Below are 72089 nucleotides of genomic sequence, written 5' to 3'. Positions count from 1 at the left end.
GCAACAACATAAGAACTATCACAATTCCTATTAATACAAAGTTGTAACACCCCGTCCCCAAGTACACCGGAAATTTCTCAAATTTGATTGAGATTGACAAGGTTTGACCATCGTTGACCGAGATGGGGTCAAATGTTGACTTTTTGTTCCTGATGGAATTTCATATTGACCGAGGTATTGTTAAAAAGTATATGTTGTCACGAGTTCATAGACTAGTAGCATGTTGAAAAGGGAGCTACAGATTGAAAGTTATGAGCAAAACAAGTTGAGGTCCAAACTGTCCAAGGTGCCCGAGTTGACTTTTTGATCATGCAAAGTTGAGCTTTGACTCATGCATGGTTGTGAAGTACTCATCGATACGAGTTTATAGACTAGCGGCACGTCTGATTTGGACATGTGGTTTGAAAGTTGCAGACCTGTGAAGTTTTTTTGAGACAACATTTACTATTCATGGATCTGTATGGGTGTGAATAGCGGTGCCACGTGTAAAAAAAATGGACCCACCCGTGAGTCCATAGTGGCACCCATGGGCGTTTTGACTAGCTGAGAAGGGGAGGGAGGAGAGAGAAGGAGAAGGAGGAGAGAGAGAGAGAGAGAGAGCTAGAGAGAGAAACCCAACCGGCCAACTGCTGTTCACCCATTTCTGGCCGCTAGAACAGTACATGCTCCACTCTAGCTTGAAGCCCACCTGAAAATCGGCTGGCCAGACAAAAATGACGGCCAACCAACCGCCAACGCGCCCGATCGAAACTTTTTCGGGCGGTGGCGCCGATTACTTCAAACCCAGATTTCTCTCTATTCTGACCTTCGTTTGCCTCACCGACGATCTCGTTGAGTCACCCATTCCCCGATCTACCTTTCCACCAAAAATCACGGCCAATGGCCACCGGACGGGCCGCTGGCAGTGGCGAATTCCGGTGAGGCAACAAGTCAGAATCATCATCTACATGATTAGCTAGCTTTTATAGTTCCCCCAACCACTGAATCAAAACTTTTTTAAAAAAAAGTCAGAATCATCATCTACATGATTGGCATTTGCCTTAAACTCCGTCAACACGAAACCCCCTGTCCCAATATTGCATTTCAAACCTAGAATATACCTTATGGGTATCACATCGGTAAAACCTCCTTCCAGGGTTGGTATTGGTCATTGACGTTCTCACCACAATAGGTCGTGGCCTTTCACAGTTGCATAACAACTCTGTTGAATAAATCGAGCTACTTGAAGGCATCTCACTTCTCTTCTTCTTACTTCCTTCTTCCTCACCTCACTTTGAAAACATCTCAAAAGGCCTGTCTTCTTCTTCTTCCCTTCTTTGTTTTGTCGGTTTGAAGAAAATCCAAAAATCCCTAAATCCCTAAATTCCTAAATCTGCCGAAATGGTGAGTTTTAGATTTTTCATTTTAAAACCATTTTTCCATTTTCACTTTTTCAGAAAAAAGAAAAGAAAAAGAAAGTATTAAAAAATTGAACTTAGTTGTCACGTGCAACTCACATGATTGGTTTTTAACAGAATCTGTTTTTAGAGGGTATTATATGTAAAAAAAATTTTTATGGACCCCTAACTAAAAAAGGCTATAAAACTAAAGGGTACTAAAATACATTTTGCCCTTTATTTTATATATAAATTGCGGAAATAAGTTAATGAATTAGCATACGATACATGCAATATTGACATGAGGCTAGGATTTGAGGCATTTAGTGTATTTGCTTCGTGAAAATCTAAGAAAGTAAGATTTGAGAAGAGTATATCCATTGAGCACCGCTCTAGTGTTTTTTGATTTTCTATTTTGCAAATAATTTCAAAGAATATGATGAATTAATGACAGTCTCTAAAGGTTAGTAATCTAATCTAATACAATATTATGACCGTGAGTAGCATATGGGTTTAATAATGCTACTATATTGTTGTTTACTAACCTGTATGATTAAATGTTTTGATTTATATTAGCACTAACAATACATACATAGTTAAACTATTTATATTAGCACTAAATACATACATAGTTAAACTCACTTCCTTCCAGCTTAGATTTTTAGGAACTACTTCAAATCTTATTAGTCAATTTTTTTACTAAGTAATTGTTGTGGATGCATGTGTAAGATCCAATTTTATTCTTTATGTACATAAATAGGGAGATCTTGCCATTTCAGGAGAATTTAGCCATTTCGTCAACGAATTATAGTTACTTGCCATATGGAACAGGAAAAGGAAAATTAGATGCTTAATTAACGGATAAAAGAATAACTTAAAAAGTGCAAAAAGTGCAATGTTTTCATAACTCACATCACTAATATACAGAATAGAAAGTAGAACCGACCCTTTAAGAAACTGACAAAAGAAACCTCTTCCGCTTGCGTGTATTATCTGTTGATAATAAAGCCATAAACACTTCAATACATACGTACATAATACCTCATTGCTTAAGTAGATTATTAATTCTTACGACTTGAGCTCGATATGATTGAGATAGGACTTAATACGGGTAGATTTGGCAATGGGTCGTCCCAAAATATGTTTTTGTCATGGCAATGGATCAAGTTCAGTTTAAGCTCAACAAATTTTGAAATTAGTTGGTCAAAATTGACACGGCTTATTTATAAAAAAGTTGAACTTAGCTTGGTATAGTTCATTTAGAAATACAAATAAATAAATTGAATATTTAAGTTAATAATTTTTTCATTAGTAAATTAATATTAATACATTCCATTGGTTTTCATTGAATTTATTTTATAAAATTAAATATTTATCATATTGTTTATATACCATAAGCATTTTACATTTTTTAAATTAATATTGTAAGTATATTCTACATGATTAAATTAATAATATAATAAATCAAATGAAGTTGATTAAGTTGGTATGTCACTCATATATATACCTTATCTTTGTGGGTTCGAAAAATAAAATATAAGAAAATTATTGTAAATGATGAAAAAATAAAAATAAAAATATAATATATAAATATGTAAATAAATATAAATTTCCATAACTCCGTAATACTCTTATCTTGTCATGTAAGCATTTTTTACTTGAATTAGAGATTCCCTATAAAAGACCTACTCAAGCAACGCATATCCCCATATAAATATAGAGCTGTCCAAAAAGGTGGCAAATTACGAAAGTGCCTTATCCTATATGTGTATAAAATGGGTCAGGGCTAAGAGGAACACATATCATTTCCAAAATCAGCCACTATCTCTACAATTCCCCAAATTAATAAACCCAATATCATTCTTTTCTAACGTTAGAAAATGACTGGTGAGTTGGTACCATATATACATACATATATATATATATATATATATATATGCATTTTAATATTATTATTTTCTTTTTAATTAGATTCTAATTCTACAATAGCACATTAAAGTAATTATATATATAAATATATATATATATATATATATATATATTTATATTTTGGTTTTTGACTTTCCAGATGAGAAAGTTATCACTATTCTGAGCATCGACGGTGGGGGAGTAAGAGGCATTATCCCCTCAGTAATTCTCGAATTTCTCGAAAAGGAGCTGCAGGTATATATCTGTTTATGATCATCCAGAGGATTGAGTTGTTTAATTTGTTCATTTATATATATATATATGAGTCTATTTATAGACACGTTTTTATTATGTAGATGCCCACGAAAACGATGATTTATTTAAAAACCATTGTTATTAGCACCATAGAATTTATATATATATATATATATATATATTATAAACAAATATTTGACAAAAATTCTCATGTAAAAAAAAAAAAAAGAGTTTGGATGAGGATCCAAATGCTAGGATTAAAGATTACTTCGACTACATTGCTGGGACAAGCACTGGAGGCCTAATAACAGCCATGCTTACAGCACCAAAGAGTCCTACTCGTGACAAAGAAAATCTGCCTTTGTGTGCTGCAAAAGAGATTACTGACTTCTATCTACAGGAGTCTAAAACTATCTTTCCAGCAAAAACAGTGCCTCAGACGGTTGACAGATTAAGGTACGTACCGTATACATATATATATATATATATATATATATATATGTTATCAATATTAAACAAATTACAACTAAGAAAGGGAGATTGTACTCAGGCTGGATTTTGATGTGTATAAATAATAAATAATACCAAAAAATTTTATTTACATTAGACTTCATGTTTTTGAAAAAATATCATTAATCTAAAATTTTTTTATAATTATCAAAAGAGACTAATTTGTCATTTTATCTGTCTTTATCAATTAATTTTAATAGTTTAAAATTATATTTTTACAATATTATTCTATTATAAAATATATATTTTTAATTTCATTATTGTCTTTAACTGTTAAAATTAACTAATAAAAATGATAAATGGATCTGTTTTGATATATATAGAAACTAAAATGAGGTTAATGATGAAGAGGTATAAATGAAATTTGCCTTCAATAATACATATACATGAATGCAGCTTATATATTTATATATATATATATATATATATATAGTCTGTTTATGGTACGTACATAAGTACATTTTTATTATGCGAATGTCTACAAAGACAACGATTTCTTCTAAAACCATCATCTATGTAAATATCCATACGATAAAAAAATGAAGACGTCCACACAATAAAAACATGTGAATGTCCATACAATACAATATATATATATATATAACATGATAGAGATTGTAGAAGAGAACTGTATATATCATATGCATGCATATTATTTTGATCTATAGTTATTAGTAGTATGTGTGAGAAATATTAATTGGGAAAAAAAATAAAAATAAAATAGGAACAAACAAGAATTGACTGTAGTGTATGAACCTTTGGACGTAGGAACATGGTTGGTCAAAGGAACAATGAAAATCGGTTAACGAAAGCATGGATTGCTGTCAAGTCGGTGTGCTCTTCTTTTTTTTATCCGGTCCACGATGGTGTCGGACTTCGTAATGTAATCCAAGCAAAGTTGGGAGGAAGAAAACTTAAAGACTCTCTCACCAATGTGTTTATTACATCCTTCGATATCATGGGTTTCCAACCAGTCAATTTCTCCTCCCAAAAGGTACAATATATTACATACTCATCGTCACCGTCATTATAATCTATTGAAACTTAATTCAACACTAATCTAACTCACAGCAGAAAAGAAAGAAAGAACACACAAATTTTACGAGGGTCAGTCTAAAAAGGACCTACATCCTCCGCGAACTCCATCCAAGAAGTTCTTGCGCTATGAACAAAAATCAATACACCATTGTAGCAATTTCTTTTGGTTTATACAGATTCTCTACACCCAGAAACCAAGCCAGAAACCCTTTTTACAACCTCTCTGTTTCTCACAAACCACTCACCTAGAATTATCCTAATCAATACCATGAGAAAGAAAAAAACAATAAGCAAGAGGTTTCAAGAAGAAAGAGAAGAACAAGAAGAACAATGGCCTTTGATCGAAAGCTGATAGCTTAATTTTCAGCACCTCTGTTTCTGCAGTCATGTCTCTTTTATAAGCTTCCAAAAACAAGACTAATTCTTGCTACGTCATCCATCCAAACCTTTAAGTATAACGGCATCGTTTAATGGCTGAAGCTTATATATAACAGCTGTTGACTTTGACCTTAGCCTCTTAATTGAATCACAACCGTAGCATCATCAATCCATCCTTTTCATTCTAATTATCTTTTTTTTTCTTAATTAATTTTGTTAATAAGATAATATATATTAATCTGTTCTTTCTGATCTTTAATTGCAATGAGAAATTATTTTAGGCAAAATGTAATCCACGAGATGATCCGTTGCTCTCAGACGTGTGCATTAGCACAACAGCAGCTCCTTATTTCTTACCTCCACATGATTTTACGAACGAGAGGATTTTTAACCTCGTTGATGGTGGTGTTGCAGCCAATAATCCTGTATGTAAACCCTTTAATTTTGTACACTTATTAGAAAAAATATATATGTATATGGTTTTTCTACGATAAGAGGAATTCTGACAAATTTTCGTCTAGGATAATGCGTATCCTTAAAAGGAAGGATACATGTTGTTTCAACTGAAATTTGTCCAGGATTACTGGATGAGAAAATTACTGTTTATGTACAACACACACACACACACACACACACACATATATATATATATATATATACAAATATACATATAGCTAATACTCATGATGCTGGTGCAAAAATGTCAGACTTTGTTTGCAATTTATGAGGTTATGAAGGAGGTTTCCAAAGATAGGAACATGAATTTCAGGGATCTTAGTAATACAAGATTTCTAATCCTTTCCCTCGGAACCGGATCGTTCAAGAAGAAGCATGGATTAAAGATGGGAGACTTTCATTGGGGACTTATTACTTTGATCTTTGGGCCTCCGGGTACTTACCAAAGCACCCCTTTAATCGACATTTTCTCAAGTGCATCGGATAGTATGGTTGATATCTACATGGATTTTTTCTGCCAACTCCTCGGCATCAAGCGGGGTGACTACCTTCGGATTCAGGTTATAGTTAATTATATAAATTCGTTTTATAATTAATTTAATGTTCTTGTACCATAATTCTGCGGGGGATCAACCACCCTTATAAATTAAAAGTGAAGCTGCATTTAATTTGTATTACAATTATTTAAATATTGAAAGATATATGTTTGCCGACTAGCTAAAAGCGACATTAATAAGCAGGATGATGAGCTGGAATATAAAATGGCGAACGCAACATGCAAATCAAGTGAAGAACATCTTAAGAAGCTTAAGAAAATTGGTGAAGAACTCCTGGACAAAGACGCTACAACATTAAACATTGAAACTGGTTTATATGAACCAGTCGTTGACAAGACCAAAAATAAGGAAGAACTTCTCGCGTAAGTAGTACTGCAACATATTTTCAGTTTTCTCCATCTTACTTACATATCTAATAAATAATAATAAGCTTTTTTTTTTCTTTTTTTTTTTTTTTTCATTTTTTGGTTTTTTCCTTCTCCTCTGGCAGGTTTGCTAAAAAACTGTCTGATGAAAAGAAGAAGAGGAAGGAGATCAAGTAGACCTTTAGCTAGCTTATCTACCACGTTCGTTGTATATGATCCTGTGCTTTCAAATAAAGCTATTCTAGCTACTACCCAGTGATTTTAAATATAAATAAGCGCTGGTTATATATGCCATGCATGTGGTCAATGTCTGTGAGCCAAGTTATTGGAAGTCCAAGTCAGTTGTGTGGAAGCTGTTCAATGTAAAATCTTGCTTCATGTGAAACTATATATTGAAATAAAATATGGTATTTGATAACTAAATATGACAACTTTTTGGAGCTATCTCCAAATTAATTATGATGCGAAAGATGTAAAAATGAAAAAAAAAATGAAAAAAAAAAGGAAAGACAAAACTTTAAGTGTTTTTATTTTAGAATTTTTGGTTTTAGTTATTTGATCATTTAATTAAAATTCTAAGCATCTATAATAGACATTAGTTGCTTGCATTACAAGTAAAATATGACTTGCTCTGTTTTCTTGCACCAGAATAGATAGCCATCTTGACTTGCAGGGATGCAATGTTCAAGGGATTTTTTTTTTTCTTAGGAAAAAAAAAAAAAAAAGGATGGGGGATTTGAACTCAAATCATATATTCAAGAAAATAGTAGTCTCATTTTTATTTTTTTTATTTTTATTTTTATTTTTTGATAATGAGATGCCAAAAGTTACTACTTGCACGACTATGTTTCAGCTCTCCCGTTTCATTTATTTATTTATAGTAGAATTTTAATTTATAAGTAATGGAATGTTGAGTACTTTCTACATGACAGAAGTTGGGAGTCCAAGTTGTTGTAGAATCAAGATCATCGTTTTAACACATGAACTATAATCATGCAGGTGCTTTATAATTAAAGAAATTTATTTTGTATCGAATATTTCAAACATGTGACATTCTTCCTTACTATTGTCAAATAAAAAACATTACAAATCAAAATTACAAATTGATTAAAATTTCGTCAAAAAATTAACAGAACAAAATCATTTTAGGTAGAAGAAATTAAGTAACACCAATAGCATTATTAAAGAATACTCAAGTGAAAATCACTTAAACTATTGTTAATATTTATGTTTCATTTTAAGAAGTTATAAAATCTAAAAGCTTATTTTAAACCCAGAGGTTTCTACTATTTTAAGCCCACCTCATCAAACCAACATAGTAATGTAATGGCTGAAATTAGAATCCTTAAGTTATATAAAGAACCTTTCTTGGTGAATTCCTCATATACATAAAATGTTATACATATAGTTTAAACTTTTTGAGAATATCACAGCACTTTGTCAAATCCTAGGTGTTAATATGTTTGTTTTTTATTTTTTTATTTAATTATGTGTAGTTTGCTTCTTTTAAATATATTAATTAATGTTAGAGTTTATTAGACAACACAAATAACTACAAACACAAGGAGGGAAAATAAACAAAAACATTATTATTGTTGTTATTATTAATATTAATATTATTATTATTATTATTATTGAAACAACAAAACATAAAATTGCACATAATTTAAAATTGTATTAATTCTTTATTTTTATTTTTCTGAATTTATAGTTATTTAAGATGTCTAATAAACTTTAACTAACATTAACTACAATATTTGAAGTAAGCTAACCGCATACAATTTTGAGAATATCTACAATTTTACAAATCTTCATATAATGTTGTTTTGTATACCCAAACTACTTTGGTCCTTTGAAGGTTTGAAAACGTATAATTTCAAGATTTAAAAATTGTCTTATACACGTCTGATAAATCTTGAACCAAAACTAATACATTATGGGAACAAGTTTTCACCTAAATAATGCATAGGAGATTTGATATAGTAAGGATTTTGTTAGGGACTTATGGAGATCAGCTCTCCTATGTGTCAAGCTGTCAGGACCTGTCCAAAATTCTTCATCGGAACCCTAGACAAGCCCTGATCCCAGGGAAACCCTACCGGACCCTCCGATGGAAAATTCGGCAGAACCTCCCCTAAGAGTTGGACTTACCACAAATTTTCTGCACTGAAAACACACTTCTATACTCATCCCCTTATTCCTCCCACAATACTACAATTTGATTTTACAAATTTACAGCACTCCAATGAATAACAGCAATCTGGTGCATAATTAATACATAAATGTCCAAAATAGTATACAGAGCATTATACAAATAAATGTGGAATTAATACGATGATAGATAAAGAAGTAATACAAGATGGAGAGGAAAAAGGGAAGAAATGCTTCTTGTACTTTCGGCAATGAACTGAGACGTCGGGCTTGTCCCGGACAATCAACATCTCCCAACCTGGACCTAGGGGAACGGAATTTAAAAACGTGAGATGCTAATCATCTTAGTGAGTGACCCTATTTACTGTACACTTTTAATATCAATAATATAACAAATGAAGGAAATTAATTAATACCAACAATTAAATAGATAAATAAATAATACACAATTGAAAGTAATAATTTCTCTCAAAACCCTCACTATTCACTCCGTTGGAAATGTTCCCTTTTTAAAACATTTTCACAAAACCCGATATTCGTATTTCCCAAAAACCAAGGGATCAATCAATTTAATAAACAATAGATAAATACCCCAAATATAAATAAAATGTAATAAAATATAATAAATAATTTTTTGAACACTTTAGGGTTTGAAATTCCTATCCGAAAATTTATACTTGACGCACCACACCATATGCCAGTGATGCCCTCCGATACCCAGCGTCCCAAGCACCGACTGGTGGGGAGGTTAAAGAGAGAAACTTGCATACGGTACTTCGGCGTCCCGACAGTACCGCTGCTGAAACCGTCATCCTGGCCACGGAGGGGGGCGGCTGATGCGCAATATATAAGACTTGCCTGCCCTCGGTCCAATGGCAACTCACGGGAGACATAATAACTTGCGCGCTAACCACATATACAACCAGAATACCAATACTGTATGAGTGCGTCTAAAATAATTATTAAATTAATTATTACCATACCGATTTTCCAAAAATCACCGTGGAAAATATACCAGTTTTCAAATTCACCATCCCACATTTTCTTTTAACATTTCCGGTACGAAACCATCGATAACGATATACAAATAATTTTTCTCGTAACGCGAGGTTCAACAAATAATATTCCACGGGCATAATTATCAAATTTGAAACCACCAATTTAAACAAATAATTTTCTTAAAATATTTAAATCAATTATGCCCAAAAAAAATAATATAAAAATCCAGACACAATTAGTTTATGAAAATACCTTACTCATGCAGAATAAATATAATTAAATCACGATATAATAATAATCGGGAATTTCTTAACAACCCAAAATTTCATTTAGCATCAATAGGTATATATATATAAAATAATACATTTTTCCCAATTATATTAAATTCCACCACATAAGCAAATTCTAGATATCAAATTAACACAACATAAATATAATTAATTGCCCAAAATAGTTTTCAAGGTGGGTCACTCACCTGGAACACGCAATTAACCTAAGATCCTCCATGGGATCAATCCCACGATGCACATGTGCTCCTAGAACAACGATTTACATATAGTCAAATAAACTAATATTTTATTCGGGTAAATAATACCCGGTACCTGGGGGGTCTACAACAAACGTTAACCAAAATTGACAAATTATATGTCTATGGAAAGTTTGTGAGATGAGGATCATATTACCGACCTCCATTGAGCTCAATTCAACCGGCGGTGGCCGGAATTTGGCCGGAAAGCTTTGGCCGAGTTTAAACTTGAGGGATCTCTCAAACGGTAGAGATTTTGGGCAATCTAACCTCGGAAATGGACTCAGAGGGGTCGAAAATGATGGAATAGAGGTATGGATCGAGCTGCGTTGGCCGAAAAACACAAGAAAAGAGGAGAGAGAAAATTTTCGACCGGCGGCTTCTCCGGCCCGATCTAGGCACGTCCGGCAACTGGTGGCCGTGAAATTTTGAAGCCGATCTTGCCTCCATCCCCCGCTCCTCTTTGGCCGACGCGTGCGGCTGTCCGATGGCCGGAAACGAAGAAACGGCGAGGGCCTGAGAGGAAGAAGGAAAGGAAAGGAAGAAGAAGGAGGAAGAAGAAGAAGAAGAAGAAGAAGGCTCGGGGGGGGGGGGGGGGGTGGTGTTTTCCCACATGGGGGAAAAGAAAAAAAACAAAAAAGAAAAGAAAAAGAAAGAAAAAGAAATAAAAAGAAAATAAAATAAAATAATTAAATAATATTATTATATAAAATAACAATAATAAAATAATATGGTATTAAGCATGGTTGACATGTGCCATCTCAACATGGTGACACATGGTCACATTTATTAAGTCACACGTGGCACATCGTTACACGTTTAAAAATAATATTAAAATAATACAGTATTTGAAAAACTCTACAGGTCTATAACTTTCAAACCATATGTTCAAATCAGACGTACCGCTAGTCTATGAACTCGTATCGATGAGTACTTTACAACCATGCATGAGTCAAAGCTCAACTTTGTATGAATAAAAAATCAACTCCGGCACCCCTTGGACAGTTTGGACCTCAACTTGTTTTGCTCATAACTTTTAAACCGTAGCTTCGTTTTCAACGTGCTACTAGTCTACGAACTCATACCAACGTGTACTTCGTAATGGTACCTCAGTCAACCTAGAATTCCATCCAAATCAAAAAGTCAATTTTTGACCCCTTCGGTCAACGGTCAAAGTTAGAAATTTTCCGTTGTACTTTGGGACGGGGTGTTACACAGGCCACATCACCCAACCAATGACACATCATTTAAATATTTTGTGATTTTTTTAGAATAAAATCTTAATGGCAACGAGCAGTCTATAAAATATATATGGGATTCAATATTACTTATTATTTGTAGTTGATTTAACTTCTTAAATGTTATTAAAAAACTTTTCCTATGTGGCAGCTGATGTAGCAATTTCTCTCTTCAAAAATGCCTCACAAGTTTCTTACTTCTTTTTTTTTTTTTTTTTGGGGTAAATCTCAAGGTCCCTACTATATCAAACCTATAAAGAATATATATAATATAAATTGTATTTTTTTCAGTTTCAAAAAAAATTCCCTACCTATACTATCAGTTTTCTAATGGGCAAGATCCTCTCCTCATCTACATTTGCTAACCTTTTAAATATCTTTTCAAATGTGGCATTGCTAAATTGTATGGATAAGATCTATTCATTCAATCTAATATAGTTATTTCCTATTGAGTCACTATCAATTATTTATCGTTAGTGTGATAATCAACTATTATTAACATGACAATTGTTAATTGATTGTATTTAATTATATATTAAATTTTTATAATAAAAAAACAACATAGAAAAATGAATCTTTTAGACAGCCACTTAAATTGTAAAATGATATATGAGTCCCATTAATAATAGTCACAAATATTAATGACAAATAAAATTTAATGTTATTTTTTTCCTAAAATAAAGATTAATATTTGTTCTAACATAATGAATAAAAGATTTAAATATTGTGAAATTTCTAAGAAGTATGAGAAATTATTTTTATAAATAATAAAAAATTAAAAATTTATTTGCAAATCGATTAGAAAAACACCAAAAAAAAAAAATTTCTGGAGAAGAACATCAATTTGGTGTAGAATAAAAAAAAAAAAAAAACAAAGACATTACAAAGTACAGAGGAAAGTATTGCAACAAGTTTTCTGAAGTTTTGACCATTACATGATTTATAAGTTTTTTTGTCTTTAATAAAAAAATAAAAAAATAAAAAACTCTATAAATGGGTGAAAGGACATTTCAAAAGTTAAAAAAAGACAAAAAGTATGTACCGAAGAAGCTGGAGAAACCGTGCACTTTTTTTTTAACATTTATCTTTACAAGCTTTTCCACATTTATAGAAATGTTATTTTCTCCAATTTAGGATGGTCAAGAACTTCGTAAAAGAATCCAAGAAACTCTGGGTGAAAAAAGAGCCAAAAGACACCGTCACCAATGTGTTAATTCCATCTTCCGATATCGATCATTTCTAACCCCTCAATTTCTTTCTCCATAAAGGTACTTTAATTAATTGCATTGTCATCATCATCCATCGTCTTTTCGTTTTAATTATCTTTTTCTTAATTTAATTATTGTTTAGTAAGCTAATTAATCTTTTTTTTTTGGCCCTTTGCAATGAGAATTATTTAGGCAAAACTAGATGAGTCAGATAATCATTTTCTGTCGTACGTATGCATTGCCACTACAGCAGCTCCTTACTATTACTTACCCTCATATTGTTTTCAGCACAAGTCAAACAAGTAGAGGAATTTCAACCTTGTTGATGGTGGTGTTGCAGCCAATAATCCTGTTTGTAAACACTTCCAAACTCTCTGTTTTGCTGCTTCTTAACCTTATTTTATATATATATACATATATATATACACACACACACACACACATATATATATATATATATAATAATTTCTTAATACTTTCCCTTGGAACTGGATCATGCAAGAGACATCAAAAACTTAAAATTATAGATCTTTGCATCTTGGTTCTTCGGACCAAGTGGTACCACTTCCTTCCTGGACATTTTCGTTACGGCAATGGATGATATGGTTGACATCTACATGTATACTTTCCGTGAAATCCTTGGCATCTACAAGGATAACTACTTATGGACCCAGGTATACCTACCTGCCTACCTACATTATTAAGAATCCGTTTTAATTCGTATGTAATATTTAAATGGGACTTACAGAACTAATATATTTTAAATTTTGTAAATTTTATATAAATTAATTAATTGCATCAAATGCATCCTATATATATATACATAGAAATTAAATATGGTAATGTTAATTGTGTTTAACAATAGAAAAATGAAAAAAAATAATAATAATTAATGTTGCTGAGTACCTAAAACTAAGCAAAATTGCAGGACGGTAGCCTGCCTTATGAAAGGTCGACCTCCACATGCAACTCAGATGAAGAGAACCTTAAACGCCTTCGTGAGATTGGTGAAAATCTCTGGACGAAATGTGCCTATAGTAGACTTTGAAATTGGCAGTTTACATAGACTAGTTAGAGGCAAGGGCACAAATGAACAAGTGTCAGGACCCATCAAAGATCCCTCACCGAAATCCTAGATAAGCCTACCGGACACTTCAATGGAAAATCCTATAGAACCTCCCATAAGGGTTGGACTTACCACAATTACTTGCACTGAAAACATATTTCTATATATACCGTCTTATTCCTCCACCTTATTACAATTTAATTCCACAATAATCAGCACTTCTATAAATTAAACATGAAACTAATGCAGTATTTAATAACATTTATCTAATACAGTATACAGAGCATCATAATGTACAATTAAGTATGAAAGTTATACAACAAAGGATGGAAAGAAATATTATAATAGAAATAAATGAAAAGAAAGAGAACTCCACGAAATACGACAGCAACAAAAGTCAAGCTCGCTCCGGACGAACTTCTACCAATCCTTGTACCTAGGGGAACAGATTTAAAAATATGAGATACTAATCATCTCAGTGAGTGACCCTATCTACTATGCAATTATAATAGCAACGATAGTCATAGTACACTTGAATAATTATAAATAAGTAAATAAATAATAATTAATTGAAAATAATATTTTATCTCAAAACCTTTACCATTCACTCCATTGGAAAAGTTTCACTTTTAAAACATTTTCGCAAAACCCAATATTTTATACCCAAAAAATCAAGAGATAATTAATTTAATAAAAGTTTAAATAATCCAAATACGAATAAAATACAATAAAATGTAATAAAATAAATTTACAATACTTGCATTAAAGAAATATAACATAAAAATGAAATTCATTATATAATTCGAAAATTTTAATTTAATAAACTAAAATAAACATTGTCAAAAATATAATTTAAATAATTATAAACGATCATGTAAAATAAGTGGTAAAAATATATTATAAAATTCATTTTGAAATATTCAATCAATCTATATAATAAAAATATGGCAAGATACATTTTAAAAATGTTAATTTAAAATCAGTGACATAAAATATGAATAAATACATTTTAGAAAATACAAATTGAAAATAGATAAATAAACAAATTAAATACATTTAATTTAAATACGGCTTTAAAACTTTAGGATTTGAAATTTATATCAAAAAAATAATACTTGACGCACCATACTATATACCAGTGATGCCCTACGATACCCAGCATCCGAGCACCTTCCGACAGGAGGTTAAAGAGAGAAACTTGCATATGATCACTTTGGCATCCCGACAACGCTGCTGTTTAAACCGTCAACCCGGCCATGGAGGGGGGCGGCTTCTGGCCAATATCAAACTTACCAGCTCTCGGTCCAATGGCAACTCAAGGGAGACATTATAATTTGCGCGCTCATCCACATACACAGTACAGAACACCAGTACTGTATGAGTGCATCTAAAACAAATAACCATATTATTTTAAAAATAACAATTTTTCCAAAACTCACCGTGGGAATTATATCGCTTTTCAAATTCACATTCCCATATTTTTCTTTAATAATACCAGCATAAATCCATCGATAATATATAATTCTTCCCATATCATAAAATCAACTAGATAATATTTCAAGTGCATAAATATATATTTTGAGAGCACCATAACTTAAACCAATATTTTTCTTGAAATCTTTAAAATCAAATCATGCCAAAAATATTATTAAAACCACATGAATTCATATATTCTTAAAATAATGTAAACGCATTTGTTATGCATTATAAAATCAACATCAAACTCAACAATAATTAATTAAAAACCTTAAATCATAATTCCTTTAAAATCCCAAATACATTTTTCGCAACAACACATATATTAAAACCATTATAAATCGGCATTGTAAAATTAAATGAAAATTCCTTCAAATATTAAACATATATTAAAACCATTACACAATATTTTAACAATAAAATTTAACAATTATTAATAAAATCCCATATCCATAAAATTTTTGAATCAAAATATTTTTTGATGCACAAATAATTATAATTCATTAAATTTTGGCATCAAAATTCTAAATATAAATTTACTAAATATTCAACACATAAAACATATTCTTCAAATAACCAATTAACACAAAATACATATAATTTAACATCCTAAAATAATTTTGAAGTTGGGTTACTCACCTTAAGCACGTGCATCAATCGAGATCCTCTGCAAGATCAACTCCATTACCCACACATGCACCTAAAATATTCACAATACACAATACTAATTATTTTAATATTTTAATCGGGTAACTCCCAAATGGGTACCTGGGGAGCGAACACAAACGACAACCAAAATTTATGAGTAATATACCGAATCAAAGCTTGTGAAATGAGGATTACGAATCTGGTCTCACTTTTCAGAGATCGAACCCGAGGTGGTCGGAATCTCATTGAAAAGGTGTCGGGTTTTGGATCCTCGGATCTCACAAACCGTCGCGAGTTGGAGGAAACCGACCTCAGATTTGGGTTCAGGGGGTTAAGACTAGTGGAAAAGGATGGGCGGTGCAACTGGAAACTCGCGGGAAAGTCGATTTCCCGATGAGCAGCAGTGGTCACCGAAACCCATCATTGCCGGAGTTGCGTCCAATGGCCACTGGTTGTGATTTTTGGAGGAAATGTAGATCGGAAAATGGGTGAACGGATGGAACTAGCGGTAAGGCAAACAAAGGCCAGATCGGGGAGAAATCTGGGTTTGAAATAGCAGGCACCGCCGGTAAAAAAACCTCAGATCCGGGCGTGTCGGAGGTCAGTTGGCCGTCATTTTTGGCTGGCCGGCTGGTTTTGATGGGTGGGTCACGGTGGTTTAGAGCGGTATTGTTCTGGTGGCTGAAAATGGTTGAACGGCAGTTGGCCAGTCCTTCCTTTTTTTCTCTCTCTTCCTCTATCCTCTTTCTCTCTCCTCCTTCTCTTTCTCTCTCCTCCCTCCCCTTCTCAACTAGTCAAAATGCCCATGGGTGCCACTGTGCACTCATGGGTGGGTCTATTTTTGTGACACATGGCATCACTGTTCACACACATATAGATCCATGAATAGTAAATGCTGTATTGGAAAAACTTCATAGGTCCGTAACTTTTAAACCACATGTCCAAATTGGACGTGCCGCTAGTCTATGAACTCGTATCGATGAGTACTTCACAACCATACATGAGTCAAAGCTCAACTTTGCATGAACAGAAGGTCAACTTTGGCACCCCTTGGACAGTTTGCACCTCAACTTGTTTTACTTATAACTTTCAAACAGTAGCTCCGATTTTGATGTGCTACTAGTCTACGAACTCAGGACGATACATAATTTGAAATGGTGCTTAATCAACAAATATTTTCATCCAGAACAAAAAGTCAAAATTTTGACTGTTTCGGTCAACAGTCAACCTCGATCAACGTGTAAAAATTCTGACGTACTTTTAGGATGGGGTGTTACAATCTTTCCCCCTTACAAAAATTTCATCCTCGAAATTTTGCATATCATTGGAACAGATAGGGGTACTGATTGCGCATCTTCGCCTCGTGCTCCCATGTGGCTTGTAACACCCCGTCCCAAAGTACATCGAAATTTTTGCACGTTGACCGAGGTTGATTGTTGACTGAGAGGGTCAAAATTTTGACTTTTTGTTTCGGGTGGAATTTTATGTTGACCAAGGTATCATTTCAAAGTACGTATCATCCTGAGTTCGTAGACTAATAGCACATAAAAAATGGAGCTACCGTTTGAAAGTTATGAGCAATACAAGTTGAGATCCAAACTGTCCAAGAGGTGTTGGAGTTGACTTTTTGTTCATGCAAAGTTGAGCTTTGACTCATGCATGGTTATGAGATATTCATCGATATGAGTTTATAGACTAGTGGCATGCCCGATTTGGACATGTGGCTTGAAAGTTATGGACATGTAAAGTTTTCCAAATACCATGATATTTTAATATATTTTGACTTGAGTGAACAGTGTGTGCCACGTGTCATGTTTTAAACCAATCCTGTGTGTGAACAGTGTCACCCACGGGTGGCTTTTATTTTGCCCAAAACACATGTGGGCTGGGGGGAAGAGAGAGAAAGAGGCGAGGAGAGAGAGAGAGAGAGAGAGGAGAGACCACCACCACTGGCCACCACCGTTGACCGTCGCCTGGTCATTTCCCACCTACACACGTGACCCCACCTTGACACCCATCTGAAAATCGGTCGGCCAACCAAAAATCACGGCCAACCGACTGCCGACTCGCCCGGATCAAGACTTTTTCAAGCGGCGGTGCCGATTATTTCAAACCCAGATTTCTCTCCATTCTGACCTTCGTTTGCTTCACTGTCAGTCCCGTTGAATCATCCATTCCTCGATCTACCTTTCCACAAAAAATCATGACCAGTGGCCACCGTAGTTCGTCGGGAAATCGACTTTCCGGCGAGTTTTCAGTTGCACCACCCATCCTTTTCCACTAATTCCGACCCCCCTAACCCAAATCCGATGTCCATTTTTCTCAATTCTTAACGGATTGTGAGAATCAATAGTCTAAAATTAGAGAGCTTTCTGGCGAGATTCCGGCCACCTCGGGTCTGATCTCCGGGAAGTAAAACCAGATTCGTAATCCTCATTTCACAAGCTTCGATTCAGTATATTACTCATAAATTTTGGTTGTCATTTGTGTTAGCCCCCTCGGATACCGGTATTATTTAGCCGAATAAAATATTAATTTATTTCACCCTGTGTAATATTGTTGTTTTAGGAGCACGTGTGAGCCGTAGAATTGATCCTATGGAGGATCTTGGTTGGATTGCGTGCTTGAGGTGAGTGACCCACCTTTCAAAATTATTTTGGGGTTGGTAAATTGTATATATTTTGTGTTGAATATATATTTGGAAAGTTTATTTCATGTGCTAATTGTTTAGTAAATTTCTAATTGAAATTTTATGCCAAAATTGAAGGAAATTAAATTATTTGTGTATTATAAATATTTTGGGTTTTAAGAATTTTCTTGAATTTGAGGTTTAATTTAATAATTATTGGATTTTGTTCTTGGAATATTTTATAATTAGATATTTGAAAAATATGTTTTTATGTATTTGATATTAAGAGAATTTCCATCTAAATTACATTGCCAATGTATGTTGTTTTAATATATGTTTGGGTGCCAAAAATATATTTAGGAATTAAAAGAAATTGTGATTTCAATTTCCTTTTATAATTGTTATGTTTATCATGTGATTTAATTATATTTTGGAATTTGAGGAATTGAAGAAATATTTATTTTAAATTATTATTGATTTCATTGATGGATTTGAAATTGATGGAATTTATATCGATGGATTTATGCTGGTGATATTAAAGAAAAATATGGGAATGTGAATTAGAATAATGGTATAATTCCCATGGTGAATTTTGGAAAAAAATTAGGTATTTTAATAATAAACTTGAATATTTTAATAAATTTAGTAATTGATTCTAGACGCATTCATACAGTACTGTTGTTCTGTACTGTATATGTAGATGAGCGCGCAAGTTATAATGTCTCCCGTGAGTTGCTATCGGACCGAAGGCAAGCAAGTTTGATATTGGCCATAAGTCGCCCCCCTCCATGGCCGGGATGACGGTTTAAGCAGCGGCGCTGTCGGGACGCCGAAGTGACCGTATGCAAGTTTCTCTCTTTAACCTCCTATCGGACAGTCCTTGGGATGTTGGGTATCGTAAGGCATCACTGGTATATAGTGTGGTGCATCAAGTATTATTTTTCAGATATAAACTTCAAATCCTAAAAGTTTTAAAATTGTATTTAAATTAAATGTATTTAATTTGTCTTATCACCTATTTCCAATTAGTATTTTGTAAAATGTATTTATTCAAATTTATGTCACTTATTTTAAATCAATGTTTTTAGAATGGATCTTGCCATATTATTTTTATTATATAGATTGGTTGAATATTTCAAAATGAATTTTATAATATATTTTTACCATTTATTTTATATGATTGTTTATAATTATTTAAATTATATATTTGAAACTGTTTATTTTAGTTTATTAAATCAAATTTTACAAATTATATATTGAATTTCTCTTTTATGTTATATTCCTTTAATGCAAGTATTCTAAATTTATTTAATTATATTTTATTCGTATTTGGATTATTTAATTATTTATTAAATTAATTATTCCTTGATTTTTGGGGCATAAAAAATTGGATTTTGCGAAAATGTTTTAAAAAGGAGAACCTTTCCAACGGAGAGGGTTTTGAGAGAAAATATTATTTCCAATTAATTATTATTTATTTATTTATTTATTCTTAATTAATTAAGTGTACTATAATTATTATTACTATTATAATTGTATATTAGATTGGGTTATTCACTGAGATGTTAGCATCTCATATTTTTTAAATTTCATTCCCCTAGGCTCAGGTTAGTCGATATTGATCGTCCGGGGGTAAGCTCGACGTCTTGGTTCGTTGCCGAAAGTTCCAGAGGCTTTTTCTTCCTTCCTTTCTATCTTGTATTATTTCCTTTTTATCATTTATTTTATGAAATTTCGTACTTAATTGTATTGTATAATGTTCTGTATACTGATTGGACACATATTTATTGAATCATATATTGATTCCCTATCATTTACTTGGAGTGCTGCAAATCTGTGGAAATATATTGTGGTAAGGTAGGAGGAATAAGGGGATGTATCTAGAAGTGTTTTTCCTGCAGGATAATTTTGTGGTAAGTCCAACCCTTAGGGGAGGTTTTACCGGATTTTCCATTGAAGGGTCCAGTAAGGTTTCCCTGGGATCAGGATTTTTCTGGGATTCTGGTGAGGGATCTTGGATGGGTCCTGACATGGCTTCCTCGATCAAGTGATTCTGCCACAAGACTTTGACTAAAGGAATGGTCTTGTTATGTAGCACTCACTCCTCGCGATCCAAAATCTACACTGGCTGCTCCACGTATGATAGATCTTCCCTCAACTTGATGTTAGGAGTCTCGAGTAAGTGTGATAGGTCTACAATATATTTTCGTAGCATCGAAATATGAAATACGTTGTGCACTCGGGCTATCTCTTCTAGTAATGCTAATCTATATGCCACAGGGCCAATCCTCTCCATAATCTCGTAAGGCTCAATATAACGAGGACTCAACTTACCTCGTCGACCAAAGCATACTACTCCCTTCCAAGGAGATAACTTTAAGAATACCCAAACTCCTACTTCAATTTCCAAATCCTTCTCACACACATTGGCGTAACTCTTCTGTTGATCTTGGGCAGCATTCAACCGATCCCAGGTGATCCTCACCTGATCCAAGGTCATCCGTAAATACTCAGATTGTGAAGTCCCATATCAGTTGGAAAGGGGAACGAAGCATGGCTCATAAACATGTGGATACCTTTCCCTTGTAGACGCATTTTAAACCCGTGAGGGCTGGGTTGTAAGAGACCAGGCCCAAAAGCGGACAATATCTACATGTGGGTGGTCTGGACCATCATAGATGGTATCAGAGCTGGACTCGGATCGGTGTGCCAGTGAGGACACTGGGCCTCAAGGGGGGAGGATTGTGAAGTCCCATATCGGTTGGAAAGGGGAACGAAGCATGGCTTATAAGCGTGTGGATACCTTTCCCTTGTAGACACGTTTTAAACCCATGAGGGCTGGGTTGTAAAAGGATTCTCCAAGCCCAAAGCAGACAATATCTACATGCAGGTGGTCTGGGCTGTCACACAGATCCAACCGCATTATTCGCCACAAGGAGTCTCTCTTCTCCTACTTCACTCAGGCATAATGGTATCCGACATTGCCTCCCATATAAGGCCTCATATGGGGACATCTTGATACTCGCTTGGTAGCTATTGTTATAAACAAATTCTATCAGTGGCAGTTGTTCGTCCAAGCTTCTGCAAAATTGCATAACACAAGATCTTAGCATATCTCCTAATGTCTGAATTGTGCGCTCAACTTGTCCATCCGATTGCGGATGAAAGGCGGTACGGTAGTTGAGTCTTGCTCCTAACGCATCAGCCAACTTCCGCCATAATCATGAAGTAAAACGTGGATCTCGATCGGATACGATGGTGATCGGTACTCCATGAAGACTCACAATACATTGTACAAATAACTAGGCTAATTTCTCGGGTGAGAAACCCTCTCGTACCAATAAGAAGTGTGCCGACTTGGTTAGAAGATCAATGACCACCCAAATACCATTGTAGCTCCTAGGTGTAGGGGAAGCTTAAACACAAAATCCATATTGATTTCTTCCCATTTCCATACAGGAATAGGTAATGATTGGAGTAGCCCTAAAGGCTTCTGTCTTTCTATCTTTACTTGTTGGCAAATTAGGCATTTTGATACAAAATCTACCACTTCCCTCTTCATGCCAATCCACCAATAATACTTAACAAGCGTTCGGTACATTTTGGCACTTCCATGGTGCATTGCATACATCGAGCTTTGCGCCTCCTCTAAGATCAGGAACGTAAAGTCTTCCTTTATATACGAGGGCTCCATCCCTCCTTATGGAAAACTCCGGGTCAAGACCTTCTTGTACCTTGCTCTTAATTGTTCTCAATTTAGGATCTTTCATTTGAGTTTCCAATATACGATTCACTAACACTGGTCGCACCTGAAAACTAGCCATAAGGACTCTAGAAGGATGCATATATATGCATTAACACCCCCATTTTCTTCAACTCCACCATAAGAGGTAGTTGGATGGCTTGAATGTGGGCAAGAGATCCGGTAGCCTTCCTACTCAAAGCATCTGCTACTACATTCGCCTTACCCGAATGATAATCAATCACACAGTCATAATCCTTCAACAACTCCATCCATCTCCTTTGCCTCATATTTAATTCTTTTTGAGTGAAAATGTACTTGAGGCTTTTGTGGTTGGTATAAATTTGGCATGTGGCCTTATACAAGTAGTGTCTCCATTTCTTTAGAGCAAAGACTACCACTGCCAATTCTAAGTCATGTGTAGGGTAGTTTTTCTCGTGCTGCTTCAATTGCCATGAGGCATCTGCTACCACCCTTTGATTCTGTATTAGCACGCAACCCAAACCTTGATGGGATGCATCACAATAGACTTCAAAACCCTCATTCCCATTGGGTAAAGTTAAGACAGTGCAGATGTCAACCTTTGCTTCAATTCCTGAAACTCTGCTCACACCTGTCCTTCCAGCTAAATTCAACATTCTTTCGTGGTTAGTTGGGAAGTGGTCTGGCAATTCTCAAAAACTCTTCCATAAAACGATGGTAGTATCCCATTAATCCAAGAAAACTTCGTACTTCCCTCACCGTAGTAGGGCACTCCCAATTCAACACTGCCTTCACCTTCTAACATAAGAAGATGAAGATGAATCATGTTGGCCACTCTATATGATCTGTATAATTAATAATGTTTGCTTCAAATAAAGCTTTTGCTCCAGCTACAACTTATTGTACTACCTGCCACATCATTAGGTGCCCCAATAAATCAAAACTACATATATGTGTGTGTGTGTGTGTGTGTGTGTGTGTGATAATATAAATGATAAATAAATATTTCAACTTCATCATCTTCTTTGCACTTAATGCAAATAAATATGTACTAGTGGTATATGTGTCCAAGTACTACTCACTGTGTGCGTGAAGTTTGTAAGAGTTAGAATTCATTAGACATATAATTGAACTATAAAATTAAAGGAGAAAAAATATGAAAAAATGTAAAACCAAAATCAACATAATTTCAAATTTTGTTGGCCTTTTATTTTTGTTCTTTTTCTTTTTTTGCTTTTTTTTTTAATTTAAAGTTATTCGACATATGTAATAAATTTAAACTACCACTAACTAAGACTAATAAATATTTGAGGCAAATCAATTACACATAATTAAATAGAAAAACGAAAATGATAAAAACCAAAAACCCCAATATATTAGTAAAGGACACCTAACTTTCCACTTTAGTTCCCTCACTTTTCCTTTCTCCTTTCCATTCCCTTTTTACCAAACCAGGCATTAAATTTCTATATAGAATATGAGCAGGCTAGCTATTCGTATTAGCAGCTATATATTGTCCTCTAATTGCAAACCTCCATAAAAAGATATTAGTAGGTTGCATTGCAAGTAACATATACTTCCTCTGTTTTCTTACACCAGAGTTACAGCCATCTTGATTTCCTCTGTTTTTGCAAGATGCAAAGATTGAGGTTTGTCTTTTTTTTTCTTTTTTTTTTCAAATGATGAGAGTGGGGAAATTCAAACCCAAGTTAGTGGTTTTATTTTTCTTATAATACGATGCCAAAATTTGGAGACTCCATAGTTACTACTTGCACCACTATGTTTCAGCTCCCCTGTTTTTTTTTTTCTTTTTTTTTTTTAATAAATTTTATTTTGTTATTTGTTTATAGTAAAAATATAAGTAATAGCAGTACTTTATATATGACAGAATTTGGGAGTCCAAGTTGTTATAGAATCAAGATCATCGTTTTAGCACGTGGACTCTAATCATTTAGGGTCTTATAATTAATGAAAATTTATTTTGTGTCCAATAACTCAAACATATGATGTTCTTCCTAATTATTGTCAAAACAAATCTATAAGTGTAAAACATGATTAAATCAAAAGTACAAATTAATTAAAATTTCGCAGAAGAATTAACAGAGCAAAAACATCATCGGTAGAAGAAATTAAATAACACAAATATCATTATTAGAGAATACTCAAGTAAAAATCACTTAAAATGTTGATAATATTTATGTTTTATTTTAACAAAATATGAAATCTAGAAGTACTCATTTTAAATCCATAATTTTTTATACTTTTAAGCCGCATCAAATCAATTTAGTAATGTAATGGCTGAAATTAGAATCCTTAAGTTATATAAAATGTCCTTTATAGGAGAATTCCTCATGTAAATATGATATCATACATATAATGATTCCTAGGTTTTCATATGTTTTTTTTTTTCTATTTAATTGTGTGTAGTTTGCTTAATATGTTAGTTTGTTAGAATTCATTAAACATCTAAAATAATTACAAACTCAATGAGGGAAAATAAACAAAAACGTCAAATAATAGTGAACATAATTTCGAATTATATTGCATGAAATACAATTTCTTGAAAAAGAGCTCCATGTCTGTTTCTGATCATTAATTCGTCATCATGATTTGTCAGCAATCGTATTAAATCGAGTATTGAGTCGTTTAAGTAATTTGTTCATCTATATCGACACAAATATTTGACCAAAAAAAATTATGTGAAAAACAGAATTTGGGTGATAATCGAGATGCTAGCATTGCAGACCACTTTGGCTACATTTCTGGGACAAGCACTTAGAGGCCTAATAAGAGCCATGCTTACCACACTGCCATTTCAGGTGTTGATGTCAATATGCAATTGCAAATGTTAAAGGGTTGACAAAATCAATATGTAACAACCCAGCCCACCCGCACGGGTTTAAAATGTGTCACAAAGGAAAGGTATCCACACCCTTATAAGGCATGCTTCGTTTCCCTCTCCACAATCCACCTGTGAAATTCCACATCGGTTGGAAAGGGGACAAAACACTGCTTATAAAAGGGTATGGATACCTTTCCCGTACAACGCGTTTTGACAAAACCTTGAGGGCTGGGTTGTAAAAGGATTCCCAGGCCCAAAGAACACAATATCGGACATGGGTGCTCTGGGCTGTTACAGTTGGTATCAAAGCCAGTACCCAAATCGATGTGCCAGAGAGGATGCTGGGCCTCAAGGGGGGAGGATTATGAAATCCCACATCGGTTGGAAAGAGGAACAAAACACTGCTTATAAAAGAGTGTGGATACATTTCTCGTACGATGCATTTTGACAAAATCTTGAGGGTTGGGTTGTAAGAGGATTCTCCAAGCCCAAATCGGACAATATTGGACGCGGGTGGTCTTGACTGTTACACCACCCCCTTTGGGGCCATGTCAATTTGGGTACTGGCTTTGATACCAACTGTAACAGCTCAGCCCACCCGCTTGTGATATTGTCCGCTTTGGGCCCTTCCCACATGGGTTCAAAACGGATCACAAGGGAAAGATATCCACACCCTTATAAGACATGCTTCGTTTTCCTCTCCAACCAATATACGATCTCACACAATATGTAAGTGCCAAATACCATTTCAGCTATTGATGTCAGCTATTTTATCATCTAACTAAAGTTTTAGAGGGTTTAAAGGAAACTATAAATTAATATTGTTGTTGAAAATTTAAACTTTCCGTTTTAGCTACAGATCGCCCACTTTTCCTTTCTCCTCTCCACTCCCTTATTCTACCAAATAAAAGGATGAAACTTCTATCATTTCTATCCTCCCTCCTCATCATTCCCTCCATTTTTCCACTCTACCGAACAAATTTTTTTATGTTAAATAACGTTACAAATTCCTTTTTATTTCCTTTCCTTCATAATAAGCAAAAGACAAAAAAACTATCATTAAATTGTGACTAAAGCGATTACTTTACATTTCCTTTAATTAATTGCTTTTGATAATAATATTTTATGAATTCCTTTTAATGTCCATTTTGGTATTTTTATTTTTCCCTTAATTTCCAGAAGAAAAATTCCCATGGAAATGGTGATTAATATTGAAATTTCCAAGGATATTTGTGAATTCTAGTTCAAGAGTGCTATTGGAATTTTGTTGCTGCATGCCTCTAGGCCAATACCAATCCAACCTCACTCAATTCAATTGTACACCTCATAAGATGACAAAAATACTACTTATATATATATATATATATATATATCTTGATAAAACGACTACAACATGCTATGCCAAAAGTTTCATCGTGTAAAACGTGAAAGAAAAAAAAAAACTGATATGATTTTTTGGTAGGTCACTTTACATGTGGAAGTAATAAGTAAAAAGATAGAATTTATTTTTCAAAAAAAAAAAAAAAAAGAGTTTCTTCTTTCTGGACTCCTGTTAGCATATGTGAGAGCGTAATCTTACCTGAATCCATTTCAGCTTGGATTGTAAGTCCCTATAAATAGGCGTTTGTGGTTTGCATTTGAATACAAGTCCCAATATTTTGGAGAAAGCACAAAACAAAATAAATCTCTAAGGACTGCAACTTGTAAATGGAGCAATTGAAGATCATATTCACAATGATAATGGTAATCTAACATGGCTACCAATCCTAAATTCCTAATCCAACATGTATAAAATAAAAAGAGTGAAAAAAGAAGAAGAAGGAAACAAACATGAGAGTTGCAAGAAGGCATAAAGGTAAGTAAATAAACCTTGAGAGCAATGGTTCCAGCAAAGGCGTTAAGATCCTCAAGCAATTTTCCAGTCCTAATCCCATTCTAGGATTTCTGTACTGCTCTCTGAGTGTGTAATCAGAAGAGAAGTGGTAAAGAATACTAGTGCGGCTCTAGGATGGAGTTTTAAAGTCGAGTTGGGAGGTGGGTGAAGAGGGCCCGAGTTTCTCAAAAATGTTGGATTGGGATTCCCAAAGGGCATTAGTTACAGTGGAATGATACATTCCAGGCCATAAATTGATGGGTTTTCGAATTGAAGAGGCCACATCCATAGGGTGAGAATTGTGGTGGGGCAGCAAATGGACAGTGGAAACAACACTGATAGAATTGGAATTGGAATTGGAATTGGATGGAGGAGAGGAGACAGAAAAAGCAGCATTGAGGTTAGCAGAGTCAAATGGATTGGAAGGCGGTGGGTGTGAAGCTGCAGATGAGAATGATGAGAAGTGTAAAAAGGGACTTGGGTTGGTTTTGGGTATCTTTGTGATTCCACCATTATAGATCTGAAACTAGGCTTGTAAAAACCAGCAACTCAATAAGAAAAACAGATGCTCTCACCGGAGTAACGGGAACATACGCAATTTGCCGAACCTCAATAAATCTTGTTGTCTTTGTGTTAGAATTGTTTTAGTTTTGTTCTCTGATTTCATAACAGTGGTATCAGAGCCAGGTTTGTGATTTTTTTGGGATTATTTATTCAAGAATCTTAGTGAGAGCTTTGGTTTCGGGCAATTTCAAGAATGGCTACGAAATTGGAGATTGAGGTCTTCAATGGCAAGGGAGATTTCTAGCTGTGGCGCAAGAAGATGAGGGCTGTGTTGGCTCAGATGAAGGTTACGAAAGCAATTGATGGCTTATATGGAGCAGATGTCACCGAAGACAAGAAGTTGGAGATTGATGAAATTACAATGAGCATGATCATCCTCCATCTCTCTGATAACGTGTTAAGGAAGGTTGATGATGTCAAAACTACTTCTCAGATGTGGCAAAAGCTTGAATAGCTTTACTTGGTGAGATCTCTACCAGATCGAATTCTTTTACTTGAGTAATTTTTTGGTTTCAAAATATTTACCTCTAAGGACTTGGATGCTAATCTTGATTCTTTTAATTGTTTAATTCTGAGTCTTGCAAATTATAATGTTGTGTTTGATGATGAACACCATGATGTTATATTGTTAAACTCTCTGCTTGAAACATATAGAGAAATTAAGAATGCCATTAAATATGGCAGGGATTCTCTATCTTTAGAAACTGTGGTGAGTGCACTTAAGTCCAGAGACTTGGTGATGCGAATCTGCTCGAGACTGTTCAACCGACAACCCGCTGAGGTACTGACCCAATACAGATGAAGGTGGGGCCGATCACTAGAGCCCAAGCCAAGAAGTTCAAGGACAATCTTGCTGTCTTCATACAAGGAATAAGTCATAGTCAAGAGGGGTTGGCCATATCTAAAGAACCAAGGCCTATTTTACTCATACAAGCAATAGAAGCCAAAACGGGCCCGGGTGACATTTTTGGTGACAATATGGAGGTCTGGTAGTATGAATTGGATCCCTATCCTTATGGGTTCAATTAATATGGAGGATGAGTCATAGAAACCAGCCAAAGCAGCTTCAAAGCTGAACAATAAGGTGGTTTGCACACAAGGGGAAGAAAAGGCCGGATTTGCTGTATTCCTTGCTAGCTTTACTGTATTTTACTGTATTAGCCTTTTCTCATACTTCCAAGCAAGGGCAACGTGAGGAACTTCACAATAAGCTTATTTGGCATTCCAAAAAGACTATTGAAGCTGATTTGGAGTCCAATTAGATCGAAGAAGGGTCATTACCAACATAGCCAAAAATTACCATATTTATTTTCCTAATTTGTTTTTTTTTTTACTTTTTGTTTTAGGAAACTATCTTTAATTTTGGATTTGTATTTATTTACTTATTGAAAAAATAACTTTAGGAAGGTTTTTATTTTATTCTTTCCATTGTAAATTAATTAATTCCTAATTTAATATAAAGGAATTAATTAATCAAACTTAGATCAGGAAAGGAAGTATAGTTTCGGCCAACTAGGTTTCTTTATGTGTGGTGGCCGGTTTTCTTTGTGTTCTAGGGTTTTTAAGTTGTCTTTTCAAAGCCTATTTAAAGGCTTATTTTTCAATAAGAATACAACTTTGATTTGATAAAGAAAATACTTGTGAGATTAATTATCTCTTTGTTCTTTGTGAAAACCTAAAACACCATTAGAGAATTGGTTATTTTAGCTTGACTTATCAATAGGTTTCTAACCATAGGTTGGTTAGGAGTTGTGGTCCATTCCATTAGAACTTGAACTTCATTGAGATCCGGGCTAATATAATACGGGTTTAGGAGCAAGTCATCCTAGGTTCGTATCATTTGGTATCAGAGCTAAGTTTTGTTCAGGTTTGATCTATCTTTATTTGCTTTATTTGTTTTTATGTTATTCTACAATTTTAGCATTAGGTTAAGGTTGCATCCATCCCATACACATTCTGCATCTTAAAAAAAAAAAAAAAAAAAAAGAATTCATTTCTTGTTGAATTAGGATTTTCTAGTTTTACCGTATTTTTGGTTTCCTAGTTTGTTGGTTGTCTTTCATCATTGTTCTTTTAATTTGGTTGTTGTTGTTTTGTTTGCTGTTTTAGTCTTAAATATTTGCATTCATATATTCAAAAAAAAAAAAAAAGGAGTTTGCGGCAACATTTAAAAAAAAAAAAAACTGCACATTTGTGTTTATTTGGAGGTCACGGGTTTGGTGAATTCTTGGAGTTGGAACTGCAAATTTTTTGTTTGTTCTTGCTACTAAAGTTGTTTTTTATATTCACTGAGTGAAAAAAAAAAAGAAAAAAAAAAGAAAACAAGAAAGCCCAATATTAAAAATATATATATATATATATATATATATCGGTTTGTTGAAAATTGGTGTTGAAGTTTGTTGCTAGAAATTTCTTGTAACTGCTGCTGTGTTGATTATTTATTCCATATTTGGAGTTTCTGGAGAGTTATTTTTGCTGCTGGATATTTGAGTTTGAGTACTAAATTATTTGGATTAAAATTAGTTAAAGGATTTGATACAAAACTTGAATTACAAGAACAACAACCAACACTTTTCTATATTTTTGTTCTCTTTGATTCTTGTTCGTATTTGAATTTCTTTTTTCTAGAATTTTATTCTTGAACTCATAATATATTACCATCTGGTCCAGTTTTTCAAAATTCCAAAATTTTCTCTTTAATTTGCTTTATTTTGTCTAGAAAAACCGAAAATAGGTATTTTCATTCCGTTCGGTATTTGTTTATTTTTGCTTACTGTTTTGCTGATAAGTTTAATTAAAATATACTTGTGATATAATTGCTGTTTTGAGAGTGTTTTAACTAGAACTTTAAGATAATTCTTGGAGTGGAAAAAGGCAAGAGAGTACGAGCTTAGAAGAGGGTAAAAGCCGAAACTAGTGTGCAAACACGAGTGTCGAGACGTTGTTTGAGTGAAACACGTGAGGGAGTAAATATTGTGAGGATTTATTTTATTTTTGCAGTATTTTACTCACATGGCAGATTCTGGAATAGGAAGAGGAGATCCACCCTTGAGGATCAATGAGGAGGAGTCCGTAGCATTCCATGGTGATGCCCGAGCTACTGGGAGCGGAGACCAAGTGGACATGAGAGCTGTTTTGGAGTCAATACAGTGGGTTAGTGCTCAAGTTAAGCATGTGAATCAAAGAGTGGGAAGACTAGAAGCCTCACAAGGAATGCCAAATACAAGAAATAGGCAAGAATTCCATGGAGGGCGAGGCTGAGGATGAGGAGGTCGCGAGAGACCGAGAGAGGAATTTGATGAGGAGTCATTCGATGGAGACTTTGAGGAAGGTATGGACGAAAATTTTGCTGTCCAATATAGAGCTGGCCATGGAAGATATAGGAGGAAAGATACAGATGATGATTTGGGAAATATCAAGGTTAACATCCCACCTTTTATGGGTAAAAGTGATCCCCGAAGCTTATTTGGAGTGGGAAGAAAAAATGGAGATGATTTTTGACTGCCATAACTATTCAGAAGGTAAGAAGGTGAAGTTGGCAGCAATGGAGTTTGGACATTATGCACTCCAATGGTGGACCAATGAGAAAAATACCAGAAAGAGAGTTGGTGATGATTTAATCTCGACATGGCGTCAAATGAAAGGAGCCACGAGGAAACAGTTTGTGCCATCCCATTACCATAGGTTGCTGCATCAAAGGCTTTAATCTTTGTCTCAAGGAAGTAAGTCCGTGGAGGATTATTACAAAGACATGGAGATGTTAATGATGAGGCTAAATATGAATGAGGATAGGGAGGCAACAATGGCAAGATTCCTTGGAGGGTTAAACCGTGACATTGCCAACTAGCTTGAATTACAACAATACTTGGAATTGGAGGAGATGTTGCATGTAGCAATTAAGCTTGAGAACTAATTCAAGAGGAGGGGTGTTAGCACACGGTTTGGAGGAGTTTCTAGCAGTGGAAGGACACGTTCAAGTGGCTGGAAAAACAATTCCACTTATGAAAGCAAGCTGAAGCCAAAACTTGGTGAAGAAGCTACCAACTGGCCGAGAAGAGAATTTAAAACCGAATCTGTCCAAGCCATTAAAGGTGAGGTAAAATCTGAACCTAAACCTCAAAAGTCAAGAGAAATTATTTGTTTCAAGTGCCAATGAAGAGGACATATAGCCATCCAATGCCCGAATAGAAGGATAATGGTAATTAAGGGTAATGGAGAGGTGGAATCTGAGAGTGAGGCTAGTGAGGCTGAAATCGAGCAAGAAGATGAAGGACTTGATGATAAGGCCGAACCATTAAACACATCAAATGTTGAGCTAAATTTGGTCTCAAGGAGGGTACTTGCTGTTTACAAGGATGAAGAACAAATTCAATGACAGAACATCTTCCACACTCTTTGTGAAATACAAGGTAAAATTTGTAGTATGATTGTAGATAGTGGGAGTTGTACTAATGTAATAAGTAACCTTGTAGTTGATAAATTGGGCTTAAAAACAATAAAACATCCTGAACCATATAGATTACAATGGCTTAATGATAATGGTGAGATGAAAGTAAACAAACAAGCCAAAGTAAACTTTAATATAGGATGATATGAGGATGTAGTTTTATGTGATATTGTACCCATGATTGCTGGACATATACTATTAGGTAGCCCATGGCAATTTGATAGAGATGCTACTCATTTTGGTCAAGAAAATAGTATTATTTTCAGGTTTAAAGGGAAGAAGGTCAAGCTGGAACCATTATCTCCTAAAGAGGTTTACAAAGACCAATTACAAATGCAACAAAGGAGAGAAGCCGAAAAGCTCAAGGAAAAAGCAAGTATGGCACCAACGACTTCACCATCCTTTCAAGGAGGTAAGATTGAGGTTGCTGATCAAGGTAAGGTTTCTAAGACTCATATTGAGTGGAAAGATCAAGGAAAAACCGAAAGAGAGGGGAAAGAAAGTGGCAAACCTGAGAGCTTGGAGAAGGAAGAAAAATCCGAAGGTTTGCGCTAATCCAAGGGAAAAAAAGAAAAAGAAAGAAAAGAAAGGTTCAGTAGCAACTTTTATTTGAGTTTAGGGGATATTAATAAGGTTATTGAGTGTAAGAAACCTTTGCTGGTCATGATTTATAAAGAAAATTATTTTAATGATCAAACTAACTTTGAATAACTTGAATTGCCAAGTTCAATGATTTCTCTTTTGAAGGAGTTTGGAGATGTCTTCCCAAATGAGATTCCAAGTGGACTACCACCTATTCGAGGGATAGAACATCAAAGTGACTTTGTTCCAGGGGCAACCATACCAAATAGACCAGCTTATAGGAGCAATCCCGAAGAAACAAAGGAGCTGCAGAAACAGGTAAGTGATTTACTTGACAAAGGTTATATTCGTGAGAGCTTAAGTCCATGTGCTGTACCTGTTTTGTTAATGCCGAAAAAAGATGGTACATGGAGAATGTGTGTTGATTGTAGGGCTATAAATAACATTACCATCAAATATAGGCATCCCATTCCTAGATTAGATGATATACTTGATGAATTGCATGGTGCTTGCATGTTTACAAAAATTGATCTTAGGAGTGGTTATCATCAAATTAGGATGAAAGAAGGTGATGAATGGAAAACCGCATTCAAAACTAAATATGGGCTGTATGAATGGTTGGTTATGCCTTTTGGATTATCCAATGCACCTAGTACTTTCATGAGGCTTATGAATCATGTAATGCGTCCATTTATTGGTAAATTTGTGGTTGTTTATTTTGATGATATTCTAATATATAGCCAAAATTTGGATGACCATGTGGATCAACTTAGGCAAGTTTTGCAAGTTCTTAGAAAGGAAAGATTGTTTGCTAACATTAAAAAATGTGAATTTTGCAAAGATGAGCTTGTGTTTCTAGGATTTGTAGTAAGTGCTGCAGGAACCAAAGTTGACCAAGCTAAGGTGAAAGCAATTCAAGAGTGGCCGGTTCCTACTTCTATCACCCAAGTGAGGAGCTTTCATGGCTTGGCAAGCTTTTATAGAAGATTTGTTAAGGATTTTAGTACCATAGCAACACCATTGAATGAATTTGTCAAGAAGAATGTCGGCTTTAAATGGGGGGAAGTACAAGAAAAATCTTTTAATTTGTTGAAAGAAAAATTGTGTAATGCACCTTTGTTAGTTTTGCCAAAATTTTCTAAGACTTTTGAAATTGAGTGTGATCCTTCAGATGTAGGTATTGGAGCTGTCTTAATGCAAGAAGGAAGACCCATATCCTACTTTAGTGAAAAATTAAATGGAGCTGCTCTAAACTACCCGACTTATGACAAGGAGATGTATGCTTTAGTGAGGGCTTTGGAGACGTGGCTGCATTATCTCATGCCAAAGGAGTTTGTGATTCATACGGATCATGAGTCTTTGAAGCATATAAAGGGTCAAGGAAAGCTCAACTGAAGGCATGCCAAGTGGATTGAATTTATTGAAACCTTTCCATATGTGATCCGCTACAAAAAAGGTAAGAAAAATGTGGTTGCCGATACATTATCCCGAAGGTATGTACTCTTTTCTACCTTAGATGCTAGATTGCTTGGATTTGAACAATTGAAAGGACTTTATGAGCATGATAGTGACTTTGGAGAAATTTTTAGAACCTGTTTGAAACATGGATTTAATAAATTTTACATATTTGAGGGATATTTGTTTAAGGAAAACAAACTTTGTGTGCCTAATTGTAGCATTAGGGAATTATTGGTTCGGGAAGGATATGGGGGTGGTTTAATGGGTCATTTTGGTGTTTTAAAAACTTTATCCTTGCTGCAAGAACATTTTTATTGGCCTAACATGAGGAGAGATGTTGAGAGAATTTGTGAAAGATATTTGAAGTGCCGAAAAACAAAATCAACAGTGAAGCCGCATGGATTGTACAAGCCTTTGCCGATTCCTACCTATCCTTAGGTAGATTTGTCTATGGATTTTATTCTTGGGTTGCCTAGGTCAAGGACAAGTAAGGATTCAATATTTGTTGTAGTAGATAGGTTTTCTAAGATGGCACATTTTATTGCATGTAACAAAACTGATGATGCATCCAATATTGCTAATTTAATTTTCAAGGAAATTGTGAGATTGCATGAAATGCCAAGAACTGTTGTTTCGGATAGGGATGCTAAGTTCTTAAGCTATTTTTGGAAAACTTTGTGGGCTAAGTTAGGTACTAAGCTTTTATTTTCAACTACTTATCATCCACAAACTGATGGACAAGCTGAAGGACAAGCTGAAATAGTAAATAGAACCTTGTCTGCATTGTTGAGAGCATTAATTAGTAGAAATTTAAGAACTTGGGAAGAATGTTTACCACATGTTGAATTTGCATATAATAGGTCTTTACATTTAGCAACTAAATTTACTCCATTTGAAATTGTTTATGATTTTAATCCTTTGACTCCATTAGATTTAACACCTTTACCTTTAAGTGAGCATGCTAATCTAGATGGAAAACAAAAAGCTAATTTTGTAAAGCAGATTCATGAGAAGACACGAGCAAACATTGAGAGGAGGACCGAGCAATATGCAAAGGTGGCTAATCAAGGCAGAAAATCAATGGTGTTTGAACCTGGAGATTGGGTGTGGCTGCATTTAAGGAAAGAAAGGTTTCCTGAACAAAGGAAATCTAAACTCATGCCGAGGGGCGATGGACCTTTTCAAGTTTTGGAGAGGATAAATGACAATGCCTACAAACTCGATTTACCGGGTGAGTATAGTGTTAGTGCCACATTTAATGTTACTGATTTATCTCCTTTTGCTGCAGGTGATGACTTTGATTTGAGGACAAATCCTTTTCAAGAGGAGGGGAATGATACGAATCTGCCCGAGACTGTTCAACCGATAACCCGCTAGGGTGCTGACCCAATACAGATGAAGGTGGGGCCGATCACTAGAGCCCAAGCCAAGAAGTTCAAGGACAATCTTGATGTCTTCATACAAGGAATAATTCATGGTCAAGAGGGGTTGGCCATATCTAAAGAACCAAGGCCTGTTTTACTCATACAAGCAATAGAAGCCAAAACGGGCCCGGGTGACGTTTTTGGTGACAATGTGGAGGTCGGTTTGTATGAATTCGAACCCCATCCTTATGGGTTCAATTCATATGGAGGATGAGGCATAGAAATCAGCCAAAGCAGCTTCAAATCTGAACAATAAGGTGGTTTGCACACAAGGGGAAGAAAAGGCCGGACTTGCTGTATTCCTTGCTAGCTTTACTGTATTTTACTGTATTAGTCTTTTCTCATATTCCAAGCAAGGGCAACGTGAGGAACTTCACAATAAGCTTATTTGGCATTCAACAAAGACTATTGAAGCTGATTTGGTGTCCAATTAGATCGAAGAAGGTCATTACCAACATAGCCAAAAATTACCATATTTAGTTTCCTAATTTATTTTTTTTACTTTTTGTTTTAGGAAACTATCTTTAATTTTGGATTTGTATTTATTTACTTATTGAACAAAAGCTTTAGGAAGGTTTTTATTTTATTCTTTTCATTGTAAATTAATTAATTCCTAATTTAATATAAAGGAATTAATTAATCAAACTTAGATTAGGAAAGGAAGTATAGTTTCGGCCAACTAGGTTTCTTTATGTGTGGTGGCCGGTTTTCTTTGTGTTCTAGGGTTTTTAAGTTGTCTTTTCAAAGCCTATTTAAAGGCTTATTTTTCAATAAGAATACAACTTTGATTTGATAAAGAAAATACTTGTGAGATTAATTATCTCTTTGTTCTTTGTGAACACCTAAAACACCATTAGAGAATTGGTTGTTTTAGCTTGACTTATCAATAGGTTTTCCATCCCCTATTGTGGTGTCTACATTATACCAAGGTGTCTAACCACAGGTTGGTTAGGGGTTGAGGTCCATTCCATTAGAACTTGAACTTAATTAAGATCCGGGCTAATATAATACGGGTTTAGGAGCAGGTCGTCCTAGGTTCGTATCACTTAGAATTGAAATCTGAGCCTAAAGGGGAAGGGCTTGCTGTGAGAGGTAGAAATACCACTAGAAATTAGGGTCAAAGTGACCATAGGAGGAAGTCTAGAGAGAATTCTATATCAAAATCTAGAACTAGAGGCAGGAGGTGTTACGACTGCAAAAGAGAGGGCCATTTTTTTAGAAATTACTTTAAGAAAAAGAAAGATGAGAAGGATAAAGTCCAAGAGAATGGTGATTTGGCAGTAGCTTTTAATGATTTTGAGCCTGCAGAGGTATTGGCTGTGTCTTCTAATCAAGAAAATTCTGAATGGGTCTTAGATTCAGGTTGTCCTTTCCATATGTGCCCTGATTTAAGTTGTTTTCGATCCTATGCTAAGTGTGATGGTGGTCAAGTCCTTTTAGGAAACAATCTGTCATGTCAAGTGGTTGGCATTGGTAATGTGCAACTACAAATGTTACTCTTACCTCTATGAAACATGTTCTTGATTTGAAGAGAAATTTAATTTTCCTTGGTATGCTAGATGAATTTGGTTTTTCTTGTAAAACTGAAAATGGTACTACAAAAGTGCCGAAGGGTTCTCTTGTTGTTATGAAAGGTGTGAAAAAGAATGGTTTGTATATTTTGCTTGGTAAAACAGTGACTAATTCTAGTAATGCTTCTATTAGTTCATCAATTGATAAAACTATTTTGTGGCATAATAGATTGGGTCACATTAGAGAGAAAGGTTTGTACTACTTAAATAAACAGGATGTTTTTGACAAGGACATAATTAGCAAGCTATAATTTTGTGAAAATTGTATTTTGGGAAAACAAGATAGGCTTAACTTTAACTTAAGTACAAGTAGAGCTAAATCTATATTAGAATATGTGCATGCTAATTTGTGGGGCCCTGCCAATGTACAAACACAAAGTGGTAATAGGTATTTTTTGTCAATAATTGATGACTTTTCTAGAAAAGTTTGGGTTTACTTGCTGAAAACCAAAGATGAAGCATTTACTCGGTTTAAAGAATGGAAATTGCTTGTTGAAAATCAAACCAATAAACCTTTTAAAGCCTTAAGAACTGATAATAGTCTTGAGTTTTGTCATAAGGAATTTGATGACTTTTGTAAATCTCATGGTATTCTAAGACATAGAACTGTGAAGCACACACCACAGCACAATGGTGTGGCTGAAAGAATGAATAGGACTTTGCTTGATAAAGTGAGATGCATGCTTGTTTCATCCAGATTGCCTAAATTGTTTTGGGGTGAGGCTGTTATAACAGCTATGCATTTAGTAAATTTATCACCATCTACTATTTTAAATTTTAAATCTCTTGAGCATGTGTGGCTTGGTAGGAAACCTAATTACAGCAAGCTTGGAGTTTTTGGTTGTGCTGCATATGTCCATCAATCTGAAGGAAAATTGGAACCTAGAACTACAAAATGTATCTTCTTAGGTTATCCTTCAGGTGTTAAAGGTTATAGACTTTGGGATAAGGAAAATCATGGTTTTAAAGTTATTATAAGAAGAGATGTGATATTTGATGAAAATTTTATGCCTTGCAAAGTTACTAAAAATGCAGGTAGTGAGGTAAATAACAAGCTGGAAACAAGGAGTTTTGACTTAATTCCTAAGGTGTAGTGTAACATCCCACATCGGTTGGAAAGGGGAACGAAGCATGCCATATAAGTGGGTGTGGATACCTTTCCCTTGCGAGGCCTTTTCCTGTGATCCACCGTTGTTCTGGGGTCGGGAAGAGCAAAACCGTGCGGGCCTGGCCCAAAGCGGACAATATCGCATGCGGGTGGTATGGGCTGTTACAGTGGTATCAGAGCCGGACCCGGATCGGTGTGCCAACGAGAACGCTGGGCTCTAAGGAGGGTGGATTGTAACATCCCACATCGGTTGGAAAGGGGAACGAAGCATGCCATATAAGTGGGTATGGATACCTTTCCCTTGCGAGGCCTTTTCCTGTGACCCACCATTGTTCTCGGGTCGAGAAGAGCAAAACCGTGCGGGCCCGACCCAAAGCGGATAATATCGCATGCGAGTGGTCTGGGCTGTTACAGTGGTATTAGAGTCGGACCTGGATCGGTGTGCCAGCGAGGACGTGGGCCCTAAGGAGGGTGGATTGTAACATTCCACATCGGTTGGAAAGGGGAACGAACCATGCCATATAAGTGGGTGTGGATACCTTTCCTTTGCGAGGCCTTTTCCTGTGACCCACCGTTGTTCTGGGGTCGGAAAGAGCAAAACCGTGCGAGCCCGGCCCAAAGCGGACAATATCGCATGCGGGTGGTCTGGGCTGTTACATGTAGAGTCAAGGGGATGAAGATATGAGTGATAAGTCACCAGTTGTGTTAGGACCCATCCAAAATTCCTCACCGGAACCCTAGACAAGCCATGATCCCAGGAAAACTTTATCGAACCCTCCAATGAAAAATCCGGTAGAACCTCCCCTGAGGGTTGGACTTACCACAAAATTTTCTTGCACAAAAAACACTTCTAGAAACATCCCCTTATTCCTCCCACCTTACTATAATTTGTTTCCACAAATTTACAGCACTCTAAAATAATAACAGGGAATCAGTAAGCAATTAAGCAAATATTTGTCCAATCCATATACAGAGCATTATACAAATAAATATGAAATTAATATAATGACAGATGAATCAATACAAGATGGAGAAGAAAAAGGGAGGAAATGCTTCTTGGACTTTCGACAATGAACTGAGATGTCGGGCTCACTCCGGACGATCAACGTCTCCTAACCTAGGCTTAGAGGAATGAAATTTAAAAAAATATGAGATGCTAATCATCTCAGTGAGTAACTCAATAATAATAATAATAAGGTAAATAACTTAGTTAATTGATTAATAGGAAATAAGTAAATAAATGATATATAGTTAAAAATAATATTTTCTCTCAAAACCCTTACAATTTACTCAGTTGGAAAAGTTTTTCTTTTAAAACATTTCGCAAAACCCAATCTTTTATGCCCCAAAAATCAAGAAATAATTAATTTAATAAATAATTAATTAATTCAAATACGAATAAAATACAATAAAATAATTTAAAATACTTGCATTAAAGAAATATAACATAAAAGTGAAATTCAATATATAATTCGTAAAATGTGATTTAATAAACTAAAATAAACAGTATCAAAAATATAATTTAAATAATTACAAACGATCATGTAAAATAAGTGATAGAAAAATACTATAATATTCATTTTAAATATTCAACCAATCTATATAATATTTTTATGGCAAGATGCATTTTAAAAACATTGATTTAAATTAATTGACATAAGATATGAATAAATATATTTTAGAAAAATACTGATTGGAAATAGGTAATAAAACAAATTAAATGTATTTAATTTAAATACGATTTTAAAACTTTGAGATTTGAAATTTATATCTGAAAAATAATACTTGATGCACCACACTATATAGCAATGATGCCCTACGATACCCAGTGCCCCAAGCACCATCCGGCAGGAGGTTAAAGAGAGAAACTTGCATATGGTTGCTTCGGCGTCCCGACAGTGCCGCTGCTTAAACCGTCATCCCGACCATGGAGGGGGGCGGCTTGTGGCAAATATCAAACTTGCCTGCCCTCGGTCCAATAGCATCTCACGGGAGATATTATAACTTGTGCGCTCATCCACATACACAGTACAGAACACCAGTACTGTATGAGTGCGTCTAAATCAAATAACCATATTATTTTAAAAATAATAACTTTTTTTTTCAAAACTCACCATGAGAATCATACCATTTTTCAAATTTACAATCCCACATTTTTTCTTTAATCCTGATCATAAATCCATCACTTTAAAATCCATCAATTTCACCACAAATAAATGAATTCCATAATATTTAAATCAATAAAAATATTTTTGAAGCATGATACTTTTAAAACAAATATTTTTCTTCAAATCCTTAAAATCAAGCTGTACCAAAAATGATATTAAAAATTATATCAAATCCCAATGCAATTAAATTCGTATCAATCACCATCATAATGCCAACATTAAACTTAACAATAATTTAAATCAAACTTTAAACCATGAATATTAAGTCCCAAAATATATTTTTCCACCAAAACACATATTAAAAAAAATTATCATAAATTAGCAATATAATTCTATATAGAAATTCTTTTAATATCAAATACATAAAACCTATTTCTCAAATATTTAATTATGAAATACTCCAACAATGAAATTTAATAATAATTAACAAAATCCCAAATTCATATAATCCTTAAAACCAAAATATTTTATAATGCACAAATATTCAATTCTAGTCAATTTTGGCATCAAAATTTCACATATAAATTTACTAAATATTTAATATATGAAATATAATTTCCAAATTATCAACCCAAAATAATTTTGAAGGTGGGTCACTCACGTTTAGCATGCAATCCAACCAAGATCCTCCATAGGATCAATTCTACGGCTCACACGTGCTCCTAAAACAACAATACTTCAAAAATAGGGTGTCTATGGAAAGCTAAGGAAACGAGGATCACATTACCGGCCTCCATTGACCCCAATTCTGCCGGTGGTGGTCGGAGTTTGCCCGGGAAGTACCGGTCGAACTTCACCTCCTCATAACTCACGAACCACTTCGAATTTAAACAATTGGAGACCATATTTGAACTCAGAAGACCCAAAATAGGGGGAAAGGGATGGAAGATTGAACTAGACTGGTCAGAAACGGCGAGAATTGCCAGAAAAACAAAATGAGCTGCTGCCGACTTGAACTGCCGATCTGGGCGCGTCGGTGATCGGCCGACCACCAAGCTTGGCACCTGAGCTCATGGACGGATGGGCTTAACCGTTGGCCGGTGCGTGTGGCAGTCCGGTGGCCGAAAAAGATGCAGTAGGGAGAGAGAGATATTGACGGGAAGGAGAAATGAAGAAAGAAGGTGAAGAAGGAAGAAGAAGAAGAATGAAAGAAAGAAAGAAAGAAGGAGGGGCCCGTGGGCCTTTTTTTCCCACGTGGGGGAAGGAAAAAGAAAAAAAAAAGAAAAGAAAAGAAAAAGAAAGAAAAAGAAAATAAAAGAAAATAATTAAATAATATTATTGTATAGAATAATAATAAAATAATATGGTATTTAATCATGGTTGACATGTGGCATCTCACCATTATGACAGATGGTACCCTTTATTAAGTCACACGTGGCACACTGTTCACATATTTAAAAATAATATTAAAATAATACTGTATTTAAAAAATTTTACATGTCCATAACTTTTAAACGAAATATTCACATCAGGTGTGCCGCTAGTGTATGGACTCATACCGACGAGTACTTCACGCCTGTACATGAGTCAAAGCTCATATCCTCAAAAATAAAAAAGTCAACTCCAACACCCTTAGACAGTTTGGACCTCAACTTGTTTTGCTCGTAACTTTCAAATCGTAGCTCCATTTTTTACGTGCTACTAGTCTATGAACTCGTGCCAACGTGTACTTGTTAATGGGATCTCGATCAATGTGAAATTCCACCAGGAGCAAAAAGTCAACATTTGACCGCTTCTCGGTCAACGACGATCAAACCTGATCAACCTTGGTCAAATTTGAGAAATTTTCGGTATACTTCGAGACGGGTGTTACAAGTTGAAGCTATTGTTAAACCAGAAAGGTATACACCTATCAAATTTGATGAAGATTCAGAAGATGAACAGACAAGGCAACAGTCATTAAGTCCAAGACACAAGAATATAGCTTCACTTGGATATTTACTTACCCAAGATAGAGCAAAGAGACAAGTTAAGCCAAATAGAAAGTAAATGTGAAGTCCCACATCAGTTGAAAAGGGGAACGAAGCATACCTTATAAGAGGCTGTGGATACCTTTCCCTTGAGACGCGTTTTAAATCTGTGAGGGCTGGGTTGTAAGAGGATTTCTCAGTGCCAAAGCGGACAATATCTCATATGGGTGGACTGAGCTGTTATAGTTGGTATTAGAGCCAAACCCGAATCGATGTGCCAGTGAGGACGCTGGGCCCTAAGGGGGTGGATTGTGAAGTTCCACATCGGTTGGAAAAGGGGAACGAAGCATGCCTTATAAGGAGTTGTGAATACCTTTCCCTTGAGACACATTTTAAACCCGTGAGGGCTGGGTTGTAAGAGGATTCCTCAGTGCCAAAGCAGACAATATCTCATACGGGTGGATTGGGCTGTTACAGTATCGCTATGTAGATTTCATGGCTTATGCTTTGGTAACATTTCAAGATCTCATGGATAATGAGCCAAGGAATTACTTGGAAGCTATGAAATCAAAGCAAGCTATACAATGGAAAGAAGTTGTGGTTGAAGAAATGAAGTCTCTTCATAAAAATAAGACTTAGGACTTAGTACCAGCACCATCAAACTAGAAAATTGTAGATTGTAAATGGATTTACAAGCTCAAGGAGGCCATGACGAAGTCTGATCCAATAAGATTCAAAGCCAGATTGGTGGGTAAGGGGTTCACACAAATGGAAGGCATAGACTATAATGAGATTATCTCTCTGGTTGTTAAGTATATAACTATTAGAGTCATGTTGGCTTTGGTAACTCAATTTAATTGGTAGTTAGAGCAGCTGGACATTAAGACAGCATTTCTTCATGGAGAATTAGAACAAACCATATACATGAGGCAGCCCAAGGGCTTTGAGGTTAAGAAAAAAGGTGGAGAGCTTGTGTGTTTGCTTAAGAAATCATTATATAGACTTAAGCAATCACCAAGATAGTGGTATAAAATGTTTGATTCCTTTATGGTGAAGGCTAGTTTTGAGAGAAGCAACTTTGATAGTTGTTTATATTTTAAAGATCCTATGAGTGAAAAAGCTGTGTACCTCTTATTATATGTGGACGATATGTTACTGGCAGGTCCGAATGGGAAAGTTATACACTTTGTGAAGGAATCACTCAAGTCTGAGTTTGATATGAAAGATCTTGAACAAGCCAAGAAAATTTTGGGAGTTACAATTGAGAGAAACAGGTTTAAATATAAGATGAAGCTTTTACAATCTTCATACATATAGAAAGTGATTTCTAGATTCTCTATGGAAGGTGCAAAACCTGCTAATATTCCTCTTGGTGGACATTTCAAGTTGTCAAGTGATCAATGTAACAGCCCAAACCACCCCCACACGATATTGTCCTCTTTGGGCCTGGGGAATCCTCTTACAACCCAACCCTCAAGGTTTTAAAAGGTCTCGCAAGGGAAAGGTATCCACACACTTATAAGCCATGCTTCATTCTCCTTTCTAACCGATGTGGGACTCAACAATCCTCCCCCCTTGGGGCTCAGCATCTTCACTGGCACATCGATCTGGGTACTGGCTCTGATACCATCTGTGACAGCCCAAACCACCCGCATGCAATATTATCCTCTTTGGGCCTGGGGAATCCTCTTACAACCATGCCCTCAAGGTTTTAAAAAGCCTCGCAAGGGAAAGGTATCCACACGCTTGTAAGCCATGCTTCGTTTCCCTTTCCAACCGATGTAGGACTTCACAATCAATGTCCATCTACAGACAAGAGAAGGAAGACATGGTAGCTGTACCATATTCAAATGCTGTAGGATCTGTGATGTATATCATGATCTGTACAAGGCCAGATTTAGCTCATGCCATCAGTGTCCTAAGTAGATATATGGCTAATCCGGGTAGAAATCATTAGGAGGCAATGAAATGGCTTCTACAGTATTTGAAGCAATCAATGAATGAAGAATTATTTTATAAAGGGAATCAAAATGGAGTTGAACTAAATGGATATTTGGATTCTGACTATGTTGGTGATAGGGACACAAGGAGGTCTATATTTTCTTATGTATTTACTTTGAATGGGAATTGCATAAGTTGGAAGTCTCAGCTGCAACCTGTGGTGGCCTTATCAACAACTGAATCTAAGTATATGGCAGTAATAAAGGTTGAAAAAGAAGCAATTTGGCTTAAAGGTCTACTGGTAGAGCTTAAAGCTTTTGACAAAGGAGTGGTGTTATATTCAGATAGCCAAAGTGCCATTCATTTATGCAAGAATCCAGTATTTCATGAGAGATCTAAGCATATTCAGGTTAAATACCATTTTATTCGAGATATGACAGCTCATCAGGTGTTTAAGTTGAAGAAAATTCCCACCGAGTTTAATCCTTTTGATATGGGTACAAAGGTGCTTATTGTTGGCAAGTTTAATACTTGCAAAAATTTGCTCCGAATTGGAGCAGGCTAATTTAGTGATAGTTAGTTGTTTGCTGGGATGGTGATGAGTTTTTATTAAATATGAATTTGAGGATTAGGTGGAGATATGTGTAACACCCCGTACCCAAAAAAAAAAAATATACATGATTAAACAAGTTTGACCAAATTGACTAAGTTTGACCAAATTTGACCAAGTGAATAATATATGGGTTCAAGTTGACTTTTTCAATAGCCAATATTTTTGGTTTGACTGAGGTACCATTGTGTAGATCTCATCGATATGAGTTCACAGACTGGCGGCACGCCAAATTCTGAGTTACGGATAAAAAGTTATGGTTCTAAGAAGTTTTAAGCATAAGTTTTAAATCAGTGCCCAAGCCAGTCCCCAGTTTTTGTCTATTAGTAATTTAGGCTCTATATAAGCCTCGGTAAGTGTGCCAAATAGGAAGAAAAGTCCAAAAATATCCATTTCCTCTCCAAAACCCGAGAAAAACACCCCAGACCCACGGACTCGAACCGACCGTTTTTACCTCCAATCGGTTTTACGCTATTTGACCCATCTCCGGAGACCACCTGGCTATAGGTGCTAGATAGAGAGGAACGGGGGATAGAGGTGAGCTCGGTCGCAAAATTTCACAGCCACCAGTCGCCGGATGAGCCCAGATCTGGCCGCAGAAGCCCGACGATCGAAAATTTTCTCTCTCCTCTTTTCTTGTGTTTTTCGGCCAACCCAGCTCGATCCATACCTCTATCCCATCATTTTCAACCCCTCTGAGTCCATTCCCGTGGTTAGATTGCTCAAAATCCCCACCATTTGAGAGATCTCTCAAGTTCAAGTTCGACCGAAACTTTACGTCAATTTTTCGGTCACCGAAGGAGTCACCGGACCAAGGTAAAACCACTGGTGAACTTCTTGTCTCTTGAGCTTTCTGTCAATATAAAGTTTGTGAATTTTGGAGGTCGTTTGATAATTTTTCCATTTTTGGATCAATTAGTTAATTTTCGGATAAGTTGGGGACTGTGTTTGGACAAAATTGGTCAAATTAGTTAAAATTGGAGTTGAATTAGTAAAATTGGATATTATTAGAACCCATTAGGTGGTTCAATTTCGAAATATTAGGCTTCAGGTGAAAATCCCCAATTTTGGGTACCGGGTCCTAAGGACAAGCGGTATAATTGGACTGTCCGGTGTCCAGTTTATGCAATTTTGTAGTACTGTAAATTATTTTGAGACATTTGAATTATACAAGTGTCTCTGGTTTAGTTGTTTGGAGCCTGAGGAATATTTTATTATATTACAGGCATTCGAGTTGAGTCTGGAGGCAATCCTGTAGAGGAGCAGGCATGAGCATCTACAGTACTGTGAGTGGTTATATTATTTTTAAATGTTTTGGGCATATAGTATAATATATATATGTGGTTTAAATATTTTACGTATATATCATTTGATTGAAATGTTGTTTTATGCATATATAAATATTTGTTTTCACATATATGTGTTATCATTTTATGTGACTTTTGATAATATTTTAAGTGATTTTAAATTTTAATGGGTCCATAAATGGACTTGTGGTATTTAAATATCTTGGTAATTAAATTGAGATTTTAAATCATTTTGGAAACTATTTGGTTTGAGAAACCAGATGAAAATCATATAATTTTAAGCACGATCAAATATTTTATAATTTTATGTGCTTAAAATTGGTTTATGGTGAATATATTTCACTGTGGTATTTTTGGTTTTCGTATGAGATGATGTTTTGAGATTTTGAAGTATTTAATTAAGCGGTGGAAGTTTAAATGTTAAATTATGATTTATGATACAGTATCCTTTAGAAAAGTATATTTATAATCTTACAAGATTGTTTCATGTATACTGTATTGGTTATTTTTAAATTGATGTACCATGTAATGCCAATACCTTGGATCAGTATTATATTATATTATATTACCGCGCGCTGGGTTTACCACGGTGCCGTGAGATTGGTTGCATCCAACAGTTATCTATTATTATCACGGACTGTGAGGTCGGGTTTATCCGACGGTTTATTATTATTACCACGGTGCCGTGAGGTTGGTATCATCCAACGGTTTATTATTGCCATGGACCGTGAGGTTGGGTACGTCCTGACGATTATTTATTATTTCCCCGACACCGTTCATATATTGAGGGTCGTAAGGTGGGTGTATCTTACGGTTTGCAGATTGGTACATCGTATGGTACATTGTATATGTTTGTATAGGTTGTTGATTTACAAATATTGTGGTAATTTCTGCATTTTCATATTTATTTGGTGGAACTGCATTTATTATAGTTTATGCTCAAATGTTTTTATCTGGATTTGAGACATTTCATAATATTACAATGATCGTTCATTCATACTTTTGAGCATCGGTTTTTATGATATTAATTGGGGTACAAGTTTGGGTTTTGTGAAATGATTTTAAACGGGGAACTTTTCAAAAGAGTGGAACAAGAGGTCTTGAGAGAAAGATTTTTCAGAAGTAAATCATTATTTTTCTATTATACTATGCCACTCACTGAGATTCTTTATCTCATGTTTTATTGTTTCAAATTCGTTCCCCTAGGCCCAGGCGGCTAGTAGCAGTCTACCTCGCACACAACTTACCGCTTGTTTTCTTCCACTATAGCAGCCGTATTTATCCTTTCTTTACCTATTGTTATCTTTTGGACTTATTTATTATTTATTTGTACTCATAGACTTTGTTGATACTCTTAAAATGCTCTGATTTTAAATATGGAACTCAATAGAAACCATAATACTCATGTGTGTTGTTATGGCCTGTAGTACAGTAGGCTGGTTGTGGACTTATTTTTATATATATTTATATATTTGAGGTATTAAAGTTAATGCTGGTGTTGATTATTTATGTTTTAAGGTGAGGTTCCATTGGACATTTTCTAAAGATTCTCCAGTGGAACTTCACTAGGCGGGATCACCCAGGAGGTCCTAAGAGGGTTCCCGGGATGGGTCCTGTCATATGTGAAGTATTAATCCTCAAATTCTGGTGTTTTGTTTTGTTTTGCTGCTGGTTTACACAAGCTGGTGCGAAGAAGAATGAAATTGAAACTGATAGAAGACAAAACGGTGCACTTCAATGCCACATCAGTAATGAAGTGCAAAACTGTAATTTTGCATCCTATTTTCACAATGGACAGATTATACGTGGTATATAGGTGGTCTTTTTCTTCTTCAAAAAAAGATAAGGCTTTTATTTTTCCTTCAGAGTTGCAGAGAGTGAGAAAAAGTTCCAGAAAATTGTTTTCTCTTCTTTCGTATTCTTCATTGTTGTTCTTTGTGAGGTTCTAAGTGAATCGAGTTGGGAAACAAAAGAGAGAGGGTGTAAAAAGGGATTTGCGTTGGTTTTGGGTATCTTTGTGATTCCACCCTTATAGATCTGAAACTAGACTTGTAAAAACTAGCAACTCAATAAGAAAAACAAAGTCTCTCACCGGAGCAGCGGGGACGTAGGCAATTTGCCGAACCTCGATAAATCTTGGTGTCTTTGAGTGATAATTGTTTTAGTTTTGTTCTTTGATTTCATAACAAGAAGAAGAGGAGGGTATTTGTAATGGGTTCATCGGAAAATGGAGAAGAAGTTGGGTTGTGGAAAGAGGGTTTTGATAAAGCTGCCAACTTGTGTTATTTCCGAAGGAGTTTGGCTAGCTGCTTCCTCTATGGCAAAATCAGCTAGTACTTATTCAAAAAAGCTCATTTCTGTGACATATATATTGCTACTGGTGAGTTTGCTGGTATGTTTTCATTGATTTGAATTGTTATTTTCATTTTTCTTAGAATTTAAGATGCAAGACATGCACATGCTAGCTTTAATTAAATATTCTCACTTTTCTAGCCGTGAGACATACGCTTCACCCAGTTCTTACAGTTCGGTTAAGCAACGGAGATTCCGTACACAACCTCTACATCTATATATATTTACATGCTCATATATTGACCGTACCCAAATTAGCTACTAGCTAATAATAAGCGGCCAATTTAATAAAATCGTCATTAATTCTGACATCACAAATGGCAAGTACTGGTGAGTACTCTTGTACGTAGTATCTATATATTCCATTAATTTCATTTGCATTGTTTTTTTACTTGGTCACCATGTTTTTCAATTTTGCCTTCTAATTAATTTCGTTTAAGCAGTTTTCTCTTCGAGCTAGCTATGTAATGTCAAAATGTCTCCTTTATGAAGCGAAATTGAAAAACGGGTGAAAGAAGAATATATTTTGCATTTTTCTCAATTTTCTTTGTACACTCCCATAAAGTAGTACGAAGGCACATAAAATAATTATATATGAGATTAGCTGGTGTATGATCAATGCATTATTATATATATATATATATATATATATGTATATATATGTATATATATATTGGTTTGATCTCCAGGTGAGAAATCTATGATTAGTATTCTGAGCATCGATGGTGGGGGAGTCAGAGGAATCATCCCCTCAATAATTCTCCAGAAACTTGAAGAGGAGCTCCAGGTCTTTTTCAAATTATTAACTTATAGATTCACGACCCACTGTGAGTGGGTCTGCAAGTTAATATTTAACATTTTAAAATTATCTATAAATATATATATATATATATATATATATATATATTTGACGAAATTTCTGTTTAAGACAGGAACTGGATGGTCCTGACGCTAGGATTGCGGACTACTTTGACTACATTGCCGGGACAAGCACCGGAGGCCTAATAACAGCCATGCTTACCCACACCAAATGAAAATAACCGGCCTCTATATTCTGCAAAAGATATTGTCAAATTCTATGAAGTTCATAGTAAAGATATCTTTCCAGGATGGTCGGAATCAGAAAAAGGCTCAACGTAAGTAGATCAAGAAGGAACTAAAAACTACTTTTTTTTTTTTTAAACAATAATAATATTAAGTTCAATTTTTTTGTTTTTTGGGTCCCTGCAGATGAAAGAAAAAAAATGAAAAAAGCATGCATACCATTATGAGGGGATATACAAAAAAAATAAAATAAAAAATAAAAAAATTTGACTTTTTTTTTTTTTTTTTTTTTTCAATACCTTGGCAGGTGGTTCGTTAAAGACTTAGCGTTGGGAATTTATAATAAACTCAAAACTTTTTTATAAATATGAACAAAATCTCGAACGTCCCGTGTACGATGGTGTTAATCTTCATCGCAAAATCAAATATATATTGAAGGAAAAAAGGATAAGAGATACACTCACCAATGTCATTATTCCATCTTTTGATCTCTTAGGCTTCCACCCCGTCAGCTTCACCACCGTAAAGGTCTTTTTATTTTATTTTTGCTGATATTAGGAGTAGAGTATTAAGTATTTCGAACTCCATTTAAGATTTTTGTCTGAGAAAACAATGCTAATTTTTTCAGTTAACATTGAAATTGGGTGATATCCAACATCGGTCTAATTCAGTTAGTTTTCGGTTTAGCTTTCTAAATTTTGCAGATTTGTTTGCAATTTGTGAGGTAATGAAGGAGATATCGAAAAATAAAATTTTTTCTTCCTTGAACAACACGGATTGCATTAGGTTTCTTGTACTTTCCCTTGGAACTGGATCTGCTAAGAGGGCTGAAAATTTGATAGTTGGAGATCCCAAAACTTTGGGGACTCTATCAGTGGTTCATTAGGCCAGACGGTATTACAACCCCATTAATGGATGTTTTCTCCACTGCAATGGATGATATGGTTGAAAACTACTTGTCTATTTTCTATGGATTCTCTGGCTTTAAGGACAACTATTTACGGATTCTGGTAAACCAATAATCCATTTAAGCAACTATTGAACACGAAACTCATACCGCGCTAGTATATTCCAATTAATTTTGTTTCTTTTCGTATTTCTAATGACCAAGTTTACATGATTAACTAACTATTCGATGTTAAATTAATGTAGAATATATATTATGCTGAATTAATGTTTATATTTAAGAATGTGAAAGACCGGTTTCGGTGTTTATTTAGGAATATTATACTGCATTTCTTTTCATTCAGCTTCTTCTTATTGGTTTCCTTTTTATCTACGATTTGTTTTTGTCAAATAGAATTATTTTACTCGTTGCCGAATTAAAAAACAACAAAAGAAAAATGCAATTAAAGACACTTTCTGCTTCAAAACAGATTGATATGAAAGGCTTGGGGGGAGGAGGACAAGTCAAAGAGTTTACTAGAAACGAATAAAGAAACTGAATTATGCTTGAAATTAACGTTCATTGTATATTATAATACCATAACCCATGGTATCAAGGTTTTTTAGAAATTCTACATCATAATTATTTATGATTTTTCGGTTAAGAATTTAGTTTATTCTTTTTCAATTCTATAGGCTCTATATAAGAACAGAATTTCAATAAATTTTGACGGAATATCTATGATTTTAAAAATTTCCATATAACGTTGTTTTGTATAGAAAAACTATTTTGTCCTTCAAAGGTTCAAAATCATATAATTTCAGGATTTAAACATTGTCTTATGCATGTCAAATATGAGATAAAATTTTGTATTTTGGTAATATTATTAATTAATAAAAGAACGTGATATGCAGTATGACTCAATCAAAAAACTATCCAGATCTATCCGTGACAATAAAATGATTTTATGACCCGGACATAAAACATATGGGACTAAAAAGAAAAGAATAGAATAGAAACCTAGCTTTTGAGAAAAGACAAAGAACCTCTTGACGTGTTATAACGGTTTAGAATAAAATCCCCTTCCCCCAAGTTGAAATAATAATATTAACAATAATAATAATAATAATAAAAGGAATGATTTTATGACCCGGACATGAAACATACATGAATAAAAAAAATAGAATAGAACCTTTTCAGAAAAAGCCAAAGAAACCTCTTGATGTGCTATAACCCTTGAAAATAAACACTACTCTAAAAATATTTATACACAGGCAATGCTACATGATACCAAATTTATTAATGAAATATTTGGTACTAATGATCTGACAGTTTATTTATACACAGGCAGTGCTGCATGATATCCAACGAACTTGAAGTGTATTATAAGTAGTTTTACCATTAAACAAGCATGTTAATACATATGGTAGTTTATTAATAGTTGATAAACTAATAATACTCCAAAATCATATAAGGAAAAACTAATAAAAATAATGTCTACTCATTGGATACCAAAAATTTTATTAATAAATTTGATTAGTCTAGAGTAGTCTTGGTTAATAAATTTGGTTTATGTTGCGGTACATGAGTAGTCTCCGTTATGTGTATCATGAAACAGCCATATTGTTTTGAGGTCAGTACCTTATTACTTTTGATGTAGGGGATTTTATCAGAACCAATCCCAAATTCCTTACCGGAACCCTAGACAAGCCCTGATCCTAAGGAAACCCTACCGGACCCTCCAATGGAAAATCCGGTAGAAACTCCCCTAAGGGTTGGACTTACCACAAATTTCCTGCACTGAAAATACACTTCTATATTCATCCCCTTATTCCTCCCACATTACTACAATTTAATTCCACATATTTGCAGCACTCCAAATAATAACAGGAAATCAGTGCATAATTAATAACTAAATGTCAAATACAGTATACAGAGCATTATACATATGAATATAAAATTAATACAATGTTAGATAAGAAAGCAATACAAGATGAAGAAGAAAAAGGGAAGAAATGCTTCTTGGATTTTCGGCAATGAACTGAAACATTGGGCTCGCCTCGGACGATCAACGTCTCCCAACCTGGACCTAGGGAAACGGAATTTAAAAATATGAGATGCTAATCATCTCAGTGAGTGACCCTATCTACTGTACAATTATAAAGCCACGATAATTATAGTACATTTGGTTAATTAAGAATAAATAAGTAAATAAATAATAATTAATTAAAAATAATATTTTCTCTCAAAACCCTCACCATTCCCTCCGTTGGAAAAGTTTCCCTTTTAAAACATTTTCGTAAAACCCAATCTTTTATACCCCAAAAATCAAGGAAAACAATTAGTCAATAAATTTCAAATAAAATACAAGAATTTAAGGATGCAAATTTATAATGGAAATATAGAATAAGACATCATTGGATACAATAAATAAAATCATAAATAAACTTATATTAAAGAAATTTGGCATAAGAATAAAAATATATCCAATATATAAATTATAAAATTTATTGTTTAAGTCAAGGAAATAATCAAAGAAACATTTTAAATAAATTTAAACATCTATATAAAACAAATGATAAAAATATAATAGAATTTATTTTAAAATACCAATCGATTTAAATGATAAAATCAAGGCAAATAACTTTTAAACATTAATGAGGATAGGTAATAAAATCACAATAACAATTTCATAAAATTTGTGTAAAGCTTTAAATTTAAATAAATAATAAAAACAACATTAAATATATTCTTAATTTAAATACAATTTCAAATATTTATTTTGAAATCTATGTTCTAAAAATCACTTGATGCACCCACTATATACCAGTGGCACCAACGGTACCCAGTGTCCCTAGGTACCGCTAGATAGGAGGTTAAAGAGAGAAACCGGCATACGATCGCATGGCATCCTACCGCTCTGCTGCAAACAGGCGTCCTGGCCATGGAGGGGAAGCCTACCCTCATCCGATGGCAACCATAGGAAAACCTCATAATTACCTGTGCGCTACTCACACCTACCTGTGCACTCATCACATTCACCTGCGCGCTAATCATATCCATGCAAAGAACACCAGTACGTGTATGGTGCATCTAAAAATCATAAAATCAGTATATTTATTTTCCAATCTCAAAATCTCATAAATATCATTGGATTTATTCCATCCAATTAAACTAGTAATTTTTCCACAATTCCTTTATAAATCATCGTTATAAATTCATCACATAAATACCATAAATTTCAAATCCATCAACTCTCAATTCCATCAATTTAAATAACCAAATTTTCCAATGGCATAAGATCAAGCCATTAATATTTCCAGCATAAATATTTTTAAAACATAATAATTTAAATCCATATTTTTCTCAAATTCTCAAAAATTAATTTAAATCAACATATCCTTTAAACCCATATAAACTTCATAAATAATTAAATTCCACGATTCCTCAATATATAATAAATTTAAAATAAATAATTTCCTTCAAATCCATACAATCAATCCATGCCAAAGTAATATTAAATCACATAATTTCATAAGTTTTAAAATCATATAACTATGCACAATAAATCTAATAATAAACATAACAATAAATTAAAGGAATTAAAACCACAATTTCTTTAATTCACAAATATATTTTTGGCGCCAAAACACACATTGAAATTATCATAAATTAACAATATAAAATTAAAGAGTAATTTTATTAAATCACTAACACATAAAACATAATTTCCAAATAATCAATTAACACAAAATATATAATTAATCAGCCAAAATAATTTTGAAGGTGGGTCACTCACCTCGAGCACGCAATTAATCCAGGATCTTCCATGGGATCAATTCCACGACGTACATGTGCTCCTAGAACAATAATATTGCACAACTCAAATAAATTAATATTTTATTCAGGTAAATAATACCCGGTAAATGGGGGGACTAACATAAACATTAACCAAAATTGATGAGTAATATACCGAATCGAAGCTTGTGGAACGAGGATCGCATTACCGACCTTCATTGACCCCAATTCCGCCGGTGGTGGTCGGAATTTGCCCGGGAAGTACCGGCCGAACTTCACCTCCCCATAACTCACGAACCACTTCGAATTTAAACAATTGAAGACTGTATTTGAATTCAGAGGACCCAAATTAAGGGGAAAGAGGTGGCAAATCGGACTGGGCTGGCCGGAAACCGCGAGAATCGCCGGAAAAACAAAATGAGTCACCGCTGGCTTCAACTGCCGGTCAGCCGGCCGCCAAACTTGGTGCCTGAGCTCGCCGATGGCTGGAATTCACCGGTGGCCGGTGCGTGTGGCCGTCCAGTGGCCGGAAAAAGTGCAGCAGGGAGAGAGATATATCGGCGGGAAGGAGAAAATGAAGAAAGAAGGAGAAGAAGGAATTCGGGGGGCCTGGGCTGTTTTTCTTCCCACGTGGGGGAAGGAAAAAAAGAAAAAAGAAAAAAGAAAAAAAAAGAAAAAGAAATAAAAAGAAAAAAAATAATTAAATAATAATAAAATAATATTATTGTATAAAATAATAATAAAATAATATGGTATTTAACCATAGTTGACATGTGGCATCTCACCGTTGTGACACATGGCACCCTCTATTAAGTCACACGTGGTACACTGTTCACATATTTAAAAATATTATTAAAATAATACTGTATTTGAAAAATTTTACAGGTCCATAACTTTCAAACCACATGTCCAAATCGGACGTGCCGCTAGTCTACGGACTCATATCGACAAGTACTTTATGACCATGAATGAGTCAAAGCTTAACTTTGCATGAATAAAAAGTCAAATCGGGCACCCCTGGACAGTTTGGACCTCAACTTGTTTTGCTCATAACTTTCAAATTGTAGCTCCGTTTTCAATGTGCTACTAGTCTATGAACTCGTGACAACGTGTACTTTTTAATGGTACCTCGGTCAATGTGAGATTCCATCAGGAGTAAAAAGTCAACATTTGATCCCTTCTCGGTCAACGATGGTCAAACCCGGTCAACCTTGGTCAAATTTGAGAAATTTTGGATGTACTTTGAGACGGGGTGTTACAATTTTATGAGTTGGTTATGGAGGTTGTAGATGTTTAAAGTTTAATAATAGGCATGTTATTTATCAATGGCGATATGAGTCGCTTTGTGAAATAGTATCGAACAAACATTTATGGTTTCTTTGATTGTAGAGGCAAAGTATATGGCATATTTTGAGACTATGATACATGTTTTGGTTGTACTTTTATTATGTGTCAATAAATTTTATGGTAACTCCGCAACTATATTATTTTGTTGAGAGTCTCATTTTATTTTGTACATGCTTATTACATTATAGTGGCAAACCCACTAGTAACAACTAGCCTATAGATATATTTAAGGAGCATGTATACCATATGGTATTGTGAAGCAATTGAGATTGCTATGGTTCAATCGAAGTTTTGCAATCTGCAATAATATTAAGTATTACGTTGTAGGCAATACATGTATGTATATCGATCATTATTACTATTGAGATGTTTCTTACACATATTGTTACTCCTTGTGTTTGTAGGCTTGCTTTCAGACATTTAGTCCATGTATATTGTATATTGATTCACAAGTATCATAGTAAATCTCTACTACCTAATCTGAATATGTTGTTGTGTCTTATCGATATGTAATATGCTTAAATGAAATGATATTCTGTATCTAAGGATTGCATATGATAAGGTAAATTTCTATTACCTAGATTGAGCTTATAGCATGTAATGTATTCAGTTGAAATGATATCTAGTTTTTGAAGCTTTACTAAGAAAATTTATGTTACCTATTATGGTGTGTTTTTGTATCCTGTGGACATGTGATATGCTTTGATGAAATGGTATTTCATTTTACAAGATTTTATAGTAAGTGACTCGGTTGTTAATATTTGATTATTATGTAGTCCAAGTGAAAGAATATTAGATATTTTGTATGGATTAACCATTGTCATGTGATTCACTTACAGGATTTACTTGTGTTCGTAAGGTGGCTGGCTTATTTAATGATTTATGTAGTAGCTGTCAGGACCCATCTAAAATTCCTCATCGGAACCTTAGACAAGCCCTGATCCCAGGAAAACCCTATCGGACCTTCCAATGGAAAATCCGGCAGAACCTCCCTTGGACTTACCACAAATTTCCTACACTAAAAACACACTTCTATATACATCTCCTTATTCCTCCCGCATTACAACAATTTAATTCCACAAGTTTACAGCATTCCAAAATAATAATAGGGAATTAATGCAGTATTTAATAAAATGTGTCTAATACAATATACAGAGTACTATACAAGTAAATATGAAATTAATACAATGTCAGATAAAGAAGCAATACAAGATGAAGAGGAAAAAAAGGAAGAAATGCTTTTTGGACTTTCGGCAATGAACTGAGACGTCGGGCTCGTCCCAGACGATCAACGTCTCCCAATCCTTGTACCCAGGGGAACGAAATTTAGAAATATGAGATGCTAATCATCTCAGTGAGTGACCCTATCTACTGTACAATTATAATAGTAATGATAATTATAGCACATTTGATTAATTAAGAATAAATAAGTAAATAAATAATAATTAATTGAAAATAATATTTTCTCTAAAAACCCTCACCATTCACACCGTTGGAAAGGTTCCCCTTTTAAAACATTTTTGCAAAACCCAATCTTTTATGCCCCTAAAATCAAGGAATACTTAATTTAATAAATAATTAAATAATCCAAATACGAATAAAATGTAATGAAATATAATAAAATAAATTTAGAATACTTGCATGAAAGAAATATAACATAAAGAAAAAAATTCAATATACAATTCATAACATTTGATTTAATAGACTAAATAAACAGTGAAAAAAATATAATCTAAATAATTATAACAATCATGTAAGATAAGTGGTAAAAATATTATAAAATTCATTTTGAAATATTCAACCAATCTATATAATAAAAATAATATGGCAAGATGCATTTTAAAACCATTAATTTAAAATAAGTGACATAAAATATAAATAAATACATTTTAGAAAATACTAATTGGAAATAGGTGATAAAACAAATTAAATACATTTAATTTAAATACGGCTTTAAAACTTTAGGATTTGAAATTTATTTCAGAAAAATAATGCTTGACGCACCACACTATATACCAGTGATGCCCTATGATATCCAGCGTCCCGAGAACCATCTGGCGGGAGGTTAAAGGGAAAAACTTGCATACGGTCGCTTCGGCATCCCGACAGCGCCACTGCTTAAACCGTCATCCCGGCTATGGAGGGGGGCGGCTTATGGCCAATATCAAACTTGCCCGCCCTCGGTCTGATGGCAACTCACGAGAGACATTATAACTTGCACGCTCATCCACATATACAGTACAGAACACCAATACTGTATAAGTGCGTCTAAAAACAATTATTAAATTTATTATTCAAATATCAAATTTTCCAAAATTCACCGTGGGAATTATACCACTTTTCAAATTCACATCCCACATTTTTCCTTTAATATCACCAACATGAATACTTCGTTAATATATATAATTTTTCTCATATCACAAAATCCATCGATACAATTATACAATTTTCAAATCCATCAACTTTCATTTCTATCAACTCAAATATACAATTTTCCAGTGACATAAATAGTTTTGAAACATAATGCTTTAAAACAATATTTTTCTCCAATCCTCAAAATCCATTAAATCAACATATCCTTAAAACCACATAAATTTCATATATAATTTAATTCCACAAATCCTCAATACCATAAAATAATTTCCACAATGCATAAATTTATATAAATGCATTTTTTATTAATAAAAATAAATTCACAAATAAATTCCATAATAAATCAAATAATATTACTTTTCCAATTCCTATAAATATCAAATTGTCATAAAATCTAGATTTCCATAATTTATCAAAAATCATATATTTCAATTTATTCAAATATGGGCATCAAAATTTAATTCACAATTTATCTAACAATTAACATAAAATAAAAACATTCAAATATTAAAATATCACAATATAATTAATTTAACTCCCAAAATTAATTTTGAAGGTGGGTCACTCACCTCGAGCACGCAATTAACCCAAGATCCTCTATGGGATCAATTTCACGACGCACACGTGCTCTTAGAACAACAATATTACACAACTCAAATAAATTAATAATTTATTCGGGTAAATAATTTCCGGTACCCGGGGGATTTAACACAAACGTTGTCCAAAATTTACGAGTAATATACCGAAATGAAGCTTATGGAACGAGGATCGCATTACCGGCCTCCATTGACCCCAATTCCGCCGATGGTGGTCGGAATTTGCCCGGGAAGTACCGGCCGAACTTCACCTCCTCATAACTCGCGAACCACTTCGAATTTAAACAATTGGAGACCATATTTGAACTCAGAGGACCCATAATAGGGGGAAAGGGATGGAAGATCGGACTGGGTTGGCCGGAAACTGCGAGAATCGCCGAAAAACTCAACCCACCGCCACCGACTTTACCGGCTCGATCTGGGCACTTCCGGCGGCGTTTGGCCGGGAAATTTGGAGGGTGGCGTCACCGGGGAATGGGCTCCTTCGCTAGCCAGCGCGTGTGGCTGTCTGGTGGCCGGGACTTTCAAATGACATGTCCAAATCGGACGTACCGCTAGTCTATGAACTCGTATCGATGAGCACTTCACCACCATGTATGAGTCAAAGCTCAACTTTGCATGAACAAAAAATTAACTCCGGCACCCCTTGGACAGTTTGGACCTCAATTTGTTTTGCTTATAACTTTCAAACCGTAGCTCCGTTTTCGATGTGCTACTAGTCTATAAACTCGTGACAACGTGTACTTTTTAACGGTACCTCTGTCAATGTAAAATTCCATCAGGAGCAAAAAGTTAACATTTGACCCCTTCTCGATCAACGACGGTCAAACCCGGTCAACCTTGGTCAAATTTTAGAAATTCTGATGTACTTCGTGTCAGGACCCATCCAAAATTCCTCATCGGAACCCTAGACAAGCCCTGATCCCAGGGAAAGCCTACCGGACCCTCCAATGGAAAATCCGGTAGAACCTCTCCTAAGGGATGGATTTACCACAAATTCCTGCACTGAAAACACACTTCTATAGCATCCCCTTATTCCTCCCACAATACTACAAGTTGATTCCACAAATTTCAGCACTCCAAAAATAAATACAGTAATCCAATGCATAATAAATACATAAGTGTCCCATACAGTATACAGAGCTTCATGAAGTACTGCTAAGTATAGAATACAACAAGAGTGAAAGAAGTATTACAACTGCAATAAAAGAAGAACAGGGTACTTCACGAACTAAGACAGCGATGAAGATCAAGTCCGCTCCGGATGAACACCGACAAACCTGGTACCTAGAGGAACGGAATTTAAAAATATGAGATGCTAATCATCTCAGTGAGTGACCCTATCTACTATACAGTTATAATATCACGGTAATAACGTAGATAAATAATAATTACTTGGAAATAATAATTTCTCTCAAAACCCTTACAATTCTCTCAGTTGGAAAAGTTTCCTTTTTAAAACCTTTTCACAAAACCCTTTATTCGTATTCCCCGAAAACCAAGACATCAAATAAATACCAGAAACAGTAATAATTATATTTTTAATTCCAATACAGTTTCAAAATATTTATTTTAAAATTCCAATTTTGAAATCACTTGATGCATCCACTATATACCAGTGGCACCAACAGTACCTAGCGTCCTAAGGTACCGCCAGACAGGAGGTTATAGAAAGAAACCGGCATACGGTCGCGTGGCGTCCCATCGCGCCGCTGCTAACTGGAGGGGCGGCCTACCCTCATCCAATGGCAACTATAGGACAACCTCATAAAATCACCTGCGCGCTACTCACACTAACCATGTCATGTAAGTAATAGTTGATTACCAACATTAATGATAAATAGTTGATAGTGACTTATTAGGAAATAAATATATTAGATTGAATAAATAGATCTTATCCATATAAATTCGCAATGCCACACGTGGAAAGATATTTAACATGTTAGCAAATGTAGATGAGGAGACGATCCTTTCCCATAGAAGTTGATTGTACACATAGAGAATTTTTTTTTTTTTTTCTGAAACCCAAAAAATACAATTTATAGTATATATAGTCTTTATAGGTTTGATATAGTGAGAACCTTGAGATTTACCCAAAAAATAATAAATAATAAGAACCTATGAGGGATTTATGAAAAGAGACATTGCTATATCAGCTGGCACATAGGAAAAGTTTTTTAATAACAGTTAAAAGTTAAATAAACTACAAATAATAATTAATATTGGATCCCATATATATTTTAAAGATTGCTCTTTCCCATTAAGATTTTATTCTAAAAAAATCACAAATGATTTAAATGATGTGTAATTGTTTGGGTGATGTGGCTTGACACATAGGAGTGCTGCTCTCCATAAGTCTCTCACAAAGTCCTTCCTATATCAAATCTCATATACATTATGTATCAAAAAAGTGAAAAATAAAAACGACAATATTTTAGAATATTGTAGGTGAGAACTTTTTCCTACAATGTATCAGTTTTGGTTCAAAATTTATCAGATGAGTATAAGACGATTTTTAAATCTTGAAATATACGTTTTCAAACCTTCGAAGGACAAAAATAGTTTTGCTATACAAAACAACATTATATGAAGATTTGTAAAATCATAGATATTCCATCAAAATTTATTGAATTCTGTTATAAAAGTTCCACAAATTCAACTCTCTAGATAAAAGTCTTATGTGAATTCTATAGAAATAAAATAATCTCTTTCTCAAAATCGTGTGTAATTTATTTCAAATATTGTAGTTAGTGTTAGTTAAAGTTTATTAGACATCTCAAATGATTATAAATTTGAAAAATTAAAAACAGAAAACCAATACAATTAGAAATTATGTTCAATTTTATGTTTTGTTGTTAAATAAAAAATAATAATAATAATGTTTTTATTTATTTTTCCCCTTTGAGTTTGTAGTTATTTGACTTGTCTAATAAATCTAACACCAAGTAATATATTTAAAGGAAGCAAACTACATATAATCAAATAAAAAATTAAAAAGCCATCACGTTAGCACCAAGGATTCGAAAAGGTGCCGTGATATTCACAAATATTTAAACTATATGCATATGAGGAATTCTTCTACAAAGGTTATTTTGTATAACTTAACGATTCTAATTTCAGCCATTATGTTACTAAGTTGGTTTGATGAGATAGGCTTAAAATAGTAGGAACCTGGGTTTAAAATAAGCTTTTAAATTTTATAACTTCTCAAAATAAAACATAAATATTATCAATACTTTAAGTGATTTTCACTTGAGTATTCTTTAATAATGTTATTGGTGTTGCTTAATTTCTTCTACCTAAGATGATTTTGATCTGTTAATATTTTTCTGTGAAATTTTAATAATTTGTACTTATGATTCAATCATGTTTTACGTTTTGTGTTTATTTTTTATTTTTTATTTTTTAATTCAATTTGACAAAAGTAGGGAAGAACGTCACATGTTTGAACTATTCGGTACAAAATAAATTTTTTTAATTATAAGACCCTGCATGATTATAGTTAATGTGTTAAAACGATGATCTTGATTCTATAACAACTTGGACTCTCAACTTCTGTCATATAGAAAGTACTCGACAATCCATTACTTATAAATTATAATTCTACTATAAAAATAATAAATAAAACAGGGGAGGTGAAACATAGTCGTGCAACTAGTAACGCTGTGAAGTTCCAAAATTTTGGCATCTCATGATAAAAAAAATAATAATAATAAAAAAAATTAAACGACTATTTTCTTGAATAATGATTTGAGTTCAAATCCCTCCATCCTCATTAAAAAAAAAAAAAAAAAAAACTTTGCATCCCTGCAAGTCAAGAATGGCTATCTATTCTGGTGTGAGAAACAGAGCAAGTCATATTTTACTTGTAACGCAAGCAACTAATGTCTATTTTAGATGCTTAGAATTATAATGAAATGATCAAATAACTAAAACCAATAATTTTAAATAGAAACACTTAAAGTTTTGTCTTTCCTTTTTTTTTTTTTTTTTTTTTTTTCATTTACATCTTTCCCATTATAATTACTTTGGAGATAGCTCCAAAAAATTATTATATAAAGTTATCAAATACCATATTTTATTTCAATATATAGTTTTACATGAAACAAGACTTAACATTGAACAGCTTCCACATAACTGACATGAACTTCCAACAACTTGGCTCACAGACATTGAGCACATGCATGGCATATCTAACCAGCACTTATTTATAATTAAAATCACTTAGCATATAGGCATACGGTGACCGAGGCTGTCACATCCTCTAGAAACAACTAAAGGTCTGCTCATCTCCTCACAACCAGCTAAAGTTCTCTTCATATCCTCAGAAACAGCTAAAGATCTGCTCATCTCCTTCTTATTCTTTTCAGCATACAGTTTTCTAGCAAACCTGCCAAAGGAGAAGGAAAAAACCGAAAAAAAAAAAAGAAGAAAACAACTTATTATTATTTATTAGATATGTAAGTAAGATGGAGAAACCTGTTTGATATGTTGCAGCACTACTTACGCGCGAAGTTCTTCTTCATTTGTGGTCTTGCCATCGACTGGTTCGTATAAACCAGTTTCACTGTTTAATGTTGTAGCGGGTTTCTTCAGGAGGGATTTACCAATATTCTTAAGATTCTTAAGATGTTCTCTACTTGAGTTACATGTTGTGGTCGCCATTTCATATGCCAGGTCATCTTCCTGCTTATTATTTTCGATTTTAACTAGTCGGCAAACACACACACACACACACATATATATATATATATATCTTTCGATATTTAAATAATTGTAATACAAATTAAATGCAGCTTCAGTTTTAATTTATAAGGGTGTTTAATCCCCGCAGAATTATGGTACAAGAACAGTAAATTAATTATAAAACGAATTTATATAATTAATATAACCTGAATCCGAAGGTAGTCGTCACGCTTGATGCCGAGGAGTTGGCAGAAAGAATCCATGTAGATGTCAACCATACTATCCGATGCACTCGTGAAAATGTCGATTAAAGGGGTGCTGTTGTAAGTACCCGGAGGCCCAAAGAACAAAGTAAAAAGTCCCCAAGGAAACTTTCCAACCTCTAATCCGTGCTTCCTCTTGAATGTTCCGGTTCCGAGGGAAAGGATTAGGAATTTTGTGTCACTAAGATCCTTGAAATTCAAGTTCCTATCTTTGAAAACCTCCTTCATCACCTCATTAACTGCAAACAAAGTCTAACATTTTTGCACCAGCATCATGAGTATTAGCTATGTATATATGTATATATATATGTGTGTGTGTGTGTGTGTGTGTGTGTGTGTGTATGTGTGTGTGTGTATTATACATAAACAATAATTTTCTCATCCATTAATCCCGCAAAAAATTTTATTTGAAATAACATGTATTTTTCCTTTTAAGGATACGCATTGTCCCAGACAAAAATTTATCAGAATTCCTCTTATCCAAGAAAAATCATATACATATATATTTTCTCTAATAAGTGTACAAAATTAAAAGGTTTACATACAGGATTATTGGCTGCAACAGCACCATCAACGAAGTTGAAAGGCTGCTTTTCGTGCTTAAAATGATGTGGAGGTAAAAAATAAGGAGCCGCTGACGTGCTAATGCACACGTCTGACAGCAACGGATCATCTGGTGGATTACATTTTGCCTAAAACAATTTCTCATTGCAATTAAAGATCAGAAAGAATAGATTAATATATATTAGTTATTAACAAAAATTAATTAAAAAGTAATTAGAATGAAAAACATGGATTGATGATAATGATGATGAGTATGCATTATATTGTACCTTTTGGGAGGAGAAATTGACTGGTCGGAAACGCATGATATCAAAGGATGTAATAAACACATTGGTGAGTGAGTCTTTTAGCTTTCTTTGTCCCAACTTTTCTTTGATTATTTTACGAAGTCCGACACCATCGTGGACGGGTAAAACAAAATAAGATATAATATTCCATATCGGCCAATGTGAGTACAACGACTTGACACCATTCCATGCTTTCGTTAACAAATTTTCATTGCTACTTTCAACTATGGAACTGCATCCAAAGGTTTATACACTACGGTCAATTCTTCTTTATTCCTGTTGTATTTATTTATTTATTTTTCCCCATTAATCTTACTCACACATACTATTAGTAAGTATAGATTAATATAATATGCATGCATATGATATATATGGTTCTCTTTTATAATTTCTATCGTGTTATATATATATATATATATATATAACATGACAGAAATTATAGGAAGAATCATATATATATATATATATATGATATATATGGTTCTTTCCTATAATCTTTGTCATGTTACATATATCGATATATATATATATATATACACACACATGCATAAGCTGCATTCATTTATATGTATTATTTAAGACAAATTTCATATAAACCCTTTGAGTTATGTATAGATCCACACTTTTAAAAAATTATTATTAACCTTTTTTTAGTTTTTCTATATAAATATATATATATATATATATATATCAAAATGGATCTATTTGTCAATTTTTATCAATTTTTAATTATTAATTATGACAGTTAAAGACCAAAATGAAGTTAAATATATATATATATATATATTATAATTGAATAATATTGTAAAAATATAATTTTAGTCTTTAATTTTAGTTTTTAAGTATTAAAATTAATTAATAAAAACTGATAAAAATGATAAATTAATCTATTTTGATAATTTAAAAAAAAATTTAACTAAATGATGATTTTTAAAAAATGAGGGATCTAAATAATATAATAATAAAACTAAAAAGGTGTAAATAAAATTTTTCAGTATTATTTATAATTTATACACATCCAAATCCTCCCTAGGTAAAATCTCCTTTTCCCCAGTTGTAATATGTTTAATATTGATAATATATATATATATATATATATATATATGTATATATGTATACAGTACGTACATTGCTGATCTTCTAACAGCCTCAAACATTGTTTTTTGGGGAAAGATAGTTTTAGACTCCTCTAGATAGAAGTCGGTAATCTCTTCTGCAGTAAACAAAGGCAGATTTTCTTCGTTATGAGTAGTACTCTTTGCTGCGGTAAGCATGGCTGTTGTCAGGCCTCCAGTGCTTGTCCCAGCAATGTAGTCGAAGTAATCTTTAATCCTAGCATTTGGATTGTTATCCAAAATCTTTTTTTTTTTTTTTTTTTTCACATGAGAATTTTTGTCAAATATTTGTATAGATACATATGCATGAACAAAACAAATTAAACAACTCAATGCTACTGGATGATCATAAACAGATATATACCTGCAGCTCCTTTTCGAGAAATTCGAGAATTACTGAGGGGATAATGCCTCTCACTCCCCCACCATCGATGCTCAGAATAGTGATAGCATTCTTATTATCATCTGGAAAGTCATAAACCAAAAGATCTACATATATATATGCATATATATAAATATATATAATTACTTTAACGTGCTATTGTAGAATTAGAATCTAATTAAAAAAATAATAATAATATTATATATATATATATATATATATACATATATATGGTACCAACTCACCATTAGTTGCCATTTTCTTAGGTGCCATTTTCTAACTTTAGAAAAGGAAACAATAATGGGTTTATTAATTTGGGGAATTGCAGAGATAGTGGCTGATTTTGGGAATGATATGTGTTCCTGTTAACCTCCACCTTTTTATACACATATAGGATGAGGCACTTTCGTAATTTGCCACCTTTTTGGACAGCTCTATATTTGTATGGGGATATGCGTTGCTTGAGTAGGTCTTTTATAGGGAATTTCTAATTCAAGTAAAGAATGCTCCCTAATTCAAGTAAAGAATGCTTACATGACAAGATAGGAGTATTAGGGAGCTACGGGAATTTATATTTATGGACATATTATTATTATTATTATTATTATCATCATATATTTACAATAATTTTCCTTGACCTTTATATCTCGAATCCATGAAGGTATAGCTATGAATGACATACAAATTGAATCAACTTCGTTTGATTTATTATAGTATTAATTTATTAATGTAAAATATATTTACAATATTAATTTAAAAAATGTAAAATGCCTATAGTATATAAACAATATGATAAATATTTAATTTTATACAATATATTTAATAAAAACAATTGGAATGTATTAATATTAATTTAATTATAAAAAAATATTAAATTAAATATTAAATTTATTTATTTTTATTTTAAAATGAACTTAGATAAGTTAAGTTCAAGCTTTTATAAATAAGCCGAGATAATTTTGAACAAGTAATTTCAAAATCTGACCAGTTTGAATTGAGCTTGATCACTTCAAACATTATATGAACCGAGTTTAGAATCGTACTACTTAACTCAGCTAGACTAGTTTACACTTCTAATAATTAATATTTAAATTTAAATCCAAAAGTTTAGATGAGATACAATAATCTATTAATATTTATCATAAAATTATCACTCATCTTTAATACTTATCATATAATTATCTTTCACTTTTTAAAGTTTGGGAATCCTACATAGAGAATTTTTGTCCGTTACTTAACCGATGAAATATGTGTCACGTTTTAGCAAAAATGAGAATATATTTAATTAAAGTCATAAAGCGTACGTGTTTAGTGTTGAATAAGAAATATGTCTATGGGACCCCGTTCGTGTGCATTATCATGTGAAATTAAAGCAGTGCGAATGTCAGATGTTGTACAGCTTGTTGTATATATGTATGGCCATATACACATAGACTAACAAAGTAATGAGTAATGGTTGTGGGTCTTCTGTCTTGCGTATATGTATAAAAATAAAGTTTAGTGTAAGTGGTTGGTATATGGGTGGAATTAATCTGAGTGAGCTAAGCTGACCGTCATTGTCGGTCTATCGAGAGACGCCTCATTAATCATCAAAGAGATCAAACCAGTAAGGAATCGGACGTGCCTAGATCTGGCAAAAGTTCATAGGATCCTTAATACGAAATGATCCGTACAAAAATATTAGTGCTCAGGATTAGTTTACATATAATGGGTCGGGTTCATAACATGTAACAGATTTGGGTTTTGATATTTTCACCCGTTAGATAAACAGATCGGATTTTGATTAATAAAATTCAACATGAACACTGCACATGACAAAAACATATTTTAGGACGACCCATTGCCAAATCTACCTGTATTAAGTCCTATCTCAATCATATGGAGCCCATTCCAAAATAACTTTATCAGTCGTAAGAATTAACATTCTACTTAAGCAAAGAAGTATTATGTATGTATGTAGAATTAACATTCTACTTAAGCAAAGAAGTATTATGTATGTATGTATTAATATGTGTAGAAGTGTTTATGGCTTTATTATCAACAGATAATACACGCAAGCAAAGAGGTTTGTCAGTTTCTCAAAGAGTCGGTTCTACTTTCTATTCTGTATATTAGTGATGTGAGTTATGAAAACATTGCATTTTTGCACTTTTTAAAGTTATTCTTTTATCCATTAATTAAGCATCTGCTTTTCCTTTTTCTGTTCCATATGGCAAGTAACTATAATTCGTCGACAAAATGGCAAAATTCTTCTGAAATGGCAAGATCTCTCTATTTATGTACATAAAGAATAAAATTGGATCTTACACATGCATCCACAACAATTACTTCGTAAAAAAATTGACTAATAAGATTTGAAGCAGTTCCTAAAAATCTAAGCTGGAAGGAAGTGGGTTTAACTATGTATGTATTGTTAGTGCTAACATAAATCAAAACAATTAATTATACTGGTTAGTAAACAACAATATAGTAGCATTATTAAACCCAGGTTCTAGACACAATCATAATATTGTATTAGATTAGATTACTAACCTTTAGACATTATCATTAATTCATTATATTCTATGAATTTACCTACAAAACAGAAAAAAAAAAAAAAAAATACTAGAACAGTGCTTAATAGATATACTCTTCTTAAACCTTACTCTCTTAGATCTTCATGAAGTAGATACTCTAAATGCCTCAAACCCTAACCTCATGTCAACACTGCATGTAACGTATGATAATACATTAACTTATTCTACAATTTATATATACATAAAATAATTAATAAATAATAATAGTAATAGTAATGATAATAATAAAATTAGAATTAAGCCAATTGGATTTTTAGAGATAATAGATATTTCAATCCAATGGGCCAATTAAAGTATTATAAAAGTATATAACCAAGAGACCTACTGTAACACCCCGTCCCGAAGTGTAACACCCCGTCCCGAACCATGTCGGAATTTTTGCACGTTGATCGAGGTTGACCGTTGACCAAAGGGGTCAAAAGTTGACTTTTTGACCCGGTTTGAATTCTAGGTTGACTGAGGTACCGTTACGAAGTACACGTTGGCACAAGTTCGTAGACTAGTAGCACGTTGAAAACGAAGCTACAGTTTGAAAGTTATGAGCAAAACAAGTTGAAGTCCAAACTGTCCAAGGGGTGTTGGAGTTGACTTTTTATTTATGGGAAAATGAGCTTTGACTCATGCATGGTTGTGAAGTGCTCGTCGATATGAGTTCACAGACTAGCAGCACGCTTAAAACGGACATCCGGTTAAAAAGTTATGGACGTATGAAGTTTGCCGGATACCGTAATATTTTAATGTTTTTGAGTCAATGAACAGTGAAATACCATGTGTCGTTACCTGATTGGTCCATGTGGATGAACAGTGTCACACAGTGGCTTTTATTTGACAAAAATCTTAGGGAAGAGAGAGAAAGAGAGAGAGGAGAGAGAGAGAGAGAGAGAAACCGACCGGCCGCCGGATTCCGACCAATTTTTCGGCCGATTCTCGTTACATGCGCTGGCCAGACGGAAGCCTCTCCTCATTTCCGGCCAAACCCAAAATTTCACGGCCGTTGGCCGCCGGACGCGCCCAGATCGAGGCGGCGAAGCTCGGCGGCGATTTTTCCCTCCACCGTCGACCACCGCCGTTTGACCCCTTTCCGGCCACATGCGCCAGCCACCCCTCACCACCTCCTCAAGTATGGTCTACCCACCAAATTTCACGGCCACCGGACCTCCGACGCGCCGGGATCGGAGCTTTTTCCGGCGAGGGGCTGAAATTCTTCAAACCCTGATTTCTCCGCCGTCCGGCCTCCGTTTGCCTCACCGCCGATCCTGTTGGATTCCTCTCCCCTCGGTCTACAAATCTACAAAAAATCTCAGCCAACGGCCATCGCACGCACCGCCGCCGGCGACGGTTGCTAGTGACCGCGGCGGCTCGCCGGAAGTTACTGTTCTGGCGAGTACCCAGTTGCACCGCCGATCCCTCCCGACTGTGTTCGACCTCCTGAACCCGAATCTGGCATCCTTTTCCACCAATTCGCGACGGTTTGGGAGAATTGCGGAGTCAAAACCCGAAAGCTTTCCAGCGAGATTCCAACCACCTCGAGTCCAATCACCGGAAAGTAAGACCAGATTTGTAATCCTCGTCGCTCAAGCTTCGATTCGGTATATTATTCGACTATTTTGGATAACGTTTGTGTTTGACCCCCCCGGGTACTGGGTATTATTTACCCGATTAAAATATTAATTTATTTGACTGTGTGTGAATTGTGTTCTAGGAGCACGGGTGAGTCGTGGAATTGATCCCATAGTAGATCGTGGTTTAATTGCGTGCTCCAGGTGAGCGACCCACCTTCAAATTAATTTTGGGAATTAAATTGGTGAATATTATGTGTGATTTGAATATTTGGAATTTAAATTCTATGTGCCAAATATTTAATTGATTTATTGTGGAATTATTGGTGAATTTATTTTGATTAAAGAAAATATGCATTATATAAATTTATGCCATGTGAAAATTAATTTATGGTCTTGAGAATTTTGAAATTCTTGTGGTTTTAACATTAAATTGGGCATGATTTGATTTTCAAATATTTCAAGGAAAATATTTGTTTATGTTGGTGACTTCAATTTTTGTAAGCATGCCCATGGAATATTATGTGATTTAATTATTATACTTCAAGAATTATTTATGCTATTGGGAAAATGTGAATATTTAAATTGGTGGATTTGAAAATCATGGAATTTATGATATTGATTATAAAGAAATTGTGGAGAATTTCCGGGTTCAATTGGATGGAATAAACCCATTATGTTTATGGGAAATTTGAGATTTTGATATATAAATTAAATATGTGGATTTTATGATTTTTAGATGCATCGTGCACGTACTGGTGTTCTGTTTATATGTGATATGGTTAGTGTGCACACGGATGTGATTAGCGCGCATGTAACGAGAATCGGCCGGAAAATTGGTCGGAATCCGGCGGCCGGTCGGTTTCTCTCTCTCTCTCTCTCTCTCCTCTCTCTCTTTCTCTCTCTTCCCTAAGATTTTTGTCAAATAAAAGCCACTGTGTGACACTGTTCATCCACATGGACCAATCAGGTAACGACACATGGTATTTCACTGTTCATTGACTCAAAAACATTAAAATATTACGGTATCCGGCAAACTTCATACGTCCATAACTTTTTAACCGGATGTCCGTTTTAAGCGTGCTGCTAGTCTGTGAACTCATATCGACGAGCACTTCACAACCATGCATGAGTCAAAGCTCATTTTCCCATAAATAAAAAGTCAACTCCAACACCCCTTGGACAGTTTGGACTTCAACTTGTTTTGCTCATAACTTTCAAACTGTAGCTTCGTTTTCAACGTGCTACTAGTCTACGAACTTGTGCCAACGTGTACTTCGTAACGGTACCTCAGTCAACCTAGAATTCAAACCGGGTCAAAAAGTCAACTTTTGACCCCTTTGGTCAACGGTCAACCTCGATCAACGTGCAAAAATTCCGACATGGTTCGGGACGGGGTGTTACACTTCGGGACGGGGTGTTACAGTAGGTCTCTTGGTTATATACTTTTATAATACTTTAATTGGCCCATTGGATTGAAATATCTATTATCTCTAAAAATCCAATTGGCTTAATTCTAATTTTATTATTATCATTACTATTACTATTATTATTTATTAATTATTTTATGTATATATAAATTGTAGAATAAGTTAATGTATTATCATACGTTACATGCAGTGTTGACATGAGGTTAGGGTTTGAGGCATTTAGAGTATCTACTTCATGAAGATCTAAGAGAGTAAGGTTTAAGAAGAGTATATCTATTAAGCACTGTTCTAGTATTTTTTTTTTTTTTTTTCTGTTTTGTAGGTAAATTCATAGAATATAATGAATTAATGATAATGTCTAAAGGTTAGTAATCTAATCTAATACAATATTATGATTGTGTCTAGAACCTGGGTTTAATAATGCTACTATATTGTTGTTTACTAACCAGTATAATTAATTGTTTTGATTTATGTTAGCACTAACAATACATACATAGTTAAACCCACTTCCTTCCAGC

The 72089-nt window shown here is 34.2% G+C and overlaps 3 protein-coding genes and 1 long non-coding RNA gene across 5 annotated transcripts; 2 read left to right on the top strand and 2 right to left on the bottom strand.

Moving 5' to 3' along the window:
- Positions 1-3256: 3256 nt before the first annotated feature.
- Positions 3257-7266, top strand: LOC112490761 (patatin-like protein 2). The gene is made up of 8 exons (XM_048469154.2): positions 3257-3263; positions 3445-3539; positions 3769-3995; positions 4818-5043; positions 5747-5890; positions 6173-6481; positions 6662-6840; positions 6969-7266. Exons 1-8 carry the CDS (start codon positions 3257-3259, stop codon positions 7018-7020), a joined length of 1239 nt encoding a protein of 412 aa, XP_048325111.2. The 3' UTR covers positions 7021-7266.
- A 13637-nt stretch (positions 7267-20903) lies between these two features.
- LOC112490670 (uncharacterized) lies at positions 20904-21284 on the bottom strand. Its single transcript, XM_025070895.2, has one exon. It carries the CDS (start codon positions 21282-21284, stop codon positions 20904-20906), a length of 381 nt encoding a protein of 126 aa, XP_024926663.2.
- A 26884-nt stretch (positions 21285-48168) lies between these two features.
- LOC125421136 (uncharacterized) lies at positions 48169-50901 on the top strand. The gene is made up of 5 exons (XR_007239312.2): positions 48169-48693; positions 48807-48995; positions 49355-49452; positions 49598-49801; positions 50017-50901. It is a non-coding gene; the product is annotated as an uncharacterized LOC125421136 (long non-coding RNA).
- Positions 50902-62757: 11856 nt separating this feature from the next.
- On the bottom strand, positions 62758-66408 carry LOC107412143 (patatin-like protein 2). Of its 2 annotated transcripts, none has more exons than XM_048468629.2 (8): positions 66252-66408; positions 65989-66089; positions 65638-65867; positions 64492-64741; positions 64204-64350; positions 63602-63910; positions 63217-63395; positions 62758-63099 (listed from the first exon to the last, which is right to left on the bottom strand). In XM_048468629.2, exons 1-8 carry the CDS (start codon positions 66277-66279, stop codon positions 62934-62936), a joined length of 1410 nt encoding a protein of 469 aa, XP_048324586.2. In that variant the 5' UTR covers positions 66280-66408; the 3' UTR covers positions 62758-62933. The 2 variants fall into 2 exon arrangements, with proteins under 2 accessions (XP_048324586.2, XP_048324585.2); XM_048468628.2 differs by having other exon boundaries at positions 65989-66113; positions 66252-66363.
- Positions 66409-72089: the final 5681 nt, after the last annotated feature.

The sequence above is a fragment of the Ziziphus jujuba genome, chromosome 10 (genome assembly GCF_031755915.1).
Source record: "Ziziphus jujuba cultivar Dongzao chromosome 10, ASM3175591v1".
Lineage (NCBI taxonomy): Eukaryota > Viridiplantae > Streptophyta > Magnoliopsida > Rosales > Rhamnaceae > Ziziphus > Ziziphus jujuba.
The sequence above is the reverse complement of the archived record's forward strand: the minus strand, read 5'-3'. Positions and strand labels throughout refer to the sequence as shown.

Bases quoted from the DNA above. Each gene is read 5' to 3' on its own strand.
- LOC112490761 (XM_048469154.2), top strand. The intron at 5,891-6,172 runs GTATGTAAACCC...CAAAAATGTCAG, and splicing joins GTGTTGCAGCCAATAATCCT to ACTTTGTTTGCAATTTATGA. The intron at 6,841-6,968 runs GTAAGTAGTACT...CTCCTCTGGCAG, and splicing joins AATAAGGAAGAACTTCTCGC to GTTTGCTAAAAAACTGTCTG.
- LOC112490670 (XM_025070895.2), bottom strand. From the start codon at position 21,284: ATGACCTTGGATCAGGTGAGGATCACCTGGGATCGGTTGAATGCTGCC.
- LOC107412143 (XM_048468628.2), bottom strand. From the start codon at position 66,279: ATGGCACCTAAGAAAATGGCAACTAATG. The intron at 64,351-64,491 runs GTACAATATAAT...AAATTGTTTTAG, and splicing joins TCAATTTCTCCTCCCAAAAG to GCAAAATGTAATCCACCAGA. The intron at 63,911-64,203 runs GTATGTAAACCT...CAAAAATGTTAG, and splicing joins CTGTTGCAGCCAATAATCCT to ACTTTGTTTGCAGTTAATGA.